This window comes from Nelusetta ayraudi, unplaced genomic scaffold (assembly GCF_046127955.1).
Source record: "Nelusetta ayraudi isolate G7.1 ecotype Tasmania unplaced genomic scaffold, CSIRO-AGI_Nayr_v1 ptg000037l, whole genome shotgun sequence".
Lineage (NCBI taxonomy): Eukaryota > Metazoa > Chordata > Actinopteri > Tetraodontiformes > Monacanthidae > Nelusetta > Nelusetta ayraudi.
In genome coordinates, this window is record NW_027466087.1 from 1,148,396 (window position 1) to 1,220,484 (window position 72,089).

General features: G+C 42.4%; 3 protein-coding genes, 1 long non-coding RNA gene and 1 pseudogene across 4 annotated transcripts; 4 read left to right on the top strand and 1 right to left on the bottom strand.

Moving 5' to 3' along the window:
• Positions 1 to 5,212: 5,212 nt before the first annotated feature.
• LOC142892571 (zinc-binding protein A33-like) lies at positions 5,213 to 6,134 on the top strand. Its single transcript, XM_076032784.1, has one exon. It carries the CDS (start codon positions 5,419 to 5,421, stop codon positions 6,046 to 6,048), a length of 630 nt encoding a protein of 209 aa, XP_075888899.1. The 5' UTR covers positions 5,213 to 5,418; the 3' UTR covers positions 6,049 to 6,134.
• An 8,888-nt stretch (positions 6,135 to 15,022) lies between these two features.
• Positions 15,023 to 15,724, bottom strand: LOC142892597 (uncharacterized). The gene is made up of 2 exons (XR_012927466.1): positions 15,649 to 15,724; positions 15,023 to 15,264 (listed from the first exon to the last, which is right to left on the bottom strand). It is a non-coding gene; the product is annotated as an uncharacterized LOC142892597 (long non-coding RNA).
• A 589-nt stretch (positions 15,725 to 16,313) lies between these two features.
• On the top strand, positions 16,314 to 18,753 carry LOC142892557 (tripartite motif-containing protein 16-like). The gene has a single exon (XM_076032756.1). The coding sequence runs from the start codon at positions 16,520 to 16,522 to the stop codon at positions 18,185 to 18,187; it is 1,668 nt and encodes a 555-aa protein (XP_075888871.1). The 5' UTR covers positions 16,314 to 16,519; the 3' UTR covers positions 18,188 to 18,753.
• Positions 18,754 to 21,896: 3,143 nt separating this feature from the next.
• LOC142892558 (leukocyte elastase inhibitor-like) lies at positions 21,897 to 32,411 on the top strand. Its single transcript, XM_076032757.1, has 10 exons — positions 21,897 to 22,564; positions 22,988 to 23,056; positions 24,752 to 24,933; positions 25,776 to 25,916; positions 27,280 to 27,394; positions 27,478 to 27,620; positions 29,840 to 29,917; positions 30,021 to 30,110; positions 30,211 to 30,391; positions 31,838 to 32,411. The coding sequence occupies exons 2-10, from the start codon at positions 23,014 to 23,016 to the stop codon at positions 32,062 to 32,064; spliced, it is 1,200 nt and encodes a 399-aa protein (XP_075888872.1). The 5' UTR covers positions 21,897 to 22,564; positions 22,988 to 23,013; the 3' UTR covers positions 32,065 to 32,411.
• Positions 27,664 to 29,221, top strand: LOC142892586 (uncharacterized; annotated as a pseudogene).
• Positions 32,412 to 72,089: the final 39,678 nt, after the last annotated feature.

Below are 72,089 nucleotides of genomic sequence, written 5' to 3' on the forward strand. Positions count from 1 at the left end.
TTTACATTTATCACACAAAGAAACAAAAAAGTCAATATACCAGCAGTATATAGGCACAAACTAATCAAGAAACCTGTCACTCCACCCCCCCCCCCCCCAAAATAAATACATAAATAAATAAATAAATGAAATAAAATAAAATAAAATAAAATAAAATAAAATACAAACAGGTCAGTGTATGACATTATTACCGATTTAGACACTTGGTATAACAGATAGATGATTATAGTGCAGATACGGTTGCCATATTTTCAAAAAAGTGTTGTACTGATTTCTGAGGCAGTAAGTGATTTTTTCCAGGGGTATGCAACTATTCATTTCAAGCAACCATCTATCAATGAAAAGGGGGGAGTCAGATTTCCAAGACATCATGATACATTTCTTTGCTACACTTAGAGAAATTCCCATAAATTTGAGCTGCGTTTTGTCGAGTGAGCCACAAATATTTGCCAAGTTTCCCAATAGGCACAGTTCAGGATTGACTGGAACTTCAACTCCAGTGATTTTGGTTAAAGTAGAGCAGACATCATGCCAGAAAGGTTTCACTTTAATACACAACCAAGTACAATGTAAAAAGCAACCCACTTCAATGTCACATCTAAAGCACCTATCTGACACATCAGATTTAAATGAATGTAATTTTTCTGGGGTGAGGTATAATTGATGTAAAATGTTATAGTTAATCAATCTATATCGGGCATTGATGATATTTAACAAACTATTTTGGCAAAGATCTTCCCAGAGTTGTTCGTTAATTGTAATGTTCAGATCTGACTCCCATTTCATCTTGGACTTATGTAAGCCTGACTTTGGGCTCTCATTCAACAGCAGGTGGTACATCTTAGAAATGAATCTTTGTGTGTTCCTCCCATGAAGAAGCTTTTCCACATTATTCATAACAGGCTGAGTCATTTCCGAACCTAAATTAGATCTCAGGAATTATCTTAATTGGAGATAACAGAAAAAAGTTTGCTTGGACAAGTTATATTTCCCCTACATATGTTCAAATGTCATGAAAAGTCCAGTATCGAAACAGTCCTCCAAATGTTGTATTCCTTTATGATGCCATTGGTCTAGGATCTTATTGTTAAGAGTCTTGGGTATAAGATAATTCTGTTTTAAAGGAGTTTTAGGGGACAATTTCATCTTCAGTCCAAGGCTTTTGTGGACCTCGTGCCAAATTTTAATTAAATGTCTAAATATAGGGTTATCTGTCTTTTTGTTTATAGTTGCAGAGTTATGTTTATAAATGAAGTCACTGGGAGTTTTTTCTTTCAAGGGGTGCAGACCAATTTGTATCCAGTTGGGGGCCTCACTGCCCTCGAAGAAAGATGAGATGAATCTCATTTGAGCTGCCAAGTAGTATTTCTTAAAACTGGGCAATCGAAGTCCCCCTGAACGATGATCCCACGTTAGTTTCTCAATGGATACCCGAGGTGTTTTTTGGTTCCATAAGAATTGTCTGACATATCCATTGAGGGTTCGAAAAAAGGATTGTGGGAATGGAATAGGTAGAGATTGAAACAAATATTGTAACCTTGGTTGTACATTCATCTTAACACAATTCATTCTGCCAATCAAGGTGAGAGGCAAGAACGTCCATCTACGCAAGTCTTCTTCAATCTTACTGAGCAGTGGGAGATAATTCAGTTTATACAGGTTTTTGAGATTGCTGTCTACAAATATACCAAGATATTTTATACCATCTGTAGGCCATTTAAATAGACTTGTTTGCTGAAGTTCAGAGTGGTCAAAATTCGTTAAAGGAATAATTTCACTTTTTTCCAAATTGACTTTGTAACCAGAAATATTACCATACATATTCAAAACAGTTTGCAGTTTGGAGAGAGAGTTACCAGGATCTTTTAAGTACAAAATGATGTCATCTGCCAAAAGATTAATTTTATGAGTTATCTGACCAACCTGGAAACCTTTTATATCAAGATCATTTGTAATTGTTTGAGCTAAGGGTTCAATTGCTAAAACAAAAAGTGCTGGGGATAAAGGACATCCCTGTCTACTTGATCTGCCTAGAGGGAATGCAGGCGAAATTTGTCCATTGGTGCTAATTTTACCTTGGGGTTTATGGTACAGAGTTTGGATCCATTTAATAAATAGTGGGCCAAACTCAAATTTGGCAAGCACTTTAAATAAATATGCCCATTCTAACCTATCAAAGGCTTTCTCAGCATCTAAAGCCACAGCTATACTGGGTTCTGTTTCAGATTTTGTTAAATTAATAATATTAAATAGGCTGCATAGATTATTAGCTGAGGAACGTTTTGAGATAAAAACCACTTTGGTCCGGGTTTATTAGTTGAGGCAGGTATTGACTAAGCCTGTTAGCCAGGGCTTTGGAAATCAATTTATAATCTGTGTTTAACAATGAGATTGGCCGGTAAGAGGAGCAATTCAATGGATCTTTATTTTTTTTTTATGAATGACAGTAATTATCGCTGTAGAGAAAGAATCAGGAAGTGTTCCTGTTTCTGAGGCTAAGTTGATGACATCAATAAGAAGTGGGAGAAGTAAATCCTTAAATTCCCTGTAGAATTCTGGAGGGAACCCATCTTCTCCTGGTGATTTGTTTGCTTGTAATGAGCGAAGAGCTTTTTCAATTTCTGTTTGTATAAAAGGACGATCAAGGCTATCTTGATCTTCCTTGCTGAGCTTGGGCAGCTGAATCATGGACAAAAATTCATCAACACTATTCATATCTTCTGGAGGTTCTGATGTGTATTACTGCGTATAGTACTGTTTAAATGTATCATTAATTTATTTAGGGTTATATGATAGCAAACCTGTTTTAGTCTGAATCGAATTAATTGTCCTAGAGCTTTCCTCTTTTTTTAGTTGCCAAGATAGAATTTTGTGTGCCTTTTCTCCCAGTTCGTAGTATCTTTGTTTGCTTCTCATGATATTTTTTTCAATTCTAAAAGTATGCAGTGTATTATATCTAAGCTTTAGATTTTGATTGTTGAAACTCTTTTTCCAATTTTAAGATGTCTGCTTCCAGTTCCTCTATTTCTGCCATGTATTTCTTTTTGACACCTTTGGTATAGGAAATTATTTGTCCCCTTAGAAATGCTTTAAGTGTGTCCCATAATATGAAACTGTTGGGGGAAGAAGGACAGTTTGTATCGCAAAATAACTCAATCCGTCCCCTTATGAATTTGCAAAAATCTGGTTTTTGAAGGAGGGTAGGGTTGAGACGCCACCTATAGACATTAGAAGTTTTTTCAGGCATATAAATTGACAGTGTCAAAGGAGAGTGATCTGACAATATTCTAGGTAAATATTTAGATTCTATTGCTCTGTGAGTCAGGTGTGTCGATAACAAGAAAAGATCAATCCGAGTGTAAGAGTTATGCCGACCAGAGTAGAAGGAGTAGTCTCGGGCCTGAGGATGCATCTGCCTCCACATATCAGTTAAGTTTAATTCCTTCATGAAGTTAATGGTGGTTTTACCTGCTTTAGATTTGGTTACTGATAGAGCTGACTTATCTAGAAGAGGATCCAGGCAGAAATTGAAGTCTCCCCCTATTAGAATGTTTTTATGTCCACCTGAGACCTTCAAGAATATATTTTGAATAAATGACTCATCATCATAATTAGGCGCATAAAAATTCAAGAGGGTCCAGGGTTCTGAATAAATCTGACAATTCACCACAACATATCTACCTAATGTATCAACAATGGTTTCTCCAATTGTTACAGGGGTGTTCTTATTTATTAGGACGGCCACTCCCCTGGCTTTAGAGTTAAAAGATGATGATATTACGTGCCCTATCCAATCTCTCTTCAATTTTCTATGTTCTAGGGGTGTTAAATGGGTTTCCTGTACGAAAGCAATGTCTATTTTGAGTTTTTTCAAATACATCAAAACTCTCTTCCGTTTTATTGGTCCATTAAGCCCATTCACATTAAAGCTTACAAATTTCACCACTCTATTCATCAACCATAAACTTTCTTAAGAAATATTGTCCCATCCATATCATGCTTCCCGTATAACCAAGTATTTCAAAATAAAGCACTGACCGTGCAAGGAGAAAAGAAAGGAAAGAAAAGAAAAGAAAAGAAAAGAAAAGAAAAGAAAAATATGCTATAACTACACACACCCTCCCCTCTCCCCACGCGTCTTGCGCCTTCCCAAACCTGGCGCATGGCAGGCATGATTATCAAAACGGGACCTACTGGGCAAATGACTAAACCATTAGCCCCCTCTCTGCAACATTCTAATGTCAACAAAAATAACAAATGACATCGCGTAGAAAAATAAATAAAGTACAGTACCTCAAAATGTGCGGGTATGACAGCAGTTCAAAATGGAAGCAGCATAGCTGTTTTGAACAAATGGTAACATCCCCTTAGCACAATCGTGAGTTAAATAATAATGATAATAATAAAAGAAAAAGAAAAGTTTTGCCTGTGCGGATCAATCTCCTTCCCGTACGTTATCCTTCTTCAGGAACTTAGTCGCCTCCTCCGGGTCCACGAAAATCTTGGGCTCTTCATCTTCTCCCGGATAGACGTAAAGCTTGGCCGGGTACCGTAAACTGTATTTTAATCCCTTGTCGCGTAGAGCCTGTAGCACTTTTTTGAAGGCTCGCCGTTGAGCCATGACCTCACTGGTATAGTCCGGGAAGATAAGGACTTTGCCTCCGTTGTATTCCATGGACTGTTGTCTGCCAAGGCGTAGAATTAACTCCTTCTGCTGAAAGTGATGGATGCGCGCCAGGATTGTACGCGGTCTTGTGCCGGTAGCCGGCTTCGGCTGGAGGGATCGGTGCGCCCGATCCACCATAACTGGATGCGGGAAATGTTCATCACCAAGCAACTTAGGGATTAGTTTGGAGACAAATTCAGTGGGTCTACCTTTCTCCTCATCCTCCGGTATCCCCACAAGTTTAATATTGTGTCTCCGGGAGCGAGCTTCCAAGTCAAGGACTTTAGTCTGGAGCTGAGCGTTGTGTTTCGTTAGCTCAGTGCATTTAGCCTCCAATTTTAGCATGCAGACGTCAAGGTCGCTCATCGCTTGTTCTTGATTGGTCACTCGAGTTTGAAGTTCAGCCTGTGAAGCTGCAAGTGCTTGAAACTTGGCTTCAAATGCATCAAATCGTTCATTTATGCAGCGAAGGATTGATTCGGACATCTCTTTGCATATTTCTTTACACATAGCGTAGGTTTGGTCCGCACACTGAGTATCGAAGATGTCTTCTCTGTCCAGCACCATCACTGCTGTTGAGAAGGAGCTGCAGCAGAAGGACACCATGGTCTTCCTCAACAGTTATAAAGGCCTTCAGAGCAGAGCCAGAGACCAGTGCTCCCAGTCAGAGCCACAGCTGCCACAGCTGCTCCCAGGAGCACTGATCAACGTGGCCAAACACCTGGGCAACCTGTCCTTCAGTGTGGCAGAAGATGAAGGACCAGGTCCACTTCAGTCCAGTCATCCTGGACCCAAACACTGCAAACCTCTGGCTCCACCTGTCTGATGACCTGACCAGTGTGAGATGTGAAGAAACACCTCAGCAGCTTCCTGATAATCCAGAGAGACACACTAGACATCCCAGTGTTGTGGGTTCTGAAGGTTTCAGCTCAGGAGAACACAGCTGGGAGGTGGAGGTGGGAGATCATCCTCGGTGGGCTATAGGTCTCGCTAAAGAGTCAGCTGACAGGAAGGGTGAGAGATCTGCCTCACCAAAATATGGACTCTGGTGTTTATCATATAGAAATGGAAAATACACTGATGGTCTTGGTGACACTGTCACGGTGGAGAAGAGTGTGGAGAGACTCAGAGTCCAGCTGGACTTTGGCCAGGGGAAGGTTTCCTTCTACGACGTTGTGGACCAGACTCACATCTGCACTTACGAAGACACTTTCACTGAGAAACTCTTCCCATTTTTCAGTGTTGGACAGGCTGGAGATCAGAAAACTGCTGACATCAGGATGTGTGAGAGAGATTTTTCAGTGATGTTTGAGAAGGAATTTCTTTCTGTTTTGGAATCAGATTCAGATTCAGATTCAGATGTATATTTCGATTTAGATTAAGATTTATTGGCACTTAGATCCACTGTTTAGGTGCATACATGTAAAATATTTAGGCCCGCGAGCTCCAGTACATTAAGAATTGCATAAACATGATGGATTTGACTCTTTGATCGAGTTTGAAAATGATTTGAAACCAGTTATGGACGATGGAAAAATGTCTTCAATCAATCATGTAGAAATGACAATGTTTGTTTTTTGTTTGTTTTTTGCTTTTATAAACCATTTTTTTGAGAAAAATTAAAAACCAAACTCACATCAAAACTTAACATTTATCTTTCAGCCCTCAGAGGTTTTCTGAACTTCATCATTGACTTCAAAAACAATCAGATATCAACTTAGTTATTGATATTTGTAAACTGTAATTGTCTATTTTTGTTATTTAAACTAGTGAGAACACACGATTGGTCATGTTGGGAAGATTGTTTTAAAAATCAACTTCATCCTTATTGGATATTTTTTTCATCTTTGTGCTTCTTTGACTGTCAGAAATGTGACAGGGACCTCCTGATTCAACCGACTCATGATGAAGATGCTACATCAGATGTTTGCTGCAGATGTTGTTCTGTCATTACCAGCTGATATAAAATGTGTTGCATTAATACGTCTTGTGCAGCCGTGTCTGGAGGAAAACCTGTCGACAAAGTTTCACCTTCAAAAACAATGTTTTGTCAATAAATTTGCTCTGTTTTTGAGAGGTTCTGTCTCAATATACAAACAGCCTGCGTTGTGTAGCGTTGGTGCAAGGCATCATGGGAGGTGTAGTGATGTTTTTGGGGGAAGGTTGAGGGTTGATGAGAAGGTCGTTGCCCTTGGGTCACATTGATATTATGGGAATAGTCTGACATACATTGTAATATAATCATGTTATTTAGTGAAAGTTTCACCTTTTAACATTAAAATGTTCACGATTTTACACAAAACTATCAAGTTATTTTGTAAAAGTTTCACTTTTTACATCAAACTCACGCTATTTCATGAAAGTTTTGTTTTGACGTGAAACATTTCATGGAATTCCGTCATACTGAGTCCTGTTGTTTTTCCTCGCGTGGCAGTAAAGTGTTAATGAAAGGAGTCGTAGTAAAAAGTCGTCAAAAAAATAAATACTCAAGTAAAGAACAGATACCTTGAAAAGAAAATCGACTTCAGATCAGTTAACAAAGACTTTCAGAATAAACTTGCAATCACAGATAATGTGTTTATAATGTTTTAATGAGTCAAAGTTGATTTTATTGTTTTTTGGAAACAGATTCGGGACCACTCCCACCCCCCGCCCAGCATCATAACATTGTTATTGTTGATACTTCTTATTGTCATATTAGCATTTTCACTTTTCAATGAAGGTCAATGAGTGAGATGATCCCCACAGGAAGTCACCTGTGTCCAGTTCAATCAGGAGGCCACAGTCATCCTGTCACTTCCAACCATGTTATTCTACCTGCCTGTCACTATTGCACCACTCATTTAATGATGTGGATTAACTCCGTGTTTGCGGCGCTCATACAGTCTCTCACTGCATCCAGATGAAACTCAGTTTGTGTTTTGATTTTGTCATTTTTTTCAAAATGTTTTGAAGCTGATGGAGTTTCCCAGTGAACGATGGTCAACCTCAAAGTACAAATACTCAGTGACCTCACTAGATTCTTCAGGTATTCATACTTTACTGGAATATTTCTTTTTCTAAAAACTTTTTGCTACATTTGTGCACTAAGTTTCAAAGTTTTTAAAAGAGACAAACTGTGATCAAAGTTGATCACTTTGATTATTATTTATTATTATTGTTGTTGTCGCTCAAGGTGGAGCTGTTTGACCTCTAAATTCTGACTTATTATTATTAATATTATATTAATACTGCTGCTGTTTCTCTTACCGCTGCTGTTACTGCAGTTCTTCCTCCAATGCAGCAGAGGGCGCTCCAACCATAGAATAGAACAGCAAGGAACACAAAATAGAACGCAATAGAAGCCTTTATTAATCCCACATTGGGGACATTTTAATCATAACAGCAACGATATAAAGCAAAGAGAAGTCAAACTATATGAATCAAAAAGACATCAAGGCTCTCTGCTATCTGCCATCTGCCACATTGCAGATAGCCGATGCCTATCCAGAGCCCACCGCATCCTGTCCGACCCCACCCATGAAAAAAATGAAATAAATACATACAACTGTGATATCTGAAGTAGAATATACTCTGCAGTCTACTAAAGTACTTTACACCAACATATCAGAGTGACATGAACATTTTGCAAAGACAAACCACCCGTCAATCATCTTCCAGCAGGTTTTAACAGCTAAAACTCTCCCAGAAATCTCACCCATCAATTCTTTCTCTTCTTTTGACACTTGCTATTTTCCACCATATTCATTTGGTTCAGTACTAAGAAGGCAGGATGATACTGCAATATTCTCTGACACTACAGTATCCCCCTCAGACGCTCGTGTGGGCTCAAAAACTTTTAAAAACAGTTACCTCTCCTGGAAACCAAATCATTTTGCCTTCACTCTTCTGTCTTTCTTTCTTTCTTTCTTTCTTTCTTTCATTTCTTCCTTGTGCTCCTGAAAACACGCTCCACTACTCTCACTTTACACGGACACATACTGTTGCTCTCTGGCGCCCTCTTTTGTCCTGGCCTTCACGCGTCCATTGAGTGAAGCAGTGCAGCGCTTTGCATCGTTTGTGTATCAGTGTTTTTAATCAGCTGATATGTAAAATGACATTTGGTGTGAGGTATGACGTCATCAGAGGGAAAAACAGCTGGATATTAATGACAGAAGGGTCGTAGTACTTTGAGTACTTTGACTTGCCATGTTAAAATACTGCATGTGCTCAGCTGTTACTGTGTGAAATCCACAGGTGGGGATTTATTCTCTTGTTTCTTCCATCAGTGCATATTCTGCTTATGTATTATATGTATTATCTTAATGATGACAAAACAATAAATAAAGCTCTGTCATTATCATTGAAGGTTCTTTTATATATATTCTACCTGCCTGTCACTATTATCTATATACATGTATGTATATGTATATATATATATATATATATATATATATACATATATATATATATATATATATATATATATATATATATATATATATACAGCGCCTTGCAAAAGTATTCACCCCCCCCCCTTTGCTTTTATCTATTTTGTTAGATTTCAGCCTGTAATTTAAATGTTTTTCATCTGAATATTTCGTGAGATGGATCTGCACAAAATAATCTAAGTTGGTGAAGTGAAATGAGAAAAAAATATATAAAAAGAATAATTTAAAGAAATAAAAAAGTGGAAATTGGCATGTGCATATGTATTCACCCCCCTGAAGTCAGTACTTTTTAGAGCCACCTTTTGCAGCAATTACTGCTGTAAATCTCTTCTGATAGGTCTCTATGAGCTTGCGACATCTTTCAACTGGGATTTTTGCCCATTCCTCATGGCAAAACTTCTCCAGCTCCTCCAAGTTGGATGGTTTCCGCTTGTGAACGGCAGTCTTCAAGTCAAACCAGAGATTTTCAATCGGATTGAGGTCCGGGCTTTGACTAGGCCATTCTAGCACATTTAACTTCTTCTCCTTAAACCATTCATGCGTAGCTTTAGCAGTATGCTTCGGGTCATTGTCCTGCTGGAAAGTGAACCTCCGTCCCAGTCACAAATCACAGGTGGACTGAAACAGTTTTTTCTCCAGAATGTCCCTGTATTTAGCACCATCCATCTTCCCCTCTAAGCGGACCAATTTCCCCGTCCCTGCTGCTGCAAAACATCCTTATAGCATGATGCTGCCACCGCCATGTTTCACTGTGGGGACAGTGTTCTTGGGGTGATGGGAAGTGTTGGGTTGCTGCCAGACATAGCATTTACCTTTGTGGCCAAAAAGTTCAATTTTAGTCTCATCTGACCAAATCACCTTCCGCCATACATTTAGGGGGTTGTCCACATGCTTTTTAGCAAATTCAAAACGTGCCTTCTTATTATTTTTAACACTGACAGGTATTCACTGGCCACTCTTCCATAAAGCCCAGCTCTATGGAGTGTACGGCTTATTGTGGTTCTATGGACAGACACACCAGTGTTTGCTGTAGAACTCTGCAGCTCCTTCAGGGTTACCTTTGATCTCTGTGTTGCCTCTCTGATCAATGTCCTCTTTGTTGTCTGTGAGTTTTGGTGGTCGGCCCTGTCTTGGCAGGTTTGTTGTGGTCCCGTGTTGTTTCCATTTGGCGATTATAGATTTGATGGTGCTCCGGGGGATCATCAAAGATGTAGATATTTTTTTGAAACCCAGTCCTGACTTGTATCTCTCTATAACTTTGTCCCTGACTTGTTTGGAGAGCTCCTTGGTCTTCATGATGTGATTCTTCTTGCTAAGTAGAGTTGCAGCCCATTGGGGCCTCTCAGAGAAGGTGTGTTTATACTGACACATCATGTGACACTTAGGCCCTGTTTGCACTTGGTCACTTGTAACTGTTTTGCGTGATTGGATCACGAGAACGGATCTCGCAGCATCTGTTCGCACTTAGCCATTAACATGCGTCTCGAGCGTGCCATTTGTGATCGCATCACCCCCCCCCCCCCCCCCCCGAACCTATGCAAATGCAACATGCGTCATTTCCGTTTTTAACGACTGGGGGCAGTAAAGCGCAAAACCACGGCGAGTTTTACATGACAGCGAATAAGAATCAACTTCCTGTTTGCGCACTATATCAAGTCACTCGTTTTAATTCTACTGCGGCTCGTATGGATCCGAACGAGGAGTAACGACTGGTGGGACAGAGTGGTGACGACTTTATTTTCGGATCAACAGTGGCTGGCAAATTTTCGGATGCAACGTCGCACATTTAATCACATATGTGGGAAACTGCGACCGCTGCTCCGCTGACAAAATACGCTAATCCGGAATGAAATTTATGAGCATGCTAATAAACGAGTCTAACAAAAATGATTTGTTTTCGCTTCTGGTTTGTAACTTTATATATATATATATTATATGACGAATGCGTTTTTATCACCAAAACCACCTCGGGAATCGGATGACAAAACGGATTTGGACTGTTTGCACTTGGTCATTTCATGCGTTTTTCGTAATCTGATCAGCAAAAAACGCATGAAATGACCAAGTGCAAACAGGGCCTTAGATTGAACACTAGTGGACTTCATTGAACTAATTCTGTGACTTGTGAAGGTAATGGATTGCACGAGCACTTTTTAAGGGGCTTCATAGCAAAGGGGGTGAATATATGCACATGCCAATTTCCACAGTTTTATTTCTTTAAATTATTCTTTTATATATTTTTTTCTCATTTCACCTCACCAACTTAGATTACTTTATGCAGATCCATCTCACGAAATATTCAGATGAAAAACATTTAAATTACAGGCTTAAATCGAACAAAATAGATAAAAGCAAAGGGGGGTGAATACTTTTGCAAGGCGCTGTATATATATATATTTTATATATATATGCATATATATATACATACATGTATATATATATATGTGTGTGTACAATGTGATATATATATATATAATTCAAATATAAAAATACAGACATACACATAAGTATATGAGGTATATCAATATAAACACGTAGATATGAATAGATATGTCTTATACATCTACTATTCTAAAATTGAAATAGGCTTGAATGTTAAGTGGTGGGGTGGTATAGCTGCTGTTTGAGAGGGCAAGAGTCCAAAATTGCACATGATCTGTGGCTAAAGCTGGCAGCAAAGATGAAGCGATGGCACCTCCTCCGGCTCCCAGTGTCGTGGTCATCACCTGCCAGGGACACACAAAGACTGCAGCAGTATCGTGCACATAATGGGTAGTTCAGCTGGAGAGGAAAAAGTGAGTGTGAATGCACTGTTAAATTATTTCACAGTCTAATGCAGTGGAAAAAATGCTGCATATTTCTGCGATTAATTGGAAATGAAAATATTATTCCTGTTTAGGTTGTCCAACACTGATCAGTGCTTATCTCAGTGTTTCTCAACTGGAGGGTTGCGAGCCAAAAGTGGGCTGTGGCCTCGTGGCAGGGCTGGATTAAGGATACAGAGGCAGTGTTTCTGTTAAAAACACTGTTAACCACACCACAAATAGGATCCACCTGCTAGTAACATTGTCACATTCATAGCCAGGTTGTACCTGTTACATTAAAATCACCAGACCCTATACATTTCTAATATACACATGCAAAAGAGGCTGAGTGAGACTTTCCCCTAATTTCTGTCCAGTTCACCGGCAAGTTGGAGATTTTTGTAATACATTTTACATCATGGCACTTTGTATTGTAATGTTTTCTCCCTGCCACCAGATGTCAGTAGCTCCATGTATTTTACCAGCGGCGTCAAGTCACTGGACAATCTGTCGCTGATCGAGCTCAACCTGGACAGAGCGGAGGTCTCTGCGCATTTTAGCAATGAACACTCGTCGGTATGCCTCAACTAGTCCTTCCCAATCTAACGGTTGTGTGTGTTGACTGGTCTCAGGGATGACCCAGGGACTATGTTTCCATCTTTTATTTACTGCAGAAGACAATAAAACACATGTTAACAGTCTTCTGGCCTGTCTCCCTGCACCTCTTGTTCCCCTCGTACATACAACACGGAATTGTGAGGGATTGACTCGCTGTTGATTATCTCTGAATATACATCACAATATGCAGTTTACAATATATTGTGATGCAGTTCACTTGGAAACAGCAAGAAAAACAGACAGAAAAGAACGTATATTTAAAGGTCCCATATTATGCCACTTTTCCACATATAAAATAGTTCTCTAATGTGTAAAAGGCCTGTCTGTGACCTGTGTCTTTCATCAAACCATATCCCCAGTAGTTTAAAGTGCTGCACCTTCTCCAAACCCTGATGATATCATTTGAACTGAACCTCCTTCCCAATTCTTTTCCTTGTAAAAATCATTGCTTTGCTTTTATCAACTGAAAATCTCAATGCCCAGCTATTGGCCCATTTCTCTACTTTTAAAATAGCTTCTGGCATTTTTTGTAGCCCATCATCTGCAAACAAAGAACAGCCCATCCCCTGTTGCACTTGTGAAAATACTTCATTAATCATGACTGAGAATAATAATGGACTCACAATCCTCCCTTGTGGCGTTCCATTCTCCAGCCTAACACTTTCTGAGTACACATTTCCTGCTCTAACTTGTATCTTTCATGGTGTCCAGAACACGGGAAGCATTGCAGTACAGAGAATCCAGAGATCCAAAGGTGGCATCAGCTGGTATCCAGTTGCGAACAGGCAGGAAATGGAGTGCAGGCAAAGCCCTGGTCGTGGCTGAGTCTCGACTGAGGCAGAAAGAACTGGTGGGGTCCATTGCGACAGGGCATGCAGGCATTGGCTACTTCCCGTCGACCAGGGTTGATAAGGCCCAAGGCAAGGAGCGCCAACATCTGATCCAGGAGGAAGTGCGGGCAGGCGTGGAGGAAGGACAAGCCAGCAGGATGGTGGGAATGGTGCAACAAGGAGCATGGACTAAATGGGAGAATGTTCTGCAACGGAAAATCACCTGGTCCAACATCTGGAAAGCAGACTTCCATCGCACCAGGTTTTTAGTCCAGGCTGTTTATGATGTCCTTCCAAGCCCAGCAAACCTCCACGTCTGGGGCAAAACGGAGACACCATCTTGTCCCCGCTGTTCAGGACGGGGCTCCCTGGAACACCTACTCAGCAGCTGCCCAAAAGCCCTTGGAGACGGGCGCTATCGCTGGCGCCACGACCAGGTGCTTCGGGCAGTTGCTGACAGCATCGCCTCCGCCATCAACACCAGCAAAGGCCAACACAGACCACAAGCCATAACATTCCACAGAGCTGGAGAGAAGCCCAACAGACCACCACAGACAAAGTCTGGCCTCCTCACCTCCGCTAACGACTGGCAACTGGAAGTGGACCTGGGCAGACAGATGAAGTTCCCTCCCAGGATAACATCAACCAGGCTTCGCCCAGATATGATCATTGTCTCCGATATCACCAAGCAGCTGATCATTCTGGAGCTCACTGTGCCATGGGAAGAACGCATGGATGAGGCCAATGAGAGGAAGCGTGCCAAGTACCAGGAGCTGGTGGAAGAGTGCAGGAGGAAAGGCTGGAAAACAATCTGTGAGCCTCTGAAGGTGGGCTGCTGGGGTTTCGCAGGGCGTTCACTCTGCAGAGTGTTCACACGGCTAGGACTCGTCAGGGAGGCGAAACGGAAGGCAATCAGATCCGCAACTGAAGCCGCAGAGAAAGCCACAAGATGGCTTTGGATAAAGAGGGCAGAAACGTGGGCAAGCGCTGCTGGGACGCAGGCCGGGGATTGATCACCCTGGCCGGGTCGCCTGGGCTGAGGGGGTCTGATGTTGAAATACCCAAAACCCCCGATGATCCCGGGATACAACATCACTGATGATGTGCCCCAGCGCATCCGCAAGATGTATCTTTCACCTTTCTAACTTGTAGAACATTTTTTATCCATTGCTCCATCTTCCTTCTTACCCCCATTTTAAAAAGTTTCATTAGCAGCCCTTCTTTCCATAACATGTCATATGCTTTTTCAATATGAAAAAAAACTACTCTCACACTTTCTGTATTAATCTGTGCTTTTCTTATTTCATGCTCTAAGCACAGCAGCAGCCTTCTCTAGGGGGGCCCCCTAGGGCTGCCAAAATGTACACCACAGCAACGACAACAATGCGCAATTTGCAATGACATGACACCGCAGCAGCAGACCCCCCTTGTAGGACCCCGCCCCATCTGCCTTCAGCCTGCACCTGAACACGTACCGCGCGACAAGCGATACTGGTCACGTCACACTTTTGGTTACAGTTTGCAAACTTGCCAAAAACTTGCTTGTGCAGACAACACGAAGAGGAGTTATGGTGGGAAATAGCGCCGAAGTCCCGCGGACCTGCGGAAGTATCTTCGCGACTCTGTCTCTCCATGCGATGCAGGCAAACTACCTTCGCGATCGACCGGCAGATCGCGTAATTTATGACTGCCTCACGCGGGCTGGAAAGGGACACAAAGCGGGCCAGATGTGGCCCGCGGGCCGTACTTTGCCCAGGTCTGCTGTAGGGGCTAACACAGCTAACTAAGGTAACAATTAAGCCATGATGAATCCAATGAAGGCAGGCAGACTGACAGTCAAAGAATAATAATAATAGCCTAATGATAATAATCCTAATAAATTGCTTGTATGAAAAGCTATACATTTTTTATTTCATCTGACAATATTTCATTCATTCATTCATCTTCTATACCCGCTTATTCCTATTCAGGGTCACGGGGGTCTGCTGGAGCCTATCCCAGCTGTCTTAGGGCGAAGGCAGGGTGACACCCTGGACAAGTCGCCAGTTCATCGCAGGGCCACATAGAGACAAACAACCATTCACACTCACATGCACACCTACGGACAATTTAGAACGTTCAATTGACCTCACATGCATGTTTTTGGAGTGTGGGAGGAAGCCGGAGAACCCGGAGAGAACCCATGCAGACACAGGGAGAACATGCAAACTCCACACAGAAAGGTCCCAGGGCCAGGCCCCGGAATCAAACCCACGACCTTCTTGCTGTGAGGCGGCAGCGCTAACCACTGCACCACCGACTATCTGACAATATTTATTTCCACTATTTTATTTCCACCATTTAAATGTTTCATATGATATATTGTGGCATTTTTTTCTTTTGATTTGACCTGAACTATTCTATTTACTCAGGTTAACATTTTTTTTTGTATTTAAAGTTCAGATACTTTGCATTGCACTTTTGTAATAAAGAAAAGTTCATATATATATATATATATATATATATATGTATATATATATATATATATATATATATATATATATATATATATATATATATATGTATATATACATCACAGCCAATCAGGTACCACCTTTAGTTCCTCCAAACGTGGTTCACCGGAAGGCCATGCTGCAATAAATTCCAATTGTCCTGGTGAAAAACATTAGGTCCAGATGTGGCACTACACAGTGATTGTTCAACATAGTTGGCATCTGGCTTTGTTGTTGTCGCCCACATGAAAATGTTTCCACATGGCTGACTTGACTCCTTGCTGCTGGCGTGTTGCAGTCAGTTTAGCGTGAACAGCCATAAACTGGCATCAGTGTGGTGGTGTCAGTACATATTGTAGAGTGAGTAGAGTACAAGACCATGGATTTGGTAGCGATCCTCCATATCAGTAACGCCATCAGAGCATTCTGAACACACACACACACACACACACACACACACACACACACACCCCGACACTCCTCTTCCCGGAATGAGTCAGGAGGTTGGAATCCCCGCCCCCTGTGCTCCCTGCAGCCAATTACAGCCCTGACTGGTTGTTTCCTCCCCCTCAAGTCAAACTGGTTTCGTTTCTCAGGAAATGAAAGCCAGTCAGTCAGTCAGTCAGTCAGTCAGCCAGTCAGTCAGCCAGTCAGTCAGTGAGTGTCTCTCAGAGGTGAAATGGCTCAGGCAGCAGCTCAGCTGGACCCAGAAACCTTCTCCTGTTCCCTCTGTCTGGATCTTCTCAAGGATCCAGTGACCACTTCCTGTGGACACAGCTACTGCAGGAAGTGTCTCCAACACCACTGGGATGCAGAGGAGGAGAGGAGAGTCTACAGCTGCCCTCAGTGTAGGAGGACCTTCACACCAAGGCCTGTCCTGGAGAAGAACACCATGTTAGCAGCTCTAGTGGAGACCCTGGAGAAGACTGGACTCCAAGATGCTCCTGCTGATCACTGCTATGCTGGAGCAGGAGATGTGGCCTGTGATGTCTGCACTGGGAGGAAACTGAAGGCCCTCAAGTCCTGTCTGGTCTGTCGGGCCTCCTACTGTGACTCTCACCTCCAGCGTCATCGTGATGTTCCTCCCTTACAGAGACACAAGCTGGTGGAACCCAGCCAGCAGCTCCAGGAGAACATCTGCCCTCGTCACGATGAGGTGATGAAGATATTCTGCCGCACTGATCAGAAGATCATCTGTGGTTTATGCTGTGTGGATGATCATAAAGGTCACGACACAGTGGCAGCAGCAACGGAGAGGACTGAGAGGCAGAGAGAGCTGGAGGAGACCAGGCAGAAGATCCAGCAGAAGATCCAGCACACAGAGGAAGACCTGAAGGTGCTTCAGAAGGAGGTGGAGTCCATCAACGGCTCTGCTGATAAAGCAGTGAAGGACAGTGAGAAGATCCTCACCCAGATGATCCGTCTGCTGGAGAAAAGACGCTCTGAGGTGCAGCAGCAGGTCAGATCCACACAGGGGGCAGCAGTGAGTGGAGTCAAAGAGCTTGAGAAGAAGCTGGAGCAGGAGATGATGGAGCTGAAGAGGAGAGACGCTGAGCTGGAGAAGATCTCACACACACTGGACCATAGCCAGTTTCTCCACAGCTTCTCCTCACTGCCAGCACTCAGTGCGTCTCCAGACTCCTCCAGCCTGGAGATCCGTCCTCTGAGATACTTTGAGGACGTGGCAGCAGCTGTGACCAAGCTGAGAGATGAAATACAACAAGTTCTGATGGAGACTCAGACAAACATCTCATGGACAGTGAGCAACGTTGATGTTCTACTGAAGGTACCAGAACCCAGGAGCAGAGAGGACTTCCTCAGATGTTCACCTCAAATCACTCTGGATCCAAACACAGTGAACAAACATCTGTTATTATCTGAGGAGAACAGAAAAGTGACATTCATGGAGGAAGTTCAGTCTTATTGTGATCATCCAGACAGATTCACTGACAGGGAGCAGGTCCTGAGTAGAGAAGGTCTGACTGGACGATGTTACTGGGAGGTGGAGTGGAGAGGGGGGGTTGGTGTAGCAGTGGCCTACAGGAACATCAGCAGAGCAGGAGGGTCAAATGGAAGTTTATTTGGATCCAATGACAAATCCTGGCGTTTATATTGTTACCCAGGTGGATATGTGTTTCGTCACAACAACATCAGGACTGACGTCTCAGGTCCTCAATCCTCCAGAGTGGGAGTGTACCTGGACCACAGAGCAGGTCTTCTGTCCTTCTACAGCGTCTCTGGAACCATGGAGCTCCTCCACAGAGTCCAGACCTCCTTCACTCAGCCACTACATGTTGGACTTCGTATTGTTGGTTTAAATTCTTCAGCTGAGTTGATGAAAGTGTGAATGAAGTCGTCAGAGAGACTCTAAGCTGAATTCTCACCTTTGATTCTTCATCTGTCTTCACGTTTGTTGCCCAGCGTCTCCGGCTGTCAATCACACGGTGGGCGGGGCCTGGACGCCACTTCCGGTTGGTGCTCCTGGTGACTGTTGTCCACCTGATGTTTGTCTCCACGGCTGCTGGCTGTTTGTGCCACGTTGTTTCTCTTCCTCTGCAGCCCATTCATCCCACAGATTAATAATGTGTCATTAGTCCACATGACAACTTTATTACTGTGGAAACACAGCTGAGGTCTGTTTCCACTCTGGACCTTTCCACCCTGACCTTTGACCTTTCAACAACTCATCCATCTGATCAACCTTCTGGCTGTTGATCCGTTTGTCAACAATCAGATGAATGCATGTAAATATTGTGAGAGAATTTTGTCTTTTGATTCTGCTTGTTGGCTCAATGTGACAATAGTCAATCAATAAGTCATGAAATATGCCATCAGTCTATATTGCACAACAATGTCAAGTCAATGATCAAGTGTTGAATTGAAGCAATAAAGCAACAAGACAATCCAGATAAAGTCTCTGCTTGTTGGCTCAATGTGACAATAGTCAATCAATAAGTCATGAAATATGCCATCAGTCTATACTGCACAACAATGTCAAGTCAATGATCAACTGTTGAATTGAAGCAATAAAGCAAAAAGAAAATCCAGATAAAGTCTCTGCTTGTTAGTAGATTTCTCTTCTGTCAAGATCTCCATGTATTCACCACAGACATTTAGAAAGTCCACACCATGAAGACAAGATCAAAGTTTCAAAAGCACATCAGTCAATGTAGGAAACAGCTGATATTTCTCTGGCATGAAGGAGGAGGATGCCACACACACACACACACACACACACACACACACACACACACACACACACACACACACAGAACGGCAGATGAGTGCTGCAGTAACAGTCTGCTCCACTAGGGGGTAGCTGACTCCAGTCCTGCTGCAGCTCTGTTTCCACAGCAGCTGTTTGTTTCCTCCAGGTGTTAGTCGGGTCCCACCACAGGTGATGGAAAGTTCAGGTGACTCAACTCAACTAAACTTTATTTATAATGCACTTTAAACACAACCACAGCTGACACAAAGTGCTGTACATAAAAACATAAAAGCATAAAAACCAACAGTAAAACAATAAAAGCAATAAAACAAATACAGTCTCATGCTCACAGTTCCACGTTGTATAAATGAGGGTAAGTCATGTTAAAGGATGCTGCTGCGATTTATAGTTATTTTCCGTCAGGAACGATCTATTAATGCTCCAGTTGGAGTGCACCAGTCTCGTCTAAATACCGCTACTGTTGCACGTTTGTTTTATGTGAGTTTTAATTATTAATTTTAGTTTTTATTGACAATTTTCCCTTTGCGCCGATTGTGCTGTGGCAGGCTGCTATGCGGCTAGCGCAGCAGAGACAACATGGCCGACTTGCCACCTTTTTTTTTCAATATTGTTGTTTTGCTCGTTGAGGGGAACAAGAGGTGCAGAGAAAGCCAGAAGACTGTCAAATGTCCTTTATTGTCTTCTGCAGGTACGTTTCCTTTGTTGAGTGAAGGTGTTTTTGCTGTTTTGTTTTGTTTTTTCCCCACATATTCATTGCCACTTTGTCCAGTAGGTGTCACTGTTCACCCGTCCATAACAGTTTGGGAGATTGCGTTAAATAGAAGTGCTTTTTTTTTTTTTTTTTTTAAATCTTTTTCTCTCAGTTTTCAAGTCAGCTGTATATTGTAATATATAACAACAAATTGCACAGTTCCGTGTTGTATAAATGAGGGGGAACAAGAGGTGCAGAGAAAGCCAAAAGACTGTCAAATGTCCTTGTCTTCTGCAGTGTGGGAAATTTACTTATTTTCTGAAACTTAGTGCTAGTGGGAAAACTTTGTGGGACATTAATATCTTGAACTTACTGCTTACTATCATGCAGCCGCTGAGTATGTTATGAGAGCCACTGCCATAGCCTTACGTGTGAGAATAGAAGTCGGCGCTAGGAGGACCCCGGTCACGCCCCCGCCGGCAGAAGGAGGATAAAGGACGACACCTTTGAAGGAGGGGGCGCGCTTCTCGATCCGGAGGGAGAAGAGAACGCTCGGAGCGCTGCGCATCATTTATTCAATTGTGGCTTAATACTGAACTTTTATTAAATTGTTAACTTTGACTGTTGGCCTCGTCTCCGTTATTGCGATCAACGAATGCGGGAGGGAACCAGGGAAAGGAGGCATCTTCCCTCAACACGACCCAGAAATGAAAAGAAGTTCAGCAGTGTATGCAATTGTCAAGCAACCAGAAGATCCCACAACTCGCCTCATTCATCTGTTGCCTGGTTCCTTGAGCTTAAAAATGTTCCTTTGCTCCTTTAGCCAAAAGAGAAAGGAACTTAAAGCCACTGAAAGTTACAAAGAAACTGCAGCAACAAATTATCTCAATCAGAAGCTTCGGTGTTTCAAAGCCACACTTGGAGGGAAGATCTTGACTACAGAAAGTTATGATCAGGCAGAAAAGGCAATAGTTTGTTTCGTTCAGAAACACAGATTTAAAAATTAAATTGCCTCACTGACACGTGGCTCAAACAACATTGCCAAGGACAGTGCACTCTAGGAGTTGGATCCTGTACTAGATGGTGGCCTTCTTGGAGTTGGAGGTCGTTTACATCGGTCAGCGTTACCATCAGAAAGCAAGCAGCCTGTTATCCTGGCAAAAGAGGTGCATGTGTCCCAGCTCATTTTACACCATGTTCATCGACAACTAAGACACGCAGGTAGAAACCACATGTTGCACAGGCTTCGACAGAAATATTGGATAATTGATGCCAACTCCACTGCTGCAAGAACGACAGTTACAGAATTCACAGTCTGCAGACGTTACAGAGGAAAACTTGGACAGCAGAAGATGGCAGACCTCCCTGAGGAAAGGATGTTGCCAGACAAGGCTCCTTTTACAGATGTTGGAGTGGATTATTTCGGCCCCCTGGAGGTCAAAAGAGGAAGAAGCCTTCACAAAAGGTATGGAGTGATTTTCACCTGCCTGACCAGTCGTGCTGTGCACCTGGTGGCACGTAGGCTGTGTCTCAATTCAGGTTCTGCACCCTTGAGGCCGAGTGTCCTCCGTCTGAAGGAAGCGTTCTTAGACTTCCCAGCCTAGAAGGACGGACCAAACCCCGCCTCCTCGGTAACCACACGGGACGGTCTAGCCTTCGGCGTATTTCCTTGTTTCGTCACCGCCGTTCCCTCCGGCTGGCCAACCCCGGAAGTGACGTTTTTATAGCATCAAGCTAACCATTGGTTCGCCATCTAACGATGCCGTTGGATGATCAAATAAATAAAATCCTAGGTTAAAAACTGGATACTTTATGTGAAACTTCAATATTTAGATTTATATGTCGTGTCTTTGCCAGTACATGCCGCTAATTTCAGCTGACTTCCCAGGATCCCACGATGCTTTGCAGCAGCACGCAAAGCATCATGGGATACCCAAGTGCGCGAAGGATAGTAGCGGTGTATCCTTGGAATCGGCCAAAACTAGTGCGTATTTCCGAGGGTGCATTTTCAGCGTCCTAAGCACCCTCGGGAATTGGGACAAGCCTTGGCGCAGTGCTATGACGCAACTTCCTTCCAAAATGCGCACTTCGAGGGCGCAGACCCTGAATTGAGACACGGCAAAACTCTGTATACAAACTCTTGCATTGCATTAATGCCATCCGCAGATTTATTTGCAGAAGATTTCCTGTGTCAACTTTGAGGTCCGATAATGGCACCAATTTCGCTGGAGCCAAAAAAGAGTTGAAACAAAATCTTGTGGAGTTGAATAATGAAAAAATCCAAGGTGTTTTAATTCAAGATGGGATTAAATGGAGTTTTAATACACCAACAGCCTCACATCAAGGTGGCATTTGGGAGCGTTTCATTCATTCAGTAAAAGGCAAACTCTCTTCTCAATAAGTGGACAAAACACAAATCGTGTTCCAACCTGCATCTCCACTCTTCTGTTTGGCTTTTGTTTTCTCATGGTTTCAAGTTACACTTTTAAAACCAAAGTCTGCCAAATGAAACTGACTATCATGCCCTCAAATCAGTCAACCAGCGTGTCTAGGACAAGTCATCACCCCACACACCTAGAAAATGCAGGCTGCGGCTGATAAACCAGTCAGTCAAAGTAAAGTTTCATTAATTCTTGATTTATACTTTTGGTAGTGCCAGTTGAGTAAGCTCTGTTTACAGATATCTGTTAGTTTGGGTGTGTCACTTTGAAAGAATAAAAGCGGGTGTCTTTACTTGGAAGTTGTGCGCAGAAATCTCACAACCTTTTCCAAGATTGCAAGGCTGCAAGACGGAGAGAAAGTAAGTTTCATTCCATTAGTTTATTATCTTACTTTTTTAAAAAGTGTTGCGTTCATCTGCATGTGACACATTTCTGACGTTTTTAAGTATGCTATGTCTATGGATTTTAAGATATTAAACTCTATACATAATTTATTTGTGGTTTCATGATTGATTTATTATTCTAATAACTTATTTCTGTAGTTTATTCTAAGGTTGTAATAATACAATCTAGAGCAGGGGTCGGCAACCTTTTGTTTACGTTTCTGAGTAAATGCACATATTTTTGAAGATGGCTTTGTGTAATCTCTCTTTTTTTTCAAATGCTTTTCTTAACACGCTCGGATTTTGTTTATTTTTTAAGTCCTCAACTTGTAAACGGGGCCATAAAATTTCTAAAATGTATTTCCACATTATTAGTTGCCCCCCACCCCCACCCTAAGGGGAGCTACTACAGAGGTGCAGAAGAGCCACATGTGGCGGCAATCACCGCTTCTCCTGCAGCCTGCCTTTCAATGTAAACGCCCACTCAGTCACCCTCTCTTCGCGAGAACTCACAGAAGATGATTCATGGCACATGCATTATTTATCTTTCTCGATCAGAAAGGAATTAGATTACATAAAAACTATACTTTGACACTACTTGAGTGTTTGAGTGTGACCTCAGAAACGTGTAGGTTATAGCAGTGGTTCTCAAAGACTAGTGTAGCACGAGGTAATGTCAAATTTCACTTAATTGGTCTAAACAAGCAATAATAACGTTGTATTTTTCAGTGACTGCGCTTTGAAATGAACGTGAGCCTGTATTACCTGATATTGTCATTATCAGGCTAAAAAGTGTCATTTTATCATATTTTTGGTTAGTGGTGCCAGAGGATTTTTTTGTTCAATGTAAAAAATGTGCCATGGCTCAAAAAAGGCTGAAAAACACACTGTCAAATAAAAGTTTGGTTTAACTACCCAGAGAACGCTTCTTTTATACATACATACATTTAGCAAGGGTCCTGCCCTCACCCTTCCCTCATCTTGCACCACCATGTTTGTGAGGCAGCCCGGTGAGGACAATCCAGTCTGACTGAGGTGATTGCAACCATTCCCAGCTGTCAATGAGCCATGGTGGATGGACCAAGCAAGCCATTGGTACTCACACTGACAAATATAGTCAACTTTGAGGAACAAATTCATCTCACGTGCACGTCTTTCGTAGTTGTGAAGAGCCCACAGAGCCAGGGGGAGACTGCACAAACCTCACGCAGAAAGGCCCCCATATCCCAGGGATCAAATACACAAGCCAGTCTAAACAGCTGCATAGAAACTGAGAGAAAATAAATATATGTTAAGAGGGTTGAGTGTCTTGAATTGTGTCATGTGAGAACCAATCAACTTGTACTTGTTCAACGCTAAATCACATCCAAAGACGTCTCAAAGTGCTTTGTACAATCAGAGAAAAGGGAACCAACTGGGCCCCCAGAGCAAGCAAAGTGCGACAGAGGCCAGGAAAAACTCCCCTGTGGGAAGAAACTTAGAGCAGATCCAGACTCCAGAGGGCCGTCATCTGCCTATGACCAATGTTAAACATAGATGTGTTTCTTTTATGGGAGTTACATTTTGGAATGGGCTCAGTGATGATTTGAAAATGTCGAATTTTTTTTTTTTTTTTTTAATATTAAAGGTCAAAATATTTCATGATTATAAGGATAAGCAATTGACTTGGGAATAATTGAAGAGGAATAATACAAAGCATATTTTGTTTTGTTTTGTGTCTTTTTCTTGTTGTCTCTGTATTACTAATATTCTGGGTAATATTATGGACTCTACAGATTGGGCAAAAATAAGTCTCGGCTACTGGCAACCTACTTCCTTTTTTGGTTTACAGAGTTGTTTTATTTTTGTTGTGAGCATATATGTTGTGCAAATTCATCATGTTGTTGACCAGGTTACATTTCATAAATGTGCTATAAAACACTTATTTATCATCGGCATTTTTTCATAACATGTTAATATCTTGTTTCTCTGTTTTATTCCATCTTTATTTGCACTTCTTTTCATTCAATATTTTTACTTCTCTTTGCACTATTTTTTGTTGCTGTAATGATGCAAATTTCCCCGATGTAGGATTAATAAAGGCGCTCTATTCTATTCTATTCTATTCTATTCTACTTTTGTCCGTGGAGTGCATTTCAATCCTCTGCCCTTATTTCTTTATTCAGAGACACAATGGCAACACTGTCCCCTCTTTCCAAGGCCAACACAGCCTTCGCTCTGGACTTGTTGACAAAGCTGAGTGACGAGGACAAGACCAAGAATGTCTTCTTCTCCCCCTTCAGCATCTCGTCGGCCCTGACGATGGCGCTGCTGGGGGCCCGAGGCAACACGGCTCAACAGATGTCAGAGGTAACCCAGTCGCACACACTTGGGCTCAAGACAAGTTGTCTTTGGGTGAAGTTAGTGACTTGGTGAGTTGGTTAAGGACATGTGCCCTCAGCAATATACTGGCCTGCACAATCTCCATGCGGCACATCACCCGTTTTTATGCACCACACACCAAAAAAGGTGAGATAGATAGATTGATATATAGTGTATGCACTGTATATCTGCTGTATATCGAGCACTCAGGGGTTTCCCTTGACAACGTTGTGGCAAAAGTAGGAAGCATCAGCAATGTCATTGAAATGCATTGATTCTGTGTTGTTTCTGGACTTTTCCTCCACTAACTTCGTACAGAGGTAACACAAGTTTTCAAGTCTTGGTTTGCAAGACTTGATTTAAGATTTTTGCAAACTCCATGCCAAACTTCCAGAGGTAACACAAAACCAACCTGGGGCACAAGCGATGAACTTAAGATGGAAGCTATTCCGATAAACTGGACCATGACCATGGAGGAGGAGGCTTGGCGTTTCATTTGAATATGGAATAAAACAAAAATGCAACACTCTCACGTCCTGTTAACTAAAGGTTAAGTGCACCTGGCCAGTTCTCAGTTCAATGTGCTGGTACAGGAAACACTGATCCTGCCAAGTGCTACTTGGAGCTTGGGTCGACACAGGTGTAACATGATAGCAATTTGTGTGCAAGTCTTGAACGTTGCATGACAGCTTGCTTGTAAACCAACAATTTTCAAGGAAAATTCATGGAGAAACGAGGTCCTCATGCTTAGACAGCAACCTAGCTAAAGTTTGATCAGTCAATTGACAGTTTTAATGCATTTCTGTAACAGTTGCCTTCTCTCTTCACAGGGGTTAAAAGCTAAAGATAGTCCAGATGATGTTAGCGCTGGCTTTAAGAAACTACTGAGTGAGCTGAACAAGCCAGGGGCTCCGTATGCTCTCAGTGTTGCCAACCGACTGTACGGGGAGCAGTCTTTCCATTTCCTGAAGGTGTGTGTGGTATAAGCACGCATACAAGTGTGTGAATATATATATATATATATATATACATATATATATATATATGTATATATATATATATATATATGTGTGTGTGTGTGTATATACACACACACACACACACATATGTACATATATATGTATACATATGTATGTATATCTGAGTGTATGTATATATATACATGTATATATGTATATATATATATATATATATATATATATGTATATATATATATACATATATATATATATATGTATATGTATATATATGTATATATACATATATATATGTATATATATATATATATATATATATACATACACTCAGATATTCATACATATGTATACATATATATGTACATATGTGTGTGTGTGTGTGTGTATATATATATATACATGTATAATATATATTTACATTAGGGCTGGGCAAGTTAACGCGTTATTATCTTAACTCATTTATTTATAAACGCGGACAATTACTTTAACCCGCATTAACGCATGTTGCTCACGTGCTGTAGGAGCTGTCAGTAGGGATGGGCTATATATCGCCCATCCCTAGCCGTGAGCTTCTACTGTTCATATTTGTGAGTGCACTTCTTTAACACCTGGGAAGGGTGTGTGTGTCACTGTGGGTTGTAGCCACAACACTATTTAATGACATTCACCTGTGGGCCTCGGATGCCTTGGTGTGGTGGGGTGAGCGTCGGAGGTCATTGTGATAAAGAATAAAATAAATAAAAAAAATAAAAAAGAACCTCGAAGCAAGACTGGAATTATTTTAGCATGCGCGTCAACAATTAATCCTTCGTTAACCCACCGCGGCTTATTTATTTATTGATCGCCAGTTAGCCGCAATACGTGCTTTTATTTTGTAAAAGTGTGTTGCTGGCTGCTGCAGAACCAGAAAAGGAATGACTTCGTTAAAATAAAAGTGCACTATACACTTCTTTTAACTTCATTATTGGATTTTGCGTATACAGTGCGATTAATCATTATTAATCAGGGAAATCATGCAATTAATTACGATTAAAATTTTTAATCGTTGCCCAGCCCTAATGTATATATATATATATATATATATATATATATGTATATGTATATATATATATATATATATATATACATATATACACACATACACACACACACATTAAAGTATGTATACTGTATATATACATGCACAAACACATATATACGTATATAAATAAACATTATATATACATTTATATTTATATACATATGAATATACATGTCAAGTCAAAGGTGATTGCATTGAATTAACGGTTAAATCACCCATCCTAAGTAAGTCAGTCAGGAATATCCACTCCTTGAAAGTAACTTATTGGTTTTTCAGGAGTACCTGGAAAGCATCAGCAAGTACTACGGTGAGCTGGAGTCTGTGAATTTCAAGAGCGAATTTGAAGCAGCAAGACTGAACATCAACAACTGGGTGGAGGAACAAACTCAAGGTGTTTTTTTTCTAGAAATGTATCAAATGTTTTCCTTAATTTGTGAAACATCACAACTCATCCATGTCCATGCTATCTTTCAGGAAAAATAAAGGATTTGCTGGCTAATGGTGTGTTGGATAGCACGACCAAGCTGGTGCTGGTTAATGCCATTTACTTCAAAGGCACCTGGGAGAAGATATTTAAGGAGAGCAACACTTGCGAGGCCAAGTTCAGAATCAACAAGGTAACACCGATCAGTGAAGTGACATCTGCATATATATATGTAGGGAAAGGTGGTGGACAAATTCCAGTTTTCAATCTCAGGAATGGCTATCCCATCCATCACGGAGCAACCTGTCAAGAGCTTGGGGAAGCTCTTTGACGCTACCTTGAAAGACTCTGCTGCCATCCAGAAGTCTACCGAAGAGCTAGGAGGGTGGCTCACAAAGGTGGACAAGTCCGGCCTGCCTGGCAGATTCAAAGCTTGGATCTACCAGCATTCCATCTTGCCCAGAGTCTTGTGGCCTCTCCTTGTGTATCCAGTCCCAATAACAACGGTGGAATCGCTTGAAAGGAAGATCAGCAGCTTTCTGCGGAGATGGCTGGGTCTCCCTCGCAGCCTCAACAGCGCTGCCCTGTATGGGTCAAGCAACACCTTGCAGCTACCATTCAGTGGGCTTACTGAAGAATTTAAGGTGGCACTTACAAGAGAAGCCCTACAGTACAGGGATTCCAAAGACTGCAAGGTCTCATCAGCTGGGATCGAAGTGAGGACAGGAAGGAAGTAGAAGGCAGCCAAGGCAGTGGAGGTGGAGTCCTGCCTAAGGCAAAAGGCACTGGTGGGGGTCGTGGCGATCGGAAGAGCAGGCTTGGGATACTTTCCAAAGACCCAAGTCAGCCAGGCCCTGGGCAGAGACAGACACCAGCTACTCAAGGAAGAGGTCCGAGCAGGCCTGGAAGAAGAGCGAGTGGGCAGAGCAGTGGGACTCCGGCAGCAGGGAGAATGGACTAGGTGGGAGGGCACGTTGCAGCGTAAAGTCACCTGGTCTAACATCATGCACGCAGACTTCCACTGCGTCCGGTTCCTGGTGCAGGCAGTGTACGATGCCCTCCCTAGCCCAGCAAACCTCCATGTGTGGGGAAAGAGTGAGACACCTTCATGCCCCCTTTGCTCTGGAAGAGGCTCCTTAGAACATCTCCTCAGCAGCTGCCCAAAGGCCCTGGCCGATGGTCGCTACCGTTGGCGTCATGATCAGGTGCTCAAGGCAGTGGCTGAGACTATAGCCTCAGCCATCAGCAGCTGCAACAACATCGCGCTCCGAAGAAGGCAATCCCCTTCATCAAAGCAGGAGAGAGACCCTGGGCAGGTCCACCGAAAACAACAGGCCTCCTCCACACAGCTTCTGATTGGCACCTGCTCGTCGACCTGGGAAAACAGCTGAGGTTCCCCAAGCACATAGCTGCAACATCGCTCCGGCCAGACATGATCATCACCTCTGAGGCTTCGAAACGCCTGATCATGCTGGAGCTTACAGTTCCCTGGGAAGAAAGGATCGAAGAAGCCAACGATAGGAAACAATCTAAGTACCAGGAACTAGTGGAGGAGTGCCGGGGCAGGGGCTGGAGGACATTCTATGAGCCCATAGAGGTTGGCTGCAGAGGCTTTGCAGGACGCTATCTCTGCAAAGCACTCAGCCGTTTGGGTGTTTCAGGGGCGGCCAAGAAGAGAGCCATCCAGTCCGCAAGTGAAGCTGCAGAGAAAGCCACAAGGTGGTTGTGGCTGAAAAGGGCAGATCCGTGGGTTGCTACTGGGACGCAAGTCGGGACTTGATCACCCAGGCTGGGTCGCCTGGTGGGAGGGTATCTGATGTTCAAAGACCCGAAATACCCGATGAGCCCAGGAATCACATCACTGATGATACGGTCCCAGTGCATCCATGAGATGTTTCTTTAAAGATATATGTATATATATATATATGTATATATATATATGTATATATATATATATATATATATATATATATATATATATATATATATATATATGTATATATGTAGATATATTGTCATAACCCGGCTCACAATATGTATATATATATATATATATATATGTGTGTGTGTGTGTGTGTGTGTAGAAAGAGAGAGAAGAGAGAAATAGTTCTTTTTTTTCATTTCTTGATGAACTGGCAGCGGATAGGTGATCGGCCCAGATGAGCTAAAGGCAATCAGATGGACCAGTGACAGGTGTGTCAAGGGAGCAGGGGTAGTCCCTCCCAGGCCAGCTGCCAGACAGGGGAGACAGAAGACAACATGAAGGGTGGAGGGGAAATAGGAAAAACAACTGCAGATCCCAACCGATACCCTTCAAACGCTGCAGTTTAAACCCTGCGATAAACATCACTGCAAAAGGTGATTTCACATAGTTCCTTCATGTTAACATATTTTTGTATTTCCTCCTTGGAGAATGACAAGAAGCTGGTGAAGATGATGTTCCAGGAGGATAAATTTCCCTTCACCTTCATTCCTCAAGTCAACTGCCAGGTCCTAACAATTTCTTGCTATTTACGAGCCGCCAGAAATATCGATTTCTGATCAGAAAAAAAAGGAATTACAACAATCATGCTTGAAATGCTCCCTTGAACAGATCCTGGAGTTGCCTTACAAAGGAAAAGATCTTAGCATGTTCATCTTTTTACCTCAAGAAGTAGCGGACGGTACTACAGGCCTAGAGAAGGTGGGACAGAAGCTTCGACATACATTTGAAAAAAACAAAAAAAATAATGAGACATTCAGAAAAGTGATAAAGTCATTCAAATATTCAAATCAACCACCAGCTGGAGAAGGAGCTGACCTATGAGAACTTCGTGGAGTGGACTCAACCGACCAGGATGGACGTTGTCGAGGTCCAGGTGAAGATGCCAAGGTTCAAGATGGAGGAGGAGTACGGACTGAAAGAAGTCCTGGTCAGCATGGGGATGGTCGATGCCTTCAGTGCCTCACTGAGCGACTTCACTGGTAGGACACTTGACTTGTTCCAAACTTGAAACAAATCTTATTCTTACTTGTATGAATGTGATTTTTATTTTTGTTCTATATCAGTGGTGTTTGACTGGTGGGCCCACAATGGGTGTGACAGGGGGGCTGGAGCAGGAGCAGATGGATGGAGTGTTTTGGTGACCCACCTCAAATATATCATGAGATATGTAGAAAACATAAAAGGTGGGACAGAAGCTTCGACACACATTTAAAAAAAAAATAAATAATGAGACAATTTCAATTGACATTTTCAATGTCAATTGAAAATTAACCAGAACAAAGTTACAACAAAATCAGTGTCTTTGAAGCCCCACGGTATTTAGCTCTTTATTGAAATGACTCTGAAAACACTGAAAAACAGATGAAATACAGCTTTTATTTGATGACTTATACGATATGTATATATATATATATGTCTATATATATATATATATATATATATATATATATATATGTATATATATATACACATGTAGAGAGAGAGAGAGAGAGTGCGAGAGAGAGAGAGAGATGTGTGTGTATCTACACATATACTGTAGATATATAAAGAGGAAAAGGCCAAGTGAGGAGAAATAAGAACCCACAACTTGTATGAAAAAATAAGCACCTGTGGCAACCAGAAAACTAGGTCCGACAAGGCCACCCCAGGAATTGCACCTGGAGAATTAAGTTGACCTCTGCTAGATTAATTACAAAACAAAGGGAGGCACACAAGTTTATTTTTTTTTTTACCAACGAAGCTTAGAGACGTGGTTCCATGCAACAACAAAAAAAATCTTTATTACAGCACTCAAATCATTTCACGATAAAATATACCATAGGGGAACAAGGGAAGAATATTCAACATAAAACCAATTAACAGACAATCACATCAATTTGACAATAACAACAGCAACAATAAACATGACAACCATAAGCAAAAAAAAAAAAAAAATGAAATAAAATAAATCCCTCAATCCCACAGTTCAGAATAAAAGAGAAACTAAACCTGGCTAACACGGGTGCCTCTGAGAGGTAGCTATGCCCAAACGACCCAACGTGGACAGCGGCTGCAGCGCCCGAGCGTGCCACAGCAGGAGGAAGCGGAGGGGGCAGCACAGTCACACCGATCCCAGCGTCCACCACAAAGCCTTCCATGTAGTTGGACCGTATGCGAGGTTTCAGAGCGATTTCAGCCTCGCAAAGCAGCACCCCTGCCGGCCCTATAATGCCACACAACGTTTAACAAATAATACCAGGAGTCCTACTACTAACTTTATCTCAAAGCACAGTCACTCCATAATGACATGGTTGTTTTTTTGGTCAGACCATTTAAGTGAATTTGGATCGTTGTGTGTCGCAGCACAGTGGTTGAGACTCACTGGTTTAGATTATAATGCAACACATTTGTCAAATATATCTCCCTTTTTGCCTCCTCTCTGACAGGCATGTCTCCAGTCCACGGCCTGTTTATTTCAAATGTGGTCCACAAGGCAATTGTCGAGGTCAATGAGAAGGGAACAGAAGCTGCTGCTGCAACTGGTGTGATCATCAAACAACAGATGTACATACCTCCAAAAAAGTTCACTGCAGACCACCCCTTCCTGTTGTTCATTCAACACAACCCCTCCAGGAGCATTCTCTTTGCTGGCAGATGCTGCAACCCAGAGTGAGATCTGCAGCTCTGTGGGTGATTTTAATCTGTACGCTACGCCTCTTTCAGCATTGTTTTTTTTTGTTTGTTTGTTTGTTTTTTCCTTAGCGGCAGCCGGTCATTTTTTTCGCGAAATAAATACGAAACGATAGAACAAATAAAAAAAATGCTTTGAAGGCTTGTGAACGAGCCGAGGACGTGCAGACAACGCAGCGTTTGTTTACAACACAGGCAGAAGTACAGCTTCTTCTTCTTCCACTACTCTTTCCAGAAAATGAGCAACTCCGCGCATGCCCAAATGATTCATTCTGAATAAACACTTTTCTGGCAAACAACAATAAAGACATGAATTGCCCTGATTGAAAACTCATTTACTGATGCTTGACTCAATAAACTCAGTGTGTGTGCGCGTGTGTTTGTGTATATATGTATACTTTATTAGCTTAATAATAAGTGATAGGGCTTGCTGTCTTAGTCTAATAATTTTAATCAACGTTGGATAACATTGTACTCATGGGCGTGGTAGTGGGGGGGAAAATGGACCTGAGTACCCAGGGCCCCAGCAGGGAGAGGGGCCCATGAAAATCCAGAATTTCTTTTTGTGTGTGTGTGTGTGAGGTTTTTGTTTCAAATGAATTGGGCCCTTCAATTAATTGGTGTTATAAATTATTTCAAATGTATTGATAACATCAACTGAGAGAATGAACAGTCCTCCAACCATTTTGGACATTCTGGGACCGTCGACAGCATCAGTGAGCCCAGATTGAATGACTACTTGAGTGCGAGACATCATGCTGCCCAAAAAACACAAGTTGGGGTGCCAAAAGAGGAAAGAAGAGTTGTTGGTATATATATATATGTATATATATATATATATGTATATATATATATATATATATATATATATATATATATATATATATATATATATATATACATATATATATATATATATATATATATATATATATATATATATGTATATGTATATATATATATATATATATACATATATATATATATATATATATATATATATATATTAGAGCTGTCAGTCGATTAAAAAAAAATTTATCCGATTAATCGCATGGTTTTCCATAGTTAACTCACGATTAATCGCAATTCTTTTCCCATTTTTTTTTAAATAATCATATCAACATGGGAGTAGGCAAATACTTGCTTTCTGCAAATGCAGCATGTTTATTCGTGTTGGAGCAATGACAAGTACTACTAACAAAACAAAAGATGCACAGGTTTGTGTCATTCAGTTGTGTGTGTGTGTGTGTGTGTATTTGTTTAATCTCTCTCGCACTCTGATACAATGTACTGACAAATATAACATACAAATATGAAATTAGTTTATTTTGAAAATTCACCGGATTTTCTTGTTTGTTTTTTGTTTTTTTGAGCGACTTCCTCCACAATTGACGAGGATCGCTCGCGGCTCGCGCACAAAATAGAGCAGGCGCCGAAACGACAACTGCATGGCGCGAGCCGCACGCCTGTTCGCGTCTAGTGTGAACCACCACATTGATTAACGTGGGCGCTGAATGGAAGCCCTCGGCACTTCGCTTCCACGTCCAGTGAACTGACGTTAAATGCATGGCACGATCCGCGAGGGAAGCCACACGCCTGTTCGCGCCTGGTTTGAACTACATTGATTAACATGGTAGCCGAATGGAAGCGCTCGTTACAGTAAATGCATATCACTTTTGTCCTCTCAAGACTGCCATCTGGCACTGCGGTCAAGCCAGCCAACAGTTCGGCAAAAGCGTTCGAGCGAGCAGACACTCGCTTTCTGCTTATAATAATAATAATAAACTTTTATTTGTACAGCGCTAAATCACAACCATAGGCGTCTCAAAGCTCTTTATACAATCAGAGAGAACCAACCGGGCCCCCGGAGCAAGCAAGATGCGACAGTGGCTGGGAAAAACTCCCCTGTGGGAAGAAACCTAGGGCAGAACCAGACTCCAGAGGGCCATCATCTGCCTATGAGTAGTTGGGGTGAAGTAGAAAGATAGAGGAGAGACAGAGAAAGAGAGAAAGGAGCAGAGTGAGCCAGGGTGGCAGACAGGACAGAGTGAAAAACAGATACACCAACCAGGCAAAACGGATATAAACACAAAGAATAGGAAATAATTCAAGGCTGCTGTCCATGTGAAGTGTAAGTGTCCATGCTTTGGAAGGCAAGAGCCTAGCTCGATGGACAATCTGCTGATAGGACAAGTCCAGGTCTTAAGCGTGGTGGTGGGATGAAGCGATGACAGCAAGACCCCCAGGACAGCACAATCCAGCTCCTGGCGCAGTGGTCATCACCTGCCGGGGACACAGAGACTGCGGCAGTATCATGCATATCGAGCATACTGTACAAAGTATAATGAGAGCTTGGACAGAGTGGATAGAGTATAAGATTGATTGGGTGAGGAGAGTGATAAAGGCTCCGCCTGCACAGAGCAACGATCCCTGTAACGGGAGCGAAAGATCTCCCTCCATGGCGTAAGCCTACAGCAGCTTAACTGACAGTGGATGGAGTCTAACTATAAGCTTTAAGAAAAAGGAAAGTCTTAAGTCTACTCCTAAATAAACTAACTGTGTCTGCCCCCCTCACCGAGGCTGGAAGATGGTTCCAAAATAGAGGTGCCAGGAAACTGAAACACCTACCTCCTGATCTAACTCTAGAAATTTTTGGGATAACTAAAAGACCTGAATCCTCAGAGCGAAGGGCTCTTGGAGGATGATAAAGTTCAATGAGTTCCCTAATATAAGAAGGAGCCTGAGAATGAAGAGCTTTGTAAGTTAAAACTAGAATCTTAAATTCAATTCTAAATTTGACAGGCAGCCAATGCAAGGAAGCTAAAATTGGAGTAATATGCTGCCTCCTTCTAGTTCCGGTTAACAATCGTGCCGCAGAGTTTTGGATTAACTGTAATGTCCTAAGGGATGAATTTGGGCATCCTGCTAGTACCGAGTTACAGTAATCTAGCCTAGACGTTGTGGTGAATTCTTCTGGTGGATTCAGGTGATGTAGATGTTGAAGGAGTCTTCACTGACACAGACTTAGTTGGATAAAAACTGGTTTATTTCAAAGAAGTCAAGAGTCAGACAGGCACCATGGAAAGCCTGTGGAGGTCTCTGGGCCAGATGTGAGCAACTCCAATGATGCTTTGTTCGCATCACCTTTTATGCCTCCCAACAAGAAGAGGAGGAAGATCCAGGATATGGGGGGGATGTATGCATTCATAGTTACACCCCTAATGACCATCTGGTTTCAATCAAATAACAGTGGTAATAACAAAAACCATACATGGACAATAATTCCCCTTTTTGGGAGGAAGGCAGCAGCGGGTTCAGATTGAGTTCACATTCTGCCATATATCAAATGGTGTCATATGCATAGGAAGGCAGCAGCAGTTTCAGATACTACATATTTCCCCCCTTCGAGACTTCATAAAGTCTGGAAACAAACAGAAGATACCCACACATGATATATGTATAGCAAAGGATGTAAGTACAAATACAAAGTACAAACTTGATGAGGTAATTGTCACCTCATATATCATAATGATTATGAGCAACACTGTAAATTTGTAGAGTGTGAGAGCGAAAAACCTATCGGACAGCTATCTTTCAATCAAAGCCATCAAAACCTTCTAGATAGGAAAATTCTCTCACGGCCCCTCTGTCCTAGGCGACCACCTTACGGCCCTCCAAATCAATTCTGTAGAGAAAACCGCATTCAGGGAAAAGTTTGGCAAACACACACATGAGAAACTCAAAAACAAAATCAAAAACATCCAGGGCTTGGCTGGTCATCCCATCGGACCTACACCGTGGACCTTTCCCTGCCTAACACCCCTGTCCCTGTTCACCAAAACAAAGAAAAAGAGATTGAGTTCCCATAAGCATCTGCCTACTGATAAAATCCCCCAAATAACTTTATTCTCAAAAAAATAAATGTTGTGTTGCAATTCAGATTAATTCGGTTAATACAAATAAACACAGTGGTTAATACACAGTGGTTTCGTCGAGTTCTGTTGTTCACAGTCCCCTGATGCAGGATCTTCACATGTTCTGCATCCTCATTCAGGGTCCTCCAGTGTTCATCAGCTTATTTGAGTTTCTGAGTCCATTCTGAACATAGTTGACACCCCCACGTAGGCTCCCCAACTATTGTCCTGAAACAGAGAAAATATCTGCCAGTATCTTTTGTATACAGAACATCACAAATGTACTTCCATTACAAGAGATACATCAAACATCAAACATGAGTACACATACTATTTCCCCCCTTGGGCACTCGCCCACAAGGAAGAGAATAGAAACACAAAGTCATAAGTATCGTTGGCACAAAAACATGTAGGAACTCTCCCAGTTTTCACCCCAATAGAATCAGGTACCGCTGCTAAAAGATCATCCTGTTGATCCAATAGATTAATGTATGGCAGCCCTCTGTAAGGATCGCAAATACCGGTGTTCTCATCCATCGACACATTTCTCGATCTCAGGTCCATACCCCTTTGGAGATGGAAAAGCCAGGTCAACAAAGAAAATTGACACTCGTAAGGCAACGGCTCTGCTATTGCCTCTAGAATGGAAGGCCAAGTGCTTGGTGAAGGCACTCTTACGATGCATGGGCCCTTTCACGGATGCTTGTGATCTTACTGCATGAGTCAGCTGTTGAAACCACAAATTTTTCGCCGCGAATAGATCCGAAATCTCCAAGACAGATGAATCGAATCCAAACGCTGTCCATCTGTGATTACGTCTCGCCTTGGCACGCGAAGTTTTGTGTTTGTGATCACGTCCCGCCTTGGCACGCGAAGTTTTGTGTCGCCCTTCTGAATCCCGTAAGGCTACTCCCAGGTCAATTTGCTTCGGAATAGATTCGGTCGTAACAACTGTAGTTGTCACAGTCGTAGGTTGAACCACACTGTCATCTTTTGGAGACAGAGTCGTCTCCGCCCGTCGCGTTGTCATCGTCGGAATAGTAACAGCTTGTAACGTGACATGAGTACTTAAAGATGTAGTCAACAGCGTCATAGTCTGCTGAGTAGTAATTAGTGAAGTTGTGGTCTGTAAAGTTGAACATTGGTTTGATTGGATTGCATCGATGACACCTGACCAGGTTGACCTGTCATGACCACTGCTTGTGTTTTCTCTTTGCGTTTATTATCGCCTAGCAGCAACTGATTGAGTTTTCTGAGAGTCTCCTGCTCTTGAGTTTTCAGGTCAGACTCCTTCTTACGAAAAAGTTCAACTTGATGGGCAATGTGATCAATGTACACACTTTTGACCATGCCGCCGAGACCAACCACCTCTGCTAATTTACTGCGTACTGCCAGTGGCAGTCCCTGTTGGATTTTAGTCCGCACAATAGATTGTTCCATTTGATTAGCGTCGGGGTCATTGCCGGTAACGTTTCTCCAAGATTGGAGAGCTCTTGGCACATAAGCTCTGGGATTCTCATGATCTCCCAACGGCTCTATTAGAATGTTATCAGGGTGTACGTTTGTTGGGAATGCATCACGCAACGCACTCCAAAATTGACCTCTATATGCAGCAAATAATTCAGCATCATTTACCACTGTACCTATGAAGCGAAGCATCCTAGCCTTCTGCAAAAGTTCCTCCATAGCAGGGACACCAATGAGACTAGCTAGATAGCTTGATGTCACCCACTGCAGACTGTGTGCCTACCATGAGCTCCTCTAATTTTGAAATCCAAGGATGTGCCCCATCCTGGAGAATCGGTAGCTTCTCCAATATGTCTGACATGTCCGAATTTTGCCAAGGTTTATATTCAAAGTTTTGTCCGCGAACGACCACTGGGCACATTTTAGCAGATGCTTCTATTTTTCTTGAACGCAAGGCATAGCCTGATTGTTCCCTATGGAAAGATTTTTCTATTGACTCTAAGTCTCTCAATTGCCTTTCCAGTTTTCTACAGACCTCTGGAGTTTTGGCCTCACAGATGTCTGAACGACATTGCACTATTTTCTTTTCAAGTGTCCTGAGTGTGTGATCAAAGTCGGGATCATCTTCACTGTCAGATTCTGAACTCTCATCAGAGGGATCTCGATTTATTTTCTTCGCTTTCCAGAGTTTAGATCCTAGTTTTTCCGCTCTGGCCAGCATCTTTTTAATGGCAGGATCGTAGCCACCAATGGCCTCTCCCGAGTCACTGTCACTATTATCCAGCTCCAACTTTCTCATTTTACCCTCTAGCTTCCCCACTGCTGTATTTTTAGTTTTCGTGGAAGGATACATTTTCACCGTTGTTTTTGCTTTCCCCGTCTCGAGTATTTCGTCCCGGTCATCTTTAATACTGTAATTACCTTTTTGCTTGATTACTGGAAGCTGTGGATAAATGTCAGCGTACTCCGCTTCCTGATAAGATGGCGGATTTTTCACAGGAGCAGTATGCGAGAAAGGAGTATTGATTTTTTCCAGTAGTGTCGCTGTTGACTCTGTGGCTTTGGCGATTACTTCCATAGCCACTTTATCTTTCCCTTCAGCCGCAGCTCTCAACTTTTGTCCCTCATCCTCAAAAAGCTGCAACATTGCGAGTTCAATTTGTCTCTTCTCAGCACGTGATCTACCTTTTTTACCTTTCTTCTCTTTAGCTTTGTATGCGGTAATGAGCACGCTCATTGTTTTGATCACATCCGAATTGAAAGTACCTTCAACTGGCCAGGGTCTCTCAATATCTGGCCAACGCTTGTTCCACTTCTTAGAGGCTTCTGGTAAACCTTTAACAAGAGGATTATTTTTCTGCATCACCTCAAGTGGTGTTATGGGTTTAGCAACGACCTCCGTCATTTTCGTCTTTCGCGGGGTTTATCTACTGTAAAAAAAAGGAACTGAAAGGTTTCCGATATGGGCTCTCAATCTAAAAAAATAAACTCAGTTATGAATTCTAAAAAATTGACCCTTAATTTTCAAAAACAGAGATAACAAAGGTAAAGCAAGATGATATGCACCGAGCTAGAAAAAGACAAAAGATTCAAAAATGACCTGTAAAAAATCAGTGTATGCAAGAATAGTTCGGAATGTGTATAAACGTATTTTATGTCCTTCCGAACCTGTTCAAAAGAAGGCCACAAGAGAACAAGCGTAAATTCCAAACCATAAAAAATACATGTATATATAAATTTCACTCGTCTTAAATGCAAGACCTCTATGCCGTCACCAACAGGGCAACTCGTCCTCCTGTCTGCCTCCAAAGGATCCAGGTTCAGATGAATCACAAATACAGAAAAGGAAAAGAGAAAAAATTAGATAATAAATAAACTGGTGAAATTCTCTAAAGAAAACACAAAGCTTATTTACTTTTTATTATTAATTACTGAGTAATCATTATTTTAGTTTATAGAGTTATAAACAATTATTATCAAATTATAAACAGCCATCAACAAAAGTTAATAAACCGCTCTATTATAGCCAAACCGCTCTATCATATCAGACCTACTCCCCCCTTTTTTTTTTTTTTTTTTTATCTGAAAAACTGTGAGGAGGGGGTGAGGAAAAAGAATAACCCCCACTTGTAGGAGGAGCGAACAAGCCCCGCCCCTCGAGGCAGGGAAGAACTTCCAGTCCACACTTGACCACCGAAGGTGAAACACCCCACTCAGCTCCTTGGGAGCCAGGCACACCAACCCCTGACTGACCACACAAAGAAAGACCACGCCCTAGTCCAAAAAACCTCCAAGGCCAAAATAACCCAAAATGAACTAAAAGAAAATGCACACAATCCTTATGAGAAAAGAAAAAAACCCACAAAATCACCCAATCCTGAAACAAACAAAAAGAAAATTCTTTATTTCCACACGTTTCTTTATCTAGCCCCCCTTGCACGCACTCACAGCCAGCACATTCAACGCATATGTGTGTTGGTGCAACAGAAAGTCACTGATGAGGCTCCTCTCTTCACCACCTCAACAGAGACCTCCAAAAATGTTACCTAAGCAAAAAGTCCTCATTTGGGCTCATAGAAATTAACTTCAAGATATTCTAAAAAGTCCTCATTTGGGCTCATAGAAATTAACTTCAAAATATTCTAATAAACAATAAAACGTTCTAGCTGGGGCTCATAAGTTAACTAGGTGTTGAAAGACATATGTCCCTCTAAACACCTTATTTTCAGTCTATGCAAAAGTCCCCAGGAGGCTCATAAACTTAACAATGAGGGAATCAGCTCAACCTCTCCACATACACCACTATATTTCTAATATCAGCTCTAACACAGGTGATGTAAAACTTCAAACTTCCAACTTCTCCACACACAAAGAACATCAAGACAGACACACAGAGAACAAAAATCCCAGTCACTCCTCCTCTCATACACACACACACACACGCACATCCCCTCAAAAGAAAAACACAGACAACGGTACCCGACAGAAATAACACAATCACACACTCCTAACCGGCATATCAACTACGGCCGCAAAGAAAAAGACTACAGCATAAAAATTATGCAAACTAAATTTGTGCTACCTTGAAGTGTGGATATCAGATCAAACGGCATCAAACATCACTCGTCAGCATATGCCAGAGAGGTCATTTACAACCTGATATTTAACCCACAGTTCCAGCTGCCCGAAAGCTGCTGACCAGAATATCCCTAACGGACATCCAGGATTTCACGGCCACGTATGCTAGACGGCCTCCCAGAGGGCTTAGGTCAAATCCCGCGGCAGCTTGAGCGAACGTCCCAGACGCTCAAAACACGTGCACAAATAAAACACTTCACTAAACAGTGAACTTCTTGGGGGAGCCGTAAAATAACAAACTTCACTAAAGAGCGAACGTCCTGGAGGAGACTTAAAACAACAAACTTCACTAAAAAGCGAACATCCTGGCCACCAATCCAACCTACACGTCACTGAAAAGCGACTTTCCAGGGGAACTCCACCAAACCAACCTACACTTCGCACGCCGGCGACTTTCCAGGGGAACTAAAACAAAAATCTTCGCATATCAGCGAACTTCCCAAGGTATCCTAAAACATTTAAAATAATAAAAAAAGAATTTTGACAAAGGGTCCTACAACATCAACACCCAAATCCACACCAACCCAAATGATCTTTATACAGTGTGACCAGACGACAGCCAGCCAAAGGCCTAACTGAACCAGTTAGGCCTAACACTCCTAAGATAAAAGGAACATTGCGCATTATTACCTTTTGTCGACAAGGAGAAGCAGCCAGGCCAAGGAAGCAGATGGCGACAGCGTCAGCAGCCACAGCAGATCCTGTTCGTGACGCCAAATTTGTGGTGAATTCTTCTGGTGGATTCAGGTGATGTAGATGTTGAAGGAGTCTTCACTGACACAGACTTAGTTGGATGAAAACTGGTTTATTTCAAAGAAGTCAAGAGTCAGACAGGCACCATGGAAAGCCTGTGGAGGTCTCTGGGCCAGATGTGAGCAACTCCAATGATGCTTTGTTCGCATCACCTTTTATGCCTCCCAACAAGAAGAGGAGGAAGATCCAGGATATGGGGGGGATGTATGCATTCATAGTTACCCCCTAATGACCATCTGGTTTCAATCAAATAACAGTGGTAATAACAAAACCATACATGGACAATAATTCCCCTTTTTGGGAGGAAGGCAGCAGCGGGTTCAGATTGAGTTCACATTCTGCCATATATCAAATGGTGTCATATGCATAGGAAGGCAGCAGCAGTTTCAGATACTACAACGTAACAAAAGCATGGATTATTTTTTCCGCATCTTTGAAGGACAAAAAACTTTGAATTTTGGCAATGTTTCTTAAGTGGAAGAAAGCTGACCTCCCTACATTCTGTATATGAGAATTAAAGGTCAGGTCCTGATCAAAAGTGACTCCTAGGTTCCGCACAGTAGAACTGGGTGTCGTACCAAATAGACCACTTTGTCCATCAAAGACTCTGTCCCTACTCTCTCGCGATCCAAATATAATGACCTCAGTTTTGTCGGTATTAAGCAACAGGAAATTCTGTGTCATCCAAGTTCTGACATCACGAAGACAAGATTCCAATTTGGCCAACTGATGAGCCTTGTTTGCCTTAAAAGAAAAGTACAACTGTGTGTCATCTGCGTAAGAATGGAAACTGATGCTATGCTTTCTGATGATGTCACCAAGAGGTGACATGTAGATGTTGAAGAGGAGTGGCCCAAGTACAGATCCTTGCGGGACACCATGACTAACCCTCCTACGTTCTGACGAATGATTATGAACATGAACAAACTGAAAACGGTCAGACAAGTAAGATCCAAACCAGTCCAAGGCGCGATCCTTGATGCCGATAGTATCTTCTAATCTCCTAAGAAGAATGCTGTGGTCAACTGTATCAAATGCTGCACTGAGATCTAGGAGGACCAGAACAGAGAGAAGACCTTTGTCAGATGCACACAAGAGGTCATTACTTACCTTAAGCAATGCAGTTTCAGTGCTGTGACCAACTCTGAAGCCAGACTGAAAAGCCTCAAGTAGATTGTTGTCGTTCAAGAAGTCCACAAGCTGCCTAGCAACAACTTTTTCTAAGATCTTGGAGAGAAACGGAAGGTTTGAGATTGGCCTATAATTTGAAAGCACACTCAAGTCCAAATTGGGTTTTTTGATCAGAGGCTTAATTACAGCCACCTTGAAAGCATGAGGGACAAAACCTGTTGATAGAGAATGATTAATAATTCTAAGAATGACACAATGAAGCAATGGGGAAACCTCCTTGAGAAGCCTGGTTGGAATTGGGTCCAGAAGACTGGTGGTCGACTTAGCAGAGGAGACAAGAGAATCAAGTTCCGAGAGTCCAACTTGCTGAAAACTCCCGAAATACACACTGGGGTTGCCATGTTGAGAAAGATCTGCCATGTGACCTGTGGAAGACAAAGAAGACAAAGAAGACGAGGAATTCCCAATCTCAGTTCTGATACCTTCTACTTTTTGCTGGAAGAAGTTCAGGAAATCATTGCTTGACAGGCCAGTAGGGACGCATGGCTCAACACAATGATGGCTCCTCGTCAGCTTAGCAACTGTACTAAATAAAAACTTTGGGTTGTTCTTGTTAGAGTCAATAAGAGCAGAAAAGTAGGAAGTTCTACTGATACGCAGGGCCTTTTTATAGGACCTAAAGCAATCCTGCCAAGTCTTGAAGGATGAAGCTGAAGCTGTTTTTGACGAACGCCAAGTTCTCTCAAGCCTTCGCAAATTTTGTTTTAATTTGCGAGTAGAGGAAGTAAACCAAGGGGCTGATCGATCCTGCCTTTTCATACTTACCTTATAAGGGGCAAGATCATCCAATGTTGATTTCAGAATACAAGAAAAGCAATCTGTCAAGGAGTCTAGATCAAGATCAGTCAAGTGGGTGGGGGGAGAGGCCGGAAGCATGTCAAGAGGTACAAGGGCATCAAGCAGATCAGGAAGCCTCTCCTTAAATTCAGCAACAACAGAGTCCGAAATGTTTCTACTCATTATAGACCTTGCTTGGGGAATGTGATCCGCTACAATAAAGCCGAAAGTGATCAGAAAGTGGTCAGACAAAATGTCGTTTCGGGGAAAGATTGTCAGCTGCTCTACACCAAGTCCAAAAGTGAGCACAAGATCCAAAGTATGACTATGCTTATGAGTGGGTACATTCACAACTTGAAGGAAGCCTAAGGAGTCGAGGATAGATTTGAAATGAGAACTCACAATGTCGACATGAATATTAAAATCTCCAATCACTATGATCTTGTCTTTAGTCAATGCTAAAGTAGACAAAAACTCTGAAAATTCATCTAAGAAAGAAGAATATGGACCGGGGGGACGGTAGACAACAATGAATTCAACGGAATCCGCCTGCCTATCAGGTGACAACGAAATAGACATCGTTAAACTCTCAAATGAACTATAAATAGATTGAGCCTTGAGATTGACTAACAAATTGGAATTATAAATAGCTGCAACGCCACCTCCTCGACCACTATCACGAGCCTTATGAGTATTAATATGACTAGGAGGAGTGGCTTCATTAAGACTAAAATATTCATCTTGACGTAGCCATGTCTCTGTGAGGCCGAAAATATCAACACTATGTTCACTAATCAAATTATTAACTAAAACTGCCTTGGAATTTAGAGACCTAATGTTAAGAAGGCCACATTTCACCATTTTGTTTGTGGGAGACCCTGGAGCCACCTCCGACCGGGCCCCCTTATTTCTACAATCTATTCGAACTAGGTTACTATGATCTATTGGAGATTTGCACAGTATAAGAGGTTTGGAGGTGCGAGGGACCGACACAACTTCTATTGGAAAAGACTGGCAGGGCTTCGGGGACTTACTAACGGCAGGGGACGGCAGTGAGAGAAGCCCAGAGTAGCGTATAGGACTACAACTCTGTTGCCTGGTCTCCACCCTGGAGCGTCAGTGAGTGGAAGCTAAAATTTTAACTATATTGCTAGATAAGAGAGCTGCACCTTCCCGGGTGGGATGAATGCCATCCCTCCTAACAAGACCAGGCTTGCCCCAGAAAGGCTTCCAGTTATCTACAGTGCACACTCCTGATAGAAAACGATCGTCCCGCGTCTGCCACGTCAAAATGTTGAAAAGTTACGCCCGGTTCACACTGGACGTGGAAGCGCCGCGAAGCGCCGAGCGCTTCCATTCAGCGCCCATGTTAATCAATCAGTGCGTTTACATGCAGAGCTTAATCGGACTAAGCAATAATTCTGTTTTCTCGTCCAATCGGAGTTCTCACCTTGGTCCCCGTATCCATGCAGATGAGAAATTTGAATTATTGACGGGAACATGTCCTCCTCCCAACACTAGGGGGTGGAGTGAGTCTTTTCAGCCGGTCAGCTGCTTTCGGTTGACATATTAAATCTATTATGATATGGAACGATAGTTCATAATGTACGTGTTACTTGCTTTGCAGATAAGGTGTACCTTATTTCTTGTGCTCCTGGTTATTTTAAAAGGCAGACAAGAAGGTTGTTTGCTGTTGGAGGGCTACAACAACACTTCGATGCTACGCTTTGTGCCGTTGCTACGGACCCCAAACTCTCGTTCTTGTTGGATTCGGGTTCGGAGCAGACTGGTGGGAGAGTTTGTGTACAGGTTTTGCAAAGGAACGGTGTCTTCAGTTATACACACGCTCATTAAAGTGCGGACCGTGGAGGAAGCTGGTGCCGCTGCACGCCGTTTCCAGCAGAATAACAGCGAAATTACCAAAATAAAAACAAATCAGGAAAACATCTCTTTGCTGTGCTTTTATTTACAAAGTTAAAATTCTTCTAACTTATAAAAAATGTGAACGAAAAGGTAGAAATATAAATACGAAGGAATACGTATTTGTTCAGGGCTGCGCAAAGCCGGAGCCCTGCATTTGCTACGCTACCCTTTTAAAAAAGGTCTCTGTTGTGTGTTATTTTAATATGTCCATCTCTTTTAGAAGAGAAAGCATCGCCCCGGTCTCATCCTCTCTCCAAATGTCAACATTCTTATTCGCGTTTGCCAGGTTGTTTCGCGCCGTCTGTTTTGTTAGACGACGTAGTTGTGCGGTCATGAGTCGCGAGAGCGAGGCGTGGCGCATGCGCACTCGCATTGTCCAGTTAATAGTCCGATTAAGGTGTATACATGGCAGAGAAATTCGAATTCCAATCGCATTATCTGGGTGTCTCAATCGGAGTTCTCCGATTCCAATCGGAGTTCTCAAACTCCAATCATAATCGGAGTAAGGTGTTTACATGCACATTAGTTCTCCGATCACAATCAGACTAAGGCAATAATTCGATTTTCTCTAGTGCCATGTAAACGCACTGAATGTAGTGGTTCAGACCAGACGCGAACAGGCGCGCGGCTCGTGCCATTCATTTCAATGGAAGCGGAAGCGCCACGAAGCGGAGCGCCGACGGATTTCGCGAGCGAGGCTCCAACTGGTTCACACCAGACGCGAACAGCTCTGCGACGGTCGACAAGCGCTTCTGCTCAGCTACAGTCTTTTTTTCCCCCCCTTCTTTTTTTTTCTTTAAAAAAAAATAAATAAAAAAAATCATTTTCATCATCGCCCCCCCTCGCCCCGTAGCCAGCCCGCTCCGTAGCTTACTTTTGTGTGTGTGTGTGTGTGTGTGTGTGTGTGTGTGTGTGTGTGTGTGTGTGTGTAAATAAATAGAAACTCGCACTCAGGTGTCCATCTCAAGACAAGACCTCTTTCATAATGCTCATTGACCGGCATCTCTAGGATCAAACAGACGTATTTTGATCAAGTCTTCCTCTGTGTGTGTGTGTGTGTGTAAATAAATAGAAACTCGCACTCAGGTGTCCATCTCAAGACAAGACCTCTTTCATAATGCTCATTGACCGGCATCTCTAGGATCAAACAGACGTATTTTGCTCAAGTCTTCCTCTGTGTGTGTGTGTGTGTGTGTGTGTGTGTGTGTGTGTGTGTGTGTGTGTGTGTGTGTGTGTGTGTTTAATCTCTCTCGCACTCTGATACAATGTACTGACAAATATAACATACAAATATGATATATGATCGAATTTGTCATTCGGTTTTTATTTTGAAATTAGTTTATTTTGAAAATTCACCGGATTTTCTCGTTTTTATTGAGCGACTTCCTGTACTATTGACGAGGATCGCTCGCGGCTCGCGCACGAAATAGAGCAGACGCTGAAACAACAAATGCATGCCGCGAGCCGCGCAACCACCACATTGATTAACGTGGGCGCCGAATGGAAGCGCTCGGCGGCGCTTCGCTTCCACGTCCAGTGAACTGACGTTAAATGCATGGCGCGATCCGCGAGGGGAGCTGCGCGCCTGTTCGCGTCTGGTGTGAACTACTACATTGATTAACATGGGCGCCGAATGGAAGCGCTCGGTGCTTCGTGGCGCTTCCGCGTCCAGTGTGAACCGGGCGTTACGTTGCTCGGAAAAATGTGTCGCCTGAGCCTCCGCCCCCTCCGTGTCCATTGGCGGAGGGAGGGCTCATTGGAAAAAAAACAAAAACAAATCGGTGTTCCTTCGGCGCGCCTGGGAAACTCTGAAATTATGAATAACTTAAGCTCGTTTTTGTCCCATTTGCCTGCATCAGCCCGTCATGATATTATTAAATTAATTGAGAGCCACCCACTATTGTTTTCTGACCACCCCCGCCGTACGTCAGTTTTGCACCATGACATAGAAGTAGAGGGACATGCCACAACTAAGCAAGCACGCACACAGAGTCAACTCTGGGAAGTTAAGAAAGAAGCTTTGGCTCTCCTTCTGACAATGCCCATCTTGATGTTAATTTGGGGTCAGGTTTTTACAGATGATAATCCCCTCGTGGTCCTGGATAGGATGCGCAATCAAACCAGCCGTAGATGCGGTGGTCTCTGCTCCTGCATGACTTCAATCTCCAGATTTGCCACAGGAAGGGGTTGATAATGTGTTGGCAGATGCATTATCACGTGTACATGTGGACTAGCTGTGGAATACTTATTTCGGGGGAACTGAGGTTTTTCTTGTTTAGTTTTGTTTGTAGGTACGTTAATAGGGTTTAGTTCTTAAGGGAGGGGGTGTTATGACCCACAGGTGGGTCTAGGTGCCTCTATGTTTGTGTCTGTCTGTGTGTGAGAGATTGGATGACGCCTTGCAGGTGCGGTCCTGGATGTCGGCTGCTGATTGGACGCGCCACGGCTGAGAAGGAGGAGCAGTCGAGCCAGCCTGACGGTCATCCCTCCTCCGCTCCCAACTCTGCAGTTAGTCACTTCTGAAATGGTGTTAGAGCACGCTGCCGTAGGGGTGGGCTGCCATTTTCTTTGTCCCCTCTTTTCTCCTGTTTATTAAGTATGTAGGGAGGTTAGCCTTTCTGTATTTGGGTTCTCTTTCTTTCTTTAGTTAGTTCTTAAGGCGAGCTAGTTGGAGTTTGGTTTATTATTTTGGCCTGGGCCCACCCTGAAGCCTTTGCTGCCCACCGGTTAAGTTGTTTTGTTTATTTCATTTACTGATTAATAAAATGTTTTTTGTTGAAACTGCCAACTGCAGTGAAAAATTAATGAGGCTTGGGAGTGGGGGAAGGTGTCCCACACGTTGTGTCTCCGTCCCCCTCGACGGGACGTAACACAGAGTTTTCGCCGTGACAGCAGGTTGAGCTCCTACCGTGTTACAGGTGACGTCGTCACGTTAGCCTGTTCCATCCCTGCTAAATTCTTTAAAGAACTACCGTAAGTAAACTTTTAAATTATAATACACTCTACACTAATTGTAATTTCCTGCCCGTGGTTCTATATTGCAACAGTTGACGGCTCATATCAGCAGATAAGCAGCAACAATCTGGGCATTGCGGGTGATTCATAAATATGTCATTTCTTATTAATTAGCCCATAAGTGTTGTACACCAGTGTGGCACCAAATGCTTGTTGCTGACAGCAGTGAAGAAATGACACTCTAGTGGTTCTCCACATTAGTATGTATAAATAGAGTGATTCTCTATCATTACATCACAGGACGGCGGCACTCTGACAGATTCCATGAACCTGGACACTGATGATCCAGACTCCGGTCCAGATGACACAACAGGCCACAGTGGAAACGGGTCAGAGCATGGACTGGCTGCTGAAAGGATACAGGTAGGTGGCGCTGTCATCCCAAGTTGTGTGGTGTGGAGGATCAGGGCCAAAGTTCCAGATGCTCACAGATGTGACTGTGGATTCAGGAGGAGTGTTTGAAGGCTGGACTCCCAACAGTGATTGGCTGCTGAGGACCTCTCAATCACAATCAGGTTTTTTAGTGGCTGTGAGATTGAAAGTGAGTGAACATCATTAAATAAAGAGATCCTGCAGGGTCCCAATTTGACGAGTACACTGCTAGGTGTGCTTCTTCGTTTTCGCCAAGGCCCTGTAGCATTCATGACTGACATTGAGGGAACGTTTCATCAAGTAAGAGTTTCCAACCGGAATGTAAACTTCTTACGCTTCCTCTGGTGGCCAGATGGGGACATTACAAAGGACCTACAAGAGCACAGGATGCTGGTCCACATCTTTGGGGCAGTGTCATCCCCAAGCTGTGCTTCATTCGACGACAATCAGCATGACTTCCCAGCCGAGGTTATAAACACTGTTGGTCAAAATTTCTACGTGGATGATTGTCTAAAGGCCGTCAGCACGGTGGAACAAGCAATACATCTGTACCAGCAGCTTCTGGAGCATTGCTCTACCTCATCCATCGCACTCATTAGCGTCACATCCACTTGTAGTGCATCATTTCCGCCAGCAAGCTTCTCCCGTTAGACCTTCCCCGAGGTGGTTGGTGGGGTGACGAGCACCCAGCACGTGACCTCTACGATGAGGCTCTACCCACGGAAGTGCCATAGGAAGACACGGATTAAATAGTATGGCTTGTCCCCCAGAAGGCTGTATTATGGTGTACATAATATAAAACTTCGGCCCAGTTCTGCTTGTATTGCAATGGTTGGTGTTCCTGAAGTTTCATTTTTCGTCCCTTTTTCTTTTTTACATCCATGTTTGTGATGGAATAGTATTGTGAATCGCTAGCTCGCATTGCATGCTGGGAAACAGCGTCACTCAAGGAAGTTTTGGCTTCGCTGACACGGTCCTGAAGGGAAGTGGGTTTTAGTGCACTGGAACGGGATGAATGTGTTCAATCAAGCAGTACAAACCTGATTAATTGTCTTAATACTTCACTTCGAATGGCCATATTGTTTAGGATTAGAATTAGATGACAACTTGTTCACAATATTTGCAACTATTCAATTTGACCAGCAGGTGTCAGTAGAAGACGAAATTTCATGTTGACTATTTCCTAATGGAAGTGCTCTCTTTACGTTGGATTTTTCTCATAATTATTTGAAGTGTAGGCCTGTATCTGCACACAATTTGGAATTCGTCCCAGCGCCCTGATCTGTAAATTTGGACGGTGTAAAATGAAAATGGCCATCTGCAGCAGAATGAAAGTGAGATTGCATTGTCCAGGTAGGAGGACAGCAGTCAGTCATGTTTCACCTCCAGTCAACACGCAGTGGTTCACATGAAGGTCCAAGAGGCCTACAGACCTACACTGAGTCTGGACGTGGCAGTACAGTTGGATCATTGTCTTTGTTGTGTTGTTTGGTCATTGTGATTCAATGTAATGTGAGAGAAGGACGAGTGCAGTTATATTGGAGTGAGTTATTTAGAGTGTAATAGAAGTTATAATGCAGAGTCTTTTTTTATGAAATGTTCTATCACCTGGCATCCATCCATCCATCCATCCATCCATCCATCCATCCATCCATCCATCCATCCATCTTCTACTGCCGTATCCGGAGTCAGGTCTCGGGGGCAGCAGCCTCAGCAGAGACCCCCAGACTTCCCTGGACCCAGTCACCTCCTCCAGCTCCTCCAGTGGGACCCCAAGGCTTCCCAGTCCAGCCCAGAGACCTGGTCAGCACCACTGTGACTCCCTGAGTCCCTGCTGCTCAGGTGAGGCTTCAAAGATCTGGCTGCACCTGATTGGACGGTCGTGGAGGATCTCCTTGGTCTTCTTGGTCTCCAGCTGTTTGACCTCATGCTCTCTGTTGACCTCCTCACTCAGTCCCTCAGTGATGTAGAGCTCAGTGTAGATGCTGTTGAGGAGAGTTTGACTTCCTGCTTCTTCACCTTCAGTCACATGTTCACATCTCCTCTCCAGACTGATCTTCTGCTGCTGTAGAAGCTCCTGCAGACCACCAACCTCTGGAGCTGAGAGAAGGTTGGAGAAGAAAACATCAGTGTGACAGTGTGAGCATCATTTTCTGTCCACGACTTGAAGCTGAAAGCATCCAAACTCCATTTTTCAGCTGATGTGGTGAAGCTGCTGTTGTCTGACTGTTTGCTCTAAATGTCCTCCAATGGATCTTCTGACTGGAGGTCCTGACCACGGTTATAATAGTTAACGAAAACGAACAAAATAACAAAAACTTAAATTGAAAAAAACAATTGTCACGTTCCCAGGGGTTCGGATTTTGGTACCTGCCTCGTTGGGGTTCGAAGCGAGCAGAGCTGAGACCATAAGGGTGACGTAGCAACGTTCAGGACACTGATTGGCCAAAGGCAGTCTTTCACGAAAGACCAAAACCGCCATTTTTAAATGCCTCGCGTGTGGATTTTTACATTAACACGTATTAAAAACTGAAGAGCTTATGAAACTGTACCATGGGTGAACAAAGAACTACAGACGTTTCTGTTCTCTGTGGCCGAAGAAAAAGCACAATGCAGACAGTTGTGCAGAAAGTTTAGTGTTAGCTAAAATATCGGGCACACAGACGTACTTATTATGTATACATTTCTTTACATTGTAACAGGTCACTACAAGATCTGCAATCCATTACCTAGAATTGGTTTTCCTTAAACTGATGTACAGGATTACTAATCTGACTTTGATGGGCAAATTTGACAACAGAATACAATTATGAAGCACTAAAACACAGGACCACAAAACAATTAAATGCATGATGAAATAATGATATGCTTTGTTAAATGAAATAAAATGGCATTTTCAACTAAGTAATAAAATAGTCGGTGGTGCAGTGGTTAGCGCTGCCGCCTCACAGCAAGAAGGTCGTGGGTTCGATTCTGGGGCCCGGACCTGGGACCTTTCTGTGTGGAGTTTGCATGTTCTCCCTGTGTCTGCGTGGGTTCTCTCCGGGTTCTCCGGCTTCCTCCCACACTCCAAAAACATGCACGTGAGGTCAATTGAACGTTCTAAATTGTCCATAGGTGTGCATGTGAGTGTGAATGGTTGTTTGTCTCTATGTGGCCCTGCGATGAACTGGCGACTTGTCCAGGGTGTCACCCTGCCTTCACCCTAAGACAGCTGGGATAGGCTCCAGCAGACCCCCGTGACCCTGAATAGGAATAAGCGGGTGTAGAAGATGAATAAATGAAATCTTTATTGAATGAATGACACATTTTATTTCCCTCGTGGTTTATGTAATTATTATTTTTTGCTCCATAGCTTTCATGATTCAGCATTACATGTTAAGCGTGATGAATTGCATGAAAAGAGAGAGCACTCGCTGATAAATTAACATGGTGTGCTGTTTAATTCCATGAGGACGACAAAATATTTGCAAATTTGTGTGAGCTACACACATCGACAGGTGCAAGAGGTGCAAGAGAGGAACTTTCAGGGAGGAACTTTCAAGATTGTTGAGTTTTTATTTAAATTTTTTTTTTAGTTCTGATGAAATAAATAGACCAATCATTTCATTACTTTGTCTGCTTTCCAAAGAGGTTATTAATTAAAAAATATGTGTGGCAGTGCTGTTATGGTCCATAGAGAGTTGCTTCAAAGAATTATCATTTATTATTCAGTGGCACATTGCTCACTTGTTTAATACACAAATAATAGTATATTATTATAATAATACTATTTTATTAATATAATAATAATAATAATAATAATAATAATAATAATAATAATAATAATAATAATAATAATCATCATCATCATCATCATTATTATTTCTAAAATTTCCAAACAACAATCGTCAGTTGTTCCGTAAAAAATACATTGATTTCCATGTTGAATTTTGTACGGTTCGTGAGCGCGCACGTCTGTCAGTGATGGTCTCCACACTGACACAACTGCGCATGCTCTATTATCCCATCAATGCGGAAGTCAAAAAGTTTTTGGGAGCTATGCGCTGGGTGAGCAACTTCATTGAAAGCAATGGGACGCCATCTTGGACTCTGGGGGCTTGCCGCACTGTCACGCAGGTTGTGACGTAGCGGGTCGGCGACGCACAGGTATGACGTGAATGATTGACAGCTACCATTCGTTCCCGTTAGCGAGAGGATTAAAAACAAACAGACACCATAATGGCATGAAAAAGGAGTTATCCTAGCGGTGCGGAAAAACGGAAGGAAAAGAAAACTGATCAAGAAAAACTTGCAAAGGGGAAAGGTAAGTTATTTGTTTGTGATGTGGGCTGGAGAGGTGGAGGTGAAACGCTGTTGTCCCCCCCCCCAAGTTTGTTTATTTGTCCTGCTAGCCAGCTAGCTAGCTAGCGTCGGATAAATGTTAGCTGGCTGGCTAATATTTGTTCGTCATGAATCAGCGTTTTTGTTTGTTTTATGAAAGTTGATCATATCCTGCCATTGTTGGCCTATCCTGCCATGGGAATGACTGATTGACTCCACACCCGTTTATTCACATTCTAACAGGGAGGGAGGGAGGGAGGGCATGTTGTAGTTGTTGTTGTTGTCAGTCCCCTGTTATTGTTCAGTGGAAGTTGTCTCTCACATATTGGACTCTTAATGTTATTTTAGCCTTAACTTAGGATGAATATACTAAGCTTAGTTTGTATTTTGTAGACCCTTAATTAGAAATGTGCTACTGTTTTCGAATTCAAAGAAATATTTTATGGAAATACTTTATTTGGCATGGTGTTGACTATTTTAGACTGTTGTGGCAGTGGGTCATTTATCTTAGTTTTATTACTTTAACTAGTACAGTGTGTAAAGTAATGCCAAAAACTCTTAAAAATGACAGTTTTGTAATTGGGTAAAAGCTTTAAAGGGACACTGCAACCATAATGTTTAATTTAAAAACAAATGAATTTTTAATTTTCCTATATTACTGCAACATCACTGTAATAATAAAATAGGAAAATGCGCTTCTGATCTGTTTTGCTTGATAATCAAATGAGCTTTGTCTCTGCAGGAGCAATTCTAAAATATGTTGGCGCTCCAGACATTGAGCCAGAGGGATCTCCAGAACATCCTGACCAGGAAGCTCCAGGACCAACACGTTCCTCAGAACCTCCTTCTATCCAGGTGAATAATGTGTGTTATTCTTAGTAGCTGAGCTGATAAGTGTGGGACGAAACTAAGGCAATTAAGCATTATTTTGATTGTTGGTTTGCTTTTTAGTGTTGCACTTGTTGGTTTGTTGGATTTTCTTATTTAAAGTAAGCATTTTTTTTTTTATGAATACTCAATCTGTTGTATTTATTGAAAATATAGAGGATTCTTTTCCTAGTATTATAGTGTTTGTTTGTTTTTAAATCAGTTTAACTTGCCTGAGTTGCTCAACTGAAGATGTTTAATTTTACCTGTAGCCTGTTTTGCTCACGAGGTGTAATAGATTGTGGAATCTTAGTAGACCTTAGACTCACGCTGCTGAGAGTGGCAGAGATCAGCTCTGATGACCGTGGTGCTTGTAAATAAGGCAAATGCGCCATCTAGTGGGATGCAGCATGTTTATTCGTGTTGGAGCAATGACAAGTACTACTAACAAAACAAAAGATGCACAGGGTAAAAAAAATAATCATAAAGTCAAGCCCAACAAAGATAACAGATGGGCATAACTGTAACATTACATAGTAATGATTACTAGTACTACCAAAATTTCTCTATTTTACTTTTCATCTCGAACTTGAACTATTCATCCCCTTTTTTCAGCAGCCATTAAGACAAAAGGATGACACTTATGCATTGCATCAAACTGTGATGCACAAAATCAATTAAATTAAATCAAAACAATAAATAAAGTGTGCATTAAACAGGGGGCAGTGCAATACAGTACAGGACTCAACTGATATAGTGCAGTTAGGCAGTATAGCCTATAACAGCTGTTCAGCATCCATAGTAATCCACAGTCAGTGCCATAATCATCCAGTCAGTGTCATATTCATCCATAGTCAGTATAATATATATGATATCGCGCAGACCCTCGTCCTCCACCACATTAATTGGCCTGCAAGCCGTAGCCACACCCATTTAGCCCCCGCTGTTGAAAGTTGGCGTGTGGTGGACGCGGCCAGTGGTCTCCGTGCCACACCATCCAACGTGGTTTGCTTTACCTCAGAAGGGGGCGGAGGGCTCTCCGCGTCAGCTGTATGCTTCGCAGACAAGTGAAACGTAAGACTGCTCGTACTCCGGTGGAAACTAAATACAGCTTTACAGTAAATGCATATCACTTTTGTCCTGTCAAGACTGCCATCTGGCAGGGTTTTGAAGTGGAACTTTCCATTTACAATTGACGCCTTATCCATATTAGTCCTTCCTAGTGCTCATCTACGCTCAGTGTCTTTTTCTTTTTTTTGTTGTGCTTACAAGCCGGCTGCAAGCGTGTGACTGTGTGCTGTGAGTCAATTCATTTCCCGTTTCCACAATCTATGGAGCGGCCAAAGGTTCAAAAAGCACCGTGTGCGTTAATCGCGCGATAAAAAAAAATTGTCGGCGATAAAGCAGCGTTGACACCCTTACTTTTTATATGAAGAAACCGATCAAATTTTTCCAACCAATTGTTCGCCACTTCTTTGAACTTGTGGATGAATGCTGTGCATCCCACATGGTACGCCAACCTTCCTCTGATATTTTCATGCTTAGTTTTTTCTGCCATTTGGCTTTGATGTATCCTGCGTTTGTTGCTGTTCTGTTTTTGAAGGCCCTGATAGATTTTAGAAATGATTTTTCTCTTCATCTTTTTACAGGCTTCGATCAGAATATCTATCACTACATTGTCCTCTCCAGATGATGTTGGTTTGATTCTTTTATCATAGTAATCTCTTAATTGCATGTATCGAAAGAAATCTTTGTTTCCTCGTCCAAATTCCTTTTTCAACTCTCCAAAACTTTTTAAAACCCCCTTGTGAACGAGTGTGCATACTGCAGTTATACTCCTATCCCACCATCGTCTGTATTCAATGTCTGTGGTTCCTGGTTCAAATCTGGGATCAAGAGAAGGCCACATTAGTAGTTTGATGTAGGGCTGCACAATTAATCGAATTTTAATCACAATCACGATATTGGCGGCCACGATTGAATTAAGGTGATCGTCGGCGATATTAACATTTAAAAAGCCGGCTACCATACATGTCAAATCAAGCACATTCAGTCATCCAACCACCAGGGGGCGAATGCAAGGTTAAGACTTCATTAAGCTGCCGAAATAGCAAGCGAGCAAATCCTGCAGCAGCGGCAGGAAGTGCCGCAGCATAAGCGGCAGCCTCAAATGATTCAAGAGGCCAGGCAAGGATGACCCTCCCTCTTCCTTTTGCAGCTGGAGTGTCTTATATCTGATCCTCGGTCTCTTTCCGGCCCAAATAAATCTAGATATGAGTTTGTCCCAGTGTCTGAATTGTGATTCTGGAATCATCTGTGGGATGGATTGGAAAAGGTACAGCAGTCTCGGTAGTACATTCATTTTTATCACTTCAATTCGTGTCTCAAAATCCATATTAAAGGCTGACCATCTTCACAAATCTGTCTTAATATTATTGATAATAGCATTCTAATTGATTTCAAACCTTTTCAAAAGATCTTTTGCCAATAGCACTCCCAAATATTTGATAACCTTGGAATTCCATTTGATTTTATATTTTCCTCTAATTTCTCGGCCTGGATGATAATTCAGCGTGAGAATTTGAGTGTTTGCTATGTTTAACTTGTTGCCTGTGTATTTAGCATAGGTTTCTATTATCAACATCAAATGAGGTAAGGTTCTGTCCGGGTCTTGGAGAACCAAAATAATATCATCAGCAAAAAGCCCTGTTAGATGTCCCTGCTCTCCTATATGTATTCCTTTTAGATTGTTACTTTGTCTGATCATTTGTGCCAGCGGCTCAATGAACATAGCAAACAATGTAGCGCTAAGGCAACATCCTTGACGAGTACCATTAATCTTTATCCTTGCCATAGGTTCTTGGTAGAGACCTTGAATACACTGTATTAACTTTTCTTGGAACCCCAGTTTCCCAAGAACTTGATACAGAAATCTCCAATTCACACAGCCAAGGCTCACCAGTAACAGCTCGCAGGCCCTGCTTTTTAATCTGATCTATTATGTATAGGACCCGTCTAATGTCTTCTTGAGTCTGCCTACCTGTTAAAAAAGCTGACTGATTGGAAGTCCATCTCGTCCCCTTAAATTTCAAAGCGTAACGAACCTGTGTAGCCCGAGGAATTTTATTATAGTTTATTTCCTAGGGTGCAACTCCCCAGGTGGCGTTGTCAGGCAACCCCCCCCCCCCATTTTCCTTTCTACCCACCATCAGAATTGTCTCCACCTCCGCCAGACCCTCCCCCTTGCCGTAGGTTCTTGGTAGAGACCTTGAATACACTGTATTAACTTTTCTTGGAACCCCAGTTTCCCAAGAACTTGATACAGAAATCTCCAATTCACACAGCCAAGGCTCACCAGTAACAACTTTTGGAGCTGATCTATTATGTATGGGACAGTCCTAGGGCTGGACGATATAGAAAAAAAGCATATCGATATAAAAAAAAGTCATATTGATCGATATTGATAATTATCAAAAAAATTGAAAACATATTTTAATTGCAGCGCTGGATGTTTTATACTATTACTTCATGACAGACTTTTAATAAAGAACACACGAGCACTGAATTCAAATTCAAACTTTTATTCAACCACCTTTTTTAAACACAACTGAATTGTTTTTTTGTTTTTTTTATTGTTATTATTATTATTATTATTATTATTATTATTATTATTATTATTTATTTAGTTATTTATTTAAAAAAAATAGGCTGAGATAGGACTCGAACGTGCGACTCGACCAGAGGTCTGAAGTTGTGGCGGTTAACAGCTCGTTTTGCACTGATTCCCTGCACTCGTTGTACAGACGAGGAAGAGCTGTGTTTGAAAAATACTTGCAGTCTGGAACTTCATATCGCGGGCCAAGAGTGGCGAGAAGCTGTTTGAAGCCAAGCTTTTCAACGGTGGTTATGTGCAGCATATCCCTCGCTATGAAGCATGTTACTACATGGGTGATGTCCTTATGGCGCTTGGACGCTTTGTCGTATTTACTGCAAGAAGTCCAGTTTGGTCTGCTTTACTTGCTTGGTGCTGGCGCTGGCAGCGGATTCCTCCTCCGATGTGGAGCTGCTGCGTCTGCGTTTGCGATTGGTTGGAGGAAGAAATGACCGTAATATTAAGCTACATGATTGGCTATGATGAAAAAGGAAGTGAAACTTTTTCTATCAAACTTTGTATCGACCCCTTTTTTCCTATCGCAGCACACGTCTATCGATCGATATATATCGTTATCGAATTATCGTCCAGCCCTAGACGGTCCCGTCTAATGTTATCTTGAGTCTGCCTACCTGTTATAAAACCTGACTGATCCTCATCTATCAAGTCCGGCATAAAACTTTCAAGTCTTTTGGAGATGATTGAAGTAAAGTTCTTCTAGTCAACATTTAAGATTGAAATGGGCCTATACGATTCACAAAGTTCCTTATTTTTCCCTTCTTTTGGAATAACTGGAATGACAGCCTCTTTCCATGAGGGAGGCCGTTTGCCCTCTGTCAGAGTCAGATTAAAAGAATTTAGGAGTATCGGGGTTAATTCTTCTCCAAATGTTTTATACCACTCACTAGGAAACCCATCACTACCTGGCGCTTTGGTTGATTTTAAGCCTGCTAATGGCAGCATCTATTTCTTTTTTGGTTATACTGGAAATGAGTTTTCTATTTTGCTCATCTCCAATGGCTGGTAGGTCCAATGAGTCAAGGAATTCTTTCATCTCACAATCTTCTTTAGCCGTGGGTTGGGTATATAGATTTTCATAGTAATCTTTAAAAACCCTCTCTATTTCTTCAGGTTCAAGTAGTAGCTGTTTCGTTAATGGGTCTCTAATTTTACATATTGCATGAGAAGCTTGCTGGGCCTTTATTCCTCTTGCTTAATATTTGGTTGATTTACAGCCTGATTCATAGTGGGTCTGTTTAATGAATTTCAGCTTTTTCTCAACATCTAGCCTCAAGACATCGTCTATTTCCCTTCTGACACCGATTATTTGTTGTGACACTGTATCGTCCTCATTGCTTTTGTGTTGCTGTTCCAGAGTTGTTCATTGGTTTACCAGCTTCTTGTAACCTTCTTCTCTATGTGGCAGGTGGGTTTGCCCCCACCTTCGCGTCATCAATCACACCTGCGCCGGAGTGCAATCTTTGCGTCCCTCAGTGCGTTTACATGGTACTAGAGAAATTTGAATTATTGCCTTAGTCCGATTCTGATCGGAGTTTGAGAACTCCGATTGGAATCGGAGAACTCCGATTGAGACACCCAGATAATGCGATTGGAATTCTAATTTCTCGGCCATGTATACGCCTTAATCGGACTATTAACTGGACAACGTAAGTGCGCACGCGCCACCGCACAACTACGTCGTCTAACAAAACAGACGGCGCGAAACAACCAGCAAACGCGAATAAGAATGTTGACATTTGGAGAGAGGATGAGACCGGGGCGATGCTTTCTCTTCTAAAAGAGATGGACATATTAAAATTACACACAACAGAGACCTTTTTTAAAAGGGTAGCGCAGCAAATGCAGGGCTCCGGCTTTGCACAGCCCTGAACAAATACGTATTCCTTCGTATTTATATTTCTACCTTTTCGTTCACATTTTTTGTAACTTAGAAGAATTTCAACTTTGTAAATAAAAGCACAGCAAAGAGATGTTTTTCTGATTTGTTTTTATTTCGATAATTTCGCTGTTATTCTGCTGGAAACGGGGTGCAGCGGCACAAGCTTCCTCCACGGTCGGCACTTTAATGAGCGTGTGTATAACTGAAGACACCGTTCCTTTGCAAAACCTGTACACAAACTCTCCCACCAGTCTGCGCAGAACCGGCATCCAACAAGAACGAGAGTTTCGGGTCCGTGGCGACGGCACAAAGCGTAGCATCGAAGACATTGTGTTGTTGTAGCCCTCCAACAGCAAACAACGTTCTTGTCTCGTGGTTATCTTTTAAGATAACCATGAGCACAAGAAATAGGGTACAGCTTCTCTGCAAAGTAAGTAACACGTACATTATGAACTATCATTCTATATCATAATGATGTAATATGTCAACCGAAAGCAGCTGACCAGCTGAAAAGGCTCACTCCACCCCCTACTGTTGGGAGGAGGACACGTTCCCGTCAGTAATTCAAATTTCTCAGCTGCATGTATAGGGGGACAAGGTGAGAACTCCGATTGGACGAGAAAACCAAATTATTGCTTAGTCCGATTAAGCTCTGCATGTAAACGCACTGATTACACCTGCGCCAGAGTGCAGAGTGAAAGCAGCTCTTTTAAAAACAAGCGCAGGCTGGAGTCAGCACTCTGTCCTCTGGCGTGTCCACGCTGAGAACTCTGTCCTTCGCAGTTCTTAGCATTTCGGCTAGCAATCCCAGAGCGGGCTGGGCCATAAGCGCAGCCGGAGGAGGAACCCTAGCGGGTGCCCGTTCATCGGGAGGTGGTGCTGTGTGTGCGTGATCGTTGTGCATTCACCGCTTGGCTGTTAAAACTGAAGCCCCCCTCCCCCTCTCCTCCTCTGGCGCTCGGCAGGGAGGCAGCGACTCGGAGCGACTGCACCCAGGCAGTTTTGTTTTGTGTGTGTGTGTGTGTGCGAAGAATAAATAAACGTTTTCCTTTCGTTCTAACTGTTTAACGCTTGCCTGGGTGTCTCAAGGTATTAGTATGTTAATTTTGTTCTCTTTTCTTTAGGACAGGAGTTGGCGTAGCGTGAATTTTGGTTTGTAGTGATTCCCTTAGCTTTGTTTATTCCCTTTTTTGAGTTTTCTTTGGTTTCTTTGGCCCTGTTCCCCTGTGGTGAATTCTTCTGGTGGATTCAAGTGATGTAGATGTTGAAGGAGTCTTCATTGACACAGACTTAGTTGTATAAAAACTGGTTTATTTCAAAGAAGTCAAAAGTCAGACAGGCACCATGGAAAGCCTGGGGATGTCTCTGGGCCAGATGTGAGCAACTCCGATGATGCTTTGTTCCCATCACCTTTTATACCTCCCAGCAACCAGGGAGGAAGATGCTAGAAGTGGGGGAGAATGTATACATTCCATAGTTGCACCCCCAATGACCATCTGTTTTCAATTTGGTGGCCGTTGGCAACAACAAGACCATGTATGGACCCTGAGACGCCCTTAGGGAAGAAGTGCAGCAGGTTCACTGCTGAGTTCACATCAGGCCATATACATAAGATCACATGATGTCATATACATAGATTCAGATACTATGCCCCTTATTTTCTTATGTTGAACAGTCTTTTTGGTATGGTACTTATTTCCTTGACACTCAGGCAGCTAAACCTGGTCTATTTTAAATTGTTGTCAAATAAAGCTGTTTCATTGGAAGTCCGTCTCGTCCTCTTAAATTTCAAAGCGTAACGAACCTGTGTAGCCTGAGGAATTTTATTATAGTTTATTTCCTGGGGTGCAACTCCCCAGGTGGCATTGTCAGGCAACTCCCCCCCCACCCCCAATTTTCCTTTATACCCACCATCTGAATTGTCTCCACCTCCGCCAGACCCTCCCCCTCGCCACATCTAGTCTTTTTTTGATAGATGATGATCTATGCGTATTGATGCGTCGTGCTGATGCGTAGCCCCTCCAGGATCCCTCCTTGCACTGCCACTCCGTCGTAGTGCGGGGCACCGAGTGCCGCAGGCCCCTCCGCACCCGTCGCCACCGCCGTCTTCTACGCCAAGCCGCGTCTCGCCAATTCCTCCTTTACCTCCTCTGCGCTGTTGTAGGTTCGAGTTCCCGTATCCCAGTGGGTCCTCATCTTGGTGAATGGCGTCTGGAACCAGATGCCCTTCTCCTTCAGGATTCTTTTAGCAGTGTTGTACTCCTTTCTCTTTTGGACCATCTCTGTCGCGTAATCGTGATGGAATGACGGTACTTTCTTCCCCAGTTCTATTTTTTTTGTCCATAGCTCTCTCAGGAGCCTCTCTTTGGTAGTAAATTCCAGAAAGTTAACAATGATGGGTCTCGGTTGGGCACCGTCCGCTGGCTTCTGTGCAAATGAGCGGTGTGCTCTCTGAATTTGGAAATTAAAATCTGCTGGCAGGTGCAGTTCGCTTTTCAGCAGGTCTTCCACAAACTTGGCCACAGATTCTCCCTCCTCTCCTTCAGTGACTCCATAGATACGTAGGTTGTTTCTCCTCAGCCTGGACTCCAGGTCAGTTAACTTGTCCTGAAGAGCTTTTTGTTCTCTCAGTTATATGACCAGAGCGTCATTAGCTTCCTGTGCCCAACGTTCTAGCTTTTCAATCCGCGACTCAGCCTCGTTGATCTTGCCGGTCTGGAGCTCCTGTTCGGTGATGACTTTCGCAAGTTGTTGATTTATTTCGTCTTTGAAGTCGTCCAAGTCTTTTTCCACGTCGTTCCTCAGTGTTTCTCCAAACGTGCGAAGGACTTCTTTTGATTCCATTTTTAAATCCTGTATCTCCTTGCTAATAATTTTTATGTCCGAGCCCTTTTTCGCGTCGTTAGTCACGAGGAGTTTGTTTCGCCATCTCTCTCTGTTTCAGAGCAAGCTGGTAGTTCCGCCATATTGTCTGTTACCGTGTTTCTGTTTTGGTTGAATGGAGTTTTCCTTCCCATTCCAACGTTCCCCTGATCACTTTGTAGTTAATATGATATCTGCCAATAGTTATTCAAGTTTTCGGGGAGTTTTTACCCTAGACGGTCGAGAGCCCTGGTGTCGCGCAGTCTACCGCTTTATGGCCAAACCAGAAGTCCCTTCCCTCTAGCCTTTTCAAGGGGGAGGTGGCTAGACTCGGCTCTTGTGGGACGAGAAGCAGAAGGCGTGTCCGATCGGGGGGGAAGATGAGATGACATTTTTGTGGGTCAACACAAACTCATCTGCGAGGACAGCAGCCTTGGACAATGACGACACTTTCTGTTCATTCAAGAACATTACCACCTTCTCTGGCAAAGAGTCTTTAAAATCTTCTAAAAGAACGAGCTCACGGAGTGACTCAAAGTCATTTTTGACATCATTAGCTGCACACCATTTATCAAAGAGGTTGCTTTTCTCCCATGCAAACTCGACAAAGGTTTGACCACTAGATTTTCTATGGTTCCTAAATTATTGCCGGTAGGACTCAGGAACAAGCTCATAAGCAGGAAAAATTGCTTCCGTTACAACATCATATTGCAGGCTGTCTTCTAAGAAAAGAGCAGACACCAACTCCTGTGCTTTTCCCACCCGCTTGCATTGGAGAAGGACAGGCCACATGTCTCTTGGCCAGTTGAGTGGCGAAGCTATTCGCTCCAAGGCACTGACGTATGAATCAACTTCTGCCTCACGAAATGTTGGCACCAGAAAAATGTTTTTACTGGGGCTGGGCAACGATTAAAAATTTTAATCGCAATTAATCGCATGATTTACCTGATCAATCATGATTAATCACGTCGTATACGCAAAAGCCAATAATGAATTTAAAAGAAGTCTTTCATACACTTTAATTTAAATGTTCTGCCATATAAACGAAAGCACCATAACATTTATCGTGCAAACACTTAACATCAGCACTTTACACAGAAACATTTTTAATGTAAATCTAAAGTTTAAAAAAATGCAAATACAAAATTAAAGCTTATTGCCAATGCCAGGGCATTACTGTTATCCTGTTCCTTATGAAAAATAAAAAAAAATCTACCTACAAAATCCTGAGCCACAGTAATAACAGGCAATTTCTGAGGTAACAGCAGAAACATTTTTCTTTTATCAGGGAGCAGCATAACCAGTCTGCGTTCCCTTGCAAATGTCCCAGTTAGAAAGGGTGAGGCACAAAAACGTTCACTTTTGGGTTTTTCTTCACATGGGACTAGAATGTAAAGTCCACATTTATACTGGAGTTCCTTTGGAGAATCTCACTCAACTCAGTGCAGTTTGTCAGTTCCTGGAACTTGATGGCCAGTTATTTTAAATGTACTGCCATATGAATTAAAGTGCCATAACATTTACTGTGCAAACACACTTTTAACACCAGCATTTTTGAACAATTAGCAGCTAAGAAAAAAAAAATAGTGTAAATTTAAACTCAACTTAAACAATGTTATCAAAGCAATACAAAATTAAAGCTGTAAGCAGCGTTTGTGGGACTGAGGCCACTTGGCCGCTGCCTGCTGTGACGTCCGCCACCTGGCCACGAGCCCCTGACACCCGCCAACGCTTCCCAACGCCTGGCGATTCCGCCCGAAACCCGCCGATGCCCCATTACTGACGCCGACGCCTGCTGATGACACATCAAGCACTGACTTGACATTACTGACTTGACATTTAGAAACATTTGATTTCTAAATGTGATTGATTACTGTATCATTTTGTAGATAATAAGCCTTAAAGTTGGCTTTTTGTTTTGTTTTGCGACAGCTCCAATATTCCATTTTTACTGTACAATAACATCAAATTGCTCCATAAGCTCTGTCAATGGTTGGTACAGTTGACCTCAGGACAACCTTGAATATATCTTCAATCATTATAAGGCATATTTAATGTACCATTTTGGAGATATTAAGCTTCAAAGTTGTTGTTTTCCTTTTTTTTTTTTAGCTTTTCAAACAGGCAAAAAGGGCCCAGTACTCAATTTTTTACTGTACAGTAACATTGCTTTGCTCCATACTTTCTGTCAGTGGTTGGTACAGTTGACCTGAGGAACACCCTGACTATATCCTCAGTCATTATCAAGCATATGTACAGTATCATTTTGGAGATATTAAGCCTTAAAGTTGGCTTTCTTTTTTTCTTTTTTTTGCGACAGCTCCAATATTCCATTTTTACTGTACAATCACATCAAATTGCTCCATAAGCTCTGGCAATGGTTGGTACAGTTGACCTCAGGACAACCTTGAATATATCTTCTCTTAATATTCTTGACTATTCTCACTTAATGTACCAGCTCCTTCCTGTAGATATGATATGTACAGACATGATATGAACTTTGGGCTCCATGGCAGATGGGCATTGTAAAAAAAACGGATCTTGAGTCGGAAGGCTAGCTTGTCCTAATTGTGACCTTAATATGATGATTTTTTTTTCCCTGCCAGATTGAGGAGAAATTAAATGGACATCCAAACAGGGGCCAATAATGGATGAGCTGGATGATGTCACAGTATCAATTTTAAATGGTATGTCATGTGTAGGTATGAAAAAATTTCCATGACTGTGATTTGTCCGCTAAGTTATTAAAATAACTGTATGCTGACACTGATTTTAAAAAGAAGTATTTTACAAATTTGAGACAAAATGTCTAAACTGAATTGCATTTACAATTATTTCTGATAACAGAAATTGGCACAAAACAAACTTGGTTTGACTTGTCAAGTTGAATTAAATTCATCAGTTAAAAAATGTATTCATCTGATGGGTTACTACTATGCCCTGCACCTCACATATCCAAAAGTGTGTGGCAACCCTTCTCTATGTCATTCAGACAGAAGTGCTACAGGACACTATCCACGAGTGAGACACCACAGCCTCATACAAAAAAGACCATGGCAGAATGGAAAGATTTTATTGGGGAGTAGAGCTGTGTACTAGGCATAGGTAGTGATACACTCCCCTGGTAGTTGTAACTTGAGGGTGGGTGGGAGTCTGTTGGAACAAACATGTTATCAGTGGTGATAGGAACACAACACTATATGCTGTCCCCGTACTGTTTTTTTTTTTTTTGTGTGTAACTGAGTGTCAGAGAATCTGAATCAATATTCAATAATGATGACGGTGAATATTGTAACAATTGTTACTTGCGTTCTAGAAATGATTGCTTGAGGTTGTTTTAAGATGCAATGCCTTAGTGACGTTTTTATTACAAGGCACTGAAGGCACTGTCAGCAATTTAAGTGAATAAATAGTTGTTGACAATATTAATTCTGTTTGCTGAATTATTTTTTTTGGGGGGGAATGGGCGTAGGGGGGGTGGATGCTTTGTCTCATTTTGAGAAAAAAAAAGCTAATATTGTGAACACTTAAATTAAGAAGAATTGTACTGTCAGTAGGTCTGGTTTTAAGATCTTTTCATTCAAATTAAGAAAGAAGCGTGAAAAAAGAATTGAGAAGCTAGTATCAAGTTTATTTGACTTAGTACAGTCCTTGGAATGAGTGCTTTACTGTTTATTTCAAGAGTTTTTCCATTCTTCAAATGCCTAGATATATCGTCTTATTTTAAGAAATCTTACCAAGTCTAAATATCTTACTGCATTGGCAGATAATTTGACTTGTTTCTAGCCTGTTCTTTCTCAATTTAAGTGTTTATTTCTTAGATATATTTTGCAGTGTTTGGACACCGAGGGGAGCTCTAGAATTGGCTCATTCAACCGACCAACAAGCCAATCAGCAGCGGCGTCACAGGCCCTCCTCCTTCTTTGTTCTCTCTCTCACTTTGACTTCGGCACTGGACAGCCAGATTTGTGGAGGGAAGGTTGGAACAAGGTAAGGACGGGGTACCCCATACATTCATGTACGTAGAGTCACTAAGTCTTAAACTCACCAGGTTTGTATCGCTTATCGATAACCCTAATGCCATACAAGTCTATGAGGGTCAAAGGTCAACTTTGTCCTAGGGACATTGGGCCACTTTCAGGTTCATCAAGATCCTCCTGGACACACCCACGCCAAATTTGGGGCTTCTAGCCCATGAGGAACCCCAAAACCCTCACTCTAATTCCAGCCTTATCGCTAAACCCTAATGCAGTGCAAGTCTATGAAGGTCAAAGCTCAACTTTGTCCGAGAGACATCAAGTGTTTTTTCATGAATCATTCATAAATGTTAAGAGTTTGCTTTGTGAAGAATTCACAATAAAAATACATTGACACTGTCAAGATGGACTCAAGCACTATTATTGAACTATACTGTATTTTTTGAGTGATGTGAAGCTTTTGACAAGCGCTGCGCAAAGGAGGCCCATTTGTTTTTGTTTTTTGAAGGGGGCCCAAAATTCCTGCCGGCGCCCCTGAGCGGGCATCTCCAGCACCAAGGCAGTGGAGCTGCCGGCCACGAGAGAAGAATTAACCAGTCCATTGAAACCATTTGTTTGGTCTAGTGAGTGGCAACAGTCCTTTGAGGATCTTAAGTGCCTTCTCAGCTGTAACCCTGTTGTGTCTGCTCCAAATTTTTCCTCATTGGCTAGAAGCCCCAAATCTAGCGTGGGCGCTTCTTGGGGGCTCCTGATGAAAAAGCAAGTGGCCCCATTTCTCTAGGACAAAGTTGAAAATTCACCCCATAGACTTGCATTGAATTAGGGTTAACAATAAGGCTGAAACTAGGGTTAGGGTTAGGGTTAGCTGAAATTAGGGTTAGGGTTTCGGGGTTCCTCAAGTACTAGAAGCCCCAGATTTGGCGTGGGCGCTTCTTGGGGGCTCCTGATGAAAAAGCAAGTGCCCCCATGTCTCTAGGACAAAGTTGAAAATTCACCCCATAGACTTGTATTGAATTAGGGTTAACAATAAGGCTGAAACTAGGGTTAGGGTTAGCTGAAATTAGGGTTAGGGTTTCGAGGTTCCTCAAGTACTAGAAGCCCCAAATTTGGCGTGGGTGCTTCTTGGGGGCTCCTGATGAAAAAGCAAGTGGCCCCATATCTGTAGGACAAAGTTGAAATTTCACCCCATAGACTTGTATGGCATTAGGGTTAGGGTCCAAGAGTACACATACACATTTTCTTTTGCTTTATTGATTTAAGCTCATCATCTCCAGCTGCAAAGGTACAGAAACCTTTCTGTGTTTTGATGTCGTGTGTGAGAAAACATCACTTTTTTCTGTAAACTTGTGTTATCATTGTCCTTCATTGAAAATGACACAATCTTTCATTTCATTGTTCAGATGCCGAACACCAAGGCATTCCGTCGCTCTCTGTCCATGAAACGACGCCTGGAGCAAAAACGGGATTGGACACCTTTTCCACCTCGGAAGGACTTTGAACGTTGTGAGTACTTCCACGTTCATGATTTCATGTTCTGCCTGTGATGTTATGTTGTATTCCAAATAAATCTTACAAAAACATATTTAGATTTTTCTTTTTTGTCAATTTACACAGGGCGCGGTACTGGTCAGCGACCTGGGTGCGAAGATGGCCCGTTTTGCTCCTGACTGACAAAACAGTGCAAGTTCGTTCTTAAGGCCCAGCAACCAGACAAGAAGGTATGGGTCGTGATTTTGTCAAGCAACGAGTTTCTTTATGTTTTTGTTCTGGTGGTGGGAGACTCACATCTCTGTCCACTTGTGGATGGTTTTGTGTTCTCGCCCCGGGCAACAACCTTGAACACGGGCTTGTAACAGACTCCGCCCAGGATTTTGCTGCGCTACTGGCAACTGTGTTGGACCGCTGGCCCAAGGTTTGTTTATCTGCTGTGACAAACAAATTTGAACACATGAATGTCATCGCCACTTTGTTTTATCAATATCAAGTAATTCCATGATCCATAGTTCAATAACAAGAATATTCATGAATTTATTTTGCATTTTTAGGTTTGTTTGGGTTTTTCTTTTTTATACAACTATTTTGTAGGTGTTTGTGCTTGACTTTCCATCTCGCCTGACTGTCAAGCCAGAACTACAAACAGCGCTACGTCAAGTATATCATCGTGTTGCTTGCACGCATGGGTGTGTAAAATACATATTTTTGTTGTATTTTTTTTCTCTTCAGTGACACTGTGCTAACAGATATTTCTTAGAATTGTGTGATTACATAATTGATTATGTGACACTTCTTCCAGGTTTAACATTTGTGTATATGGCCGATCACCTCCCCCTTCGTCAGCTGTACATGGTGGTGTTATGATGGTGTAAGTTTTGCCTTCTTCAGCCTTACTTGCTCTTCATTTGATATGACAAATATGTGTTAACATGTTGTTTTCTGTTTAGGTGCACCTCTGGACTGATTTTGGTGGAGCGTCTGCATGCTGCATGCTCCATCAGCTCGCACCCCCTTCACCTAGGCCAGGGGTGTTGTGCCACAACCAATCATCGCCCAGGGTGTCTCCCAGAGTGTCTCCCAGAGTGGTTGTGACAGGTCCTGTCCACATGCCAGTGTATGGACCCGCTCCTGAATGGACTCTTGTTGGACAGGAGGTTGAGGTAACCTGTTCATCCCTCTTTTTTTTTCTTCCCCCAATCGTGTATTTGTCAAACTGTGTAACTTTTTATTTTAAAAATGAACACTTATCCTAAGTTGACTCTGATTTCCTCTCCTCTTTTTTTTTATAGACGGTACCAACAGTTGTTGAGACTGCATTTCACACAGACATCCCGTCCAATCCCGTGTGGTTCAGTGAGGCTGTGCTGCTGGACCACATGGAGACCGTCGTGGAGTCATCTGGCAGGGTTTCCCCAGCTGCCACGGTAACATTCACACAATTATTCATACACTTATCAACTAGGGGTGGGTGAAAAAAAAAATCAATATTGCAATATATTGTTGTGCTTTCTGTCGCAATAAATAATCGATACACTGACGGCAAATATCAATATTTTTTTCCAAACACCACCTGTCCACCTATCCCGGGAAAGATAAAATCTCTCCCGGGACACAATTTGTCCCATTTTTTATGGAAAATGACAAAACCTCATTTAATTTCCGTCTGTGGTCTAGATAGGGTTGCCAACCCTCCCGTAAAATACACGATTGTCCCATATTTGGCAACTAAAAAGCCTGTCCCGTAATGAACTGATGGGGGACGCACTTCACTTTGTCCCGTATATTTTGGGGACGCGGTTATTTATTTATTTATCTTGTCTGCATCATTTTTTATTGATTTTCAGAATCGGGGCAGTGAAAGGATTTTTTTCCCTCTTTCATCTTCCCGTCGGTTTGTATATCCCAAGTCCCCAAGTTGAGATAAGACAAGTTGCTACTGACTTTACATTACCAGAAAGCACTGTCCTTGTTTACATGAAAGTTATTAATGTTCATGCACTTTAATATGTTTGCTTGTGCAGTGCACGTTTGTTTGTACATTATACAAAGTTTTGGAATAAATGCAAGATCACAGGCATTTTCCTTTTTATGGGTATTCTTTTCTTTTTCAGTCACATATTGTGACGACCCTGTCTCTATATAACTTGTTGTGGCTCCCAGCTGTTTTCCCATTTCTAGGTAGCGGTGGATGTGGGAGTGGCATCTTCCGATTAGGACACCTGTGCCGATGCCCCCCGCAGGATAAAAGGCCGACTGCGTGTGCCGCTCGGTCTCTTCCCCATTCTCCATCCAGCAGCCATGGGCGTCTGGCCGACTCTCAGCTTCTTTTGTTCTGTTTTGCACCTGACAACACCCCACATCCTATTATTCACTCATCCACACTTACATTACTGATGAATACTGACAAACACACACCATATATTTCATTATTTTGCTTACAATTATCTATTTTGTTATAATAAACCTTTTGATTAATTGCAATCCGCAGTGTCCCTTCCGTTATTGTCATAACTCTTGAGCCGGGTTATGACAATATCGTCTGCAAAATTTCGAAGATATCGAAGATATCGTGTGTCGTGATGTCATTATCGTGGGCCAAATATCGTCACAGTATCGAATCGTGGGTTAGCCGTATCGCCCCACCCCTATTATCAACACAAGATCACATATGTACAGTACATGTACAGTTTAATTAGTGTGTTACTTTGTTTATGAATTAATTTCTTTATGTTCTTCCAGATGTCCAGCCTGAGACGTCGATCAGCACGCGTTGCCTCAAAAACCAAAACAAACAAGTGACATGTTGGTATTTGGGATATGTGTATTTCATTGTGTGCATCTTTGTGATAGGACAATAAATGCAGTTCTTTAAACGTTACTTTGTGTCCTTGTATTTGCAGGTGTGGGCAACACGTTCAACTGTCCACATGACTGAGTCTGCCTCCAGCAATGTCACAGCAGTGCAGCAGGTTTGTACTTATTCATTTCCACTTCATCACCTGTGTGTGTTTTCTAGGCTTTACACCGATCTTATCGGCTGTATCGGATCGGCCGATATTTGGCATTTTTAGAAACGTTCATGATCGGGCGTCATGTCATGAATCACCGATCAATGACGTCATGGTCGTGTTGAAACTTTTTTAATCTGTCTCATTTCCTCCAAAGTAGTTTCACAGCATCGACATTTTTATTTGTTTGTATCCGAGTGTTATGTAAATGTATAGATTTGGGTTTACATTGTTGTCGGTTCCTTTTGTCTGCTGTGTGTCCGTTTGGGCACTAGATGGCGCAGTAGATCCTGTGTTCCCTTTTTTTTGCTTTTTCCAGGTGCGGAAAGGTGATTGGCTGGTGCCAATATTTAAGGAGGAGGACTTCAACACCTCGGTCTCTTTGTCCTTCTCCCAGCTCCCAACCAGAGGCCATGTGCCGCAGCAGCAGCAGCATTCTGTGTTCAGCCATCAATTCTGTTTTGTAATCTATTTCAGTTCCCTTTGTGTCCACGTAGCCCGTAGGGGAGGGAAGCCATTTGTGTTGTGACCCTTTTCTCCTGTGTTTTAGTTAAGGAGCTTAGTTTGACTGTCATTTATTTGATTGTTTTCTTCATAGGTAAGATCCATAAGAGAGCCATTTTGTTTGTTGTTTTGGCCATGCCCTCCCTGACGCCAGTGCAATGATGGTGACGTTAAATAAAAACCATCCTGTGGACGAAGCACCTTTGTCTAATTTGAGAGCTGGGAGAAGGAGGGGAGCCTTTATGTTGTGTCCTGGTTCCCCCTAGGCCGGGGCATAACACCGAGAGCTAATGATTCATGATTCAAAAACCTTCATTTTCGTCTTCGTGGCTCTTCCTGTTTTGAGTACTGTCGCTATGTGACGGACAATAAAGTTTCTTTGAATCTTCACGACAGCAACATCCATGGGCGACACAAACAAACGTGTCGGGGGTGTGGAAGTTTTTCAAAGTGAGAGGAACAGACATAGCACAAGCTATCTGCAATATATGCAACGCTACAGTACCTCGCGGGGGAACTTTGGCAAAAAATTTCAACACCACAAATTTAATCAGGCACTTGGAAAAGAACACACGGAGGAGCATGTCGAGTTTAAGAAACGCAGCGCGGAGAAAGAAAAAGAAAAGCAAACTCTGAAACGGATGCTAAAGCAAACAACTTTAGACGGTGCTCGTGAGAAGGCAAGGGGTGTACAGAAACAAGTATTTATTGCCCCTAACGTGATCGGATCGGTGATCGGTGATCGGTTTATTTAAACTCACTGATCGGTGATCGGCACAAAAATCGTGATCGTGTAAAGCCTAGTGTTTTCCTTTCTATGTTTATTGGCATAAAATCACATCTTTCTTATTTTAATCAGGTGGAGGCGACG

Excerpts from the sequence above, each read along its gene's own strand:
- LOC142892571 (XM_076032784.1), top strand. The coding sequence starts at position 5,419 with ATGAAGGACCAGGTCCACTTCAGTCCAGTCATCCTGGACCCAAACACT.
- LOC142892558 (XM_076032757.1), top strand. The coding sequence starts at position 23,014 with ATGTGGCGGCAATCACCGCTTCTCCTGCAGCCTGCCTTTCAAT. Across the intron at positions 23,057-24,751 it reads CCTGCAGCCTGCCTTTCAAT|ACACAATGGCAACACTGTCC; the intron begins GTAAACGCCCAC and ends CTTTATTCAGAG. Across the intron at positions 27,621-29,839 it reads CCAAGTTCAGAATCAACAAG|AATGACAAGAAGCTGGTGAA; the intron begins GTAACACCGATC and ends TCCTCCTTGGAG.
- LOC142892557 (XM_076032756.1), top strand. The coding sequence starts at position 16,520 with ATGGCTCAGGCAGCAGCTCAGCTGGACCCAGAAACCTTCTCCTGTTCC.